A 50,500-nucleotide genomic window follows, 5' to 3' on the forward strand; every position below is an offset into this window, starting at 1 on the left:
CAAATCTGATTTTTTTTGTTCTTAATTTCTATTTTATTTATGAGTTTTAATCGAATTGGATCTGTTTTTTTCTATCTTTTTGTGATTCATAGATTCATACCTTGTTTTAATTGAATTGGATCTACTTGTTTTGAATGAATTTGATACTGAAATCGATAAAAGGTTCTTCCATGGGAGTGATTGTAATGGACTCATTGGGTTCTCTACGTTAGAAGGACTTGCCGGTAAGCAAAAGAGTTTTGCTGATATCTTTCAGGTGACCTGCTTTTACTATCTTCAATAGTTTTGCTTTTTTAAGTTTTTTGGTTTGTGTTATGTATTATAATTTGGATCAGTTTACATGACCAGGCTCAATATTTGATTTTTATACCATCACTAGACTAGTTTGCTCTGCCTCTTGCGAGGATTGAGTGGAATATCGAAGTAAATTGGAAGTATCATCGTATTAGAATACAAGTGGATTCCTTTTTGAGATTTTAATGCGTTCAATATCCTTTTCTTGTTCGTTTGATGTTTCTTGCAGTGGTATTGTATACCTTAGATATTACCAGGCTCAAAATTTTAATTATGCGTTGCTTTTAAGGCTAAAGGGTTGAATATGACTTATACCTTAGACATTCGTGTGTATGTTACTCATTATAAGTCTCATATGGTGAATTTGTTATTAGTTTGTTTGGAAAATCACTAGTTAACTCGAATTACCTTTAATCAGCATGTTAGATTAGTGGTGCAAGCCATGGTTTTAAAAAGTCGCCTCGCGCTTTAACACCTATTTTTTGTGTTTTTATGCAGTACATATCGATACGTACTAGGTTTTCACTTAGTACATATTAATGTCTGCTAGCTTTTTATGCAGTACATATCAATGCCTATTAGGTTTTTACACAGTACATATCAATGCGTTGATTTACCGGTTTTCAGAACTGAGGCTTCTTTGGAAGACGAATAGAATGGGTTAGTGAAGATATGGAACTCAGATGATTTTAATCTTAGTTTCAGCATCTCTTCAGTTGGCTGAACCCTTGTAGCTTTGGATTTAAGATGCTAAAAATATGAAACTTTTTTTGCCTGTAAGTATCTAATCGCTACATATCAACATGAAACTTTTTTTGCCTGTAAGTATCTAATCGCTACATATCAACATGTACTAGGTTTTCACTCTGTACATGTGAATATGTACTAGGGTTTTCACTTTGTACATGTGAATATGTGATTATCCAACAATACGGGGGATATTTACTAAGTTTTTAATCGCTACATATCAATATGTACTAGGTTTTCACTCTGTACATGTGAATATGTTCTAGGGTTTCACTATGTACAAATCAATATATACTGCTGCAAAGGAAACCCGAGACTCGCAAGAGGTACAAATTGATCTTGACATTTTGTACTGTAGGGTAGATTTTTCCGTTTTAAGAGCATCTCATTTTGTATCATAGGCAATCATATCATTAGGGTTATGTTTACCTGAAATTGAGTTTCATAGCATTTTCGTTAATACATATTCGTATTTTGTCACTACAAATTTTGTCATTAAATATGTAACCCCAAACTAGTAGTATTGAAGCATACTTTTAGGAATTATCATGTCATTTAGATCAAATAATACATTGATCAATCTACTAGGGTTTCACTCAGTATATATCGGTATGTACTTGGTTTCACTTGGTACATATCAATATGTAATGTAGTTGGTTGAGTTACGTTTTTAGTGGGTTTTCACTTGGTACATATAAATATGTATTGTAGTTGGCTGAGTTTCGTTTTAGTACATATCGGTATGTACAGTGGGATCGATCATACACTTTATCCTTCAGTACATATCAATATGTACTGCTGAATCATACATAACTCGATTTGTTGTGCATATCCAAGAGTAAATATATAATTAAGACTTCTTAACGGGGGTCGAGGGGGCAGCACCCCTTCGTAAACAAGAAATTTATTTAACTGAATGGATCAAAATCCTATTGGTTACTCAACTACTGGTATAATATGAAGGAAAATCATATTTGCAGCTTTTAGTATGACGGAATATTCATCTCTGTCTCATGTTTGCAGCTTTTAGTATTAAGGAAAATCAGTTTGGTTGAGTTTTATCCTTCGTAATTCTTGAACAACGATGGCTAAATCATAAATTTTATGGTAATGCAGTAGCGCACTCAAGCATATGTACCAAGTTAAAATGAATTTTTTGTACATTCATTCCAATTACGTGAGTACTGTCCACCGTAAGTCAGCTATTTGAACCCTTTGTTTATATTTAACGTATTAGTACTATGTTTACAAGAGCTTCCTGCCAAATCTATTACAGAAATGGATGCGCTCAGTGGTGCAAGCTTGCTAGACTAATTTTAGTCAAAATATTTTTTCACTAGGAATAATTGAGAGACATAATAAAGTACTGACAGAATTTTCATTTTCCCATTATCCAACAGTACATATGTGATATATAATGAAAGTAATATGTTTGTTGTGCATCTACAATAGTATCCATTTTTGTCTAAGATCTCTAAGTTTATAAATCTAATATGCCATTTTTGTTTTTTCAATTGAGTACATATTTTGATGTATCAGAATGGAAATGAACTATGCGTTTGATGGACTGCAGGGAAATGACTAAAAAATATGCATAAGAAGGGGAAAGCATGGAGATAAAGGCACTATCTTTGCAAGGTTTTGGAAGTACATCTCCATATATAGAGTACATATTATGTTTTGATAATTCAGTATATTTTTTTTCACAGTACATATGTATATGTACTCTGATAACTAGTAGGTTTTAGCTAAATATATATCGCTATTTTATAGGTTTTTACTTAATACATATCAATATGTCTTAGTACATATTAATATGTACTAGGCTTTCAATTCTTATTTTCTTCACATGTATCTATGTACTGCAATTTTCTGTTTCTATTTGAATTTTATGACAAGTTTCTTTCAAATAAATCTTCATCAGATTAGGTACTTTGTTGACGACAACATATCACACTCCGGGTTTGCGCAGAGAAAATCACACGCCGGGCTTGACAGCTTGCTTACGCGGCATACTATTCACCTGACGCGTGTCATCTTATGGAGAAAGAGGTGTTGCGTGGAGGTGAATTGTGCAACCACATTTTAAGATATAACTCTAGAATATGCTAAACCAAATCCTCACACTCCAAAAAAAGGCTCATCCAACGGAATTTCTTATTTTTAATAGAATTAATAATAGACTTGAACTTGTAGTACTTGATAAGTTTCCAGGGAGGATGTATATTGTTAGTAAAATCGTCATTTTTGTTTATTTTCTTCCTATTAGTCGTTGTTAAAGGAGATATTTTGCAGGGTCTGGCTAAGACCTCGTATAAGGGATAATTTTATGCTTTTTTCTCCTCTTCCATGCTGCAGATTATCTGCATTATCTTTTGATTTTGTTAATGAAAAACTGCTGATCATTTTTAACAATACCTAGTTTATGATATTTTTTTTGTAGTCCTTTATGTTCTAAAAAAATTATGAGTATAAAGTTCCAATTTTCTTATGTGTGTCATTTTTTACATTACATGCAAATATGTATTGTAGGTATTCAATGCTTCTTACTTATTTTTCAGTCTTCATAATGACAGTATAGAACGACAATATAACACTGCAAATAAAAAGCATGACATTTGCATTGAATCTGAAAGAGCGATTACAAGTTTTTTTTTTAAAAACAAAAATAGATTCTGATAGATGAACATACTTCATCATTTACATTATAAGATTTTAAAATTCCGAACTTATAAGTAATGCCAACTAAAATCTACTTTAGGGAAAGTTTTCATAAAATGGATTCAAATTTTTTCTGGTGACAAAAACAGTGTTGTTGGCATTGTAAGCACACCATAATATTCGATGGCTCTGCAGAAAAGTGCTTGATGAGGGGCAATTGCTCTTTTCCTGCAGTGAGTTAGCATAATCCCCCAAGTTAGCAATTCCGAGCGCCTAGTACAAAATCACCAGCTGCAAGATCAATAGGTCTTGGAAGATAAATCTGTGGACTAAACTATGAGTACCTATAGCATCCCACATACGACATGTTTTATCATCTGATGACATGTGCGAAAAAGAGAAACAACGACATATAAATTACAAAGCAATGTAAAATCAAACAAAATACGCACTGCTATTTCATATTATCGTAAACAAAACGGTCGATCTATATAGATAACTAGTTATGCAGTACATGGGAAATATGGCTGACTGCTTTCATGTAGTACATATCATAGCTACTGCTTTCAACCAGTACATATCAGTATCTACTGTGGTATCATAATAGTGGTACATATTTGTTCATAATAGGGTTTATACAGTATACATTGACATGTAGTGCACAAATTGATGCAATACATATATGTATCTACTGCTCCCATCAAGTACATATCAGCTTATATAGGGGTTTATACAGTACATAATGATATGTACTGTGTCAATCAACAAAAATGATTTGAGTAATAATGATAAACCAACACGAATTTTCAGGCAATGAATCATAAGAATTAAAAAGAAATATGTACTGCAGTTTTTACCAGTACATATGGATTTTTCTTTCATATTAGTTGTATAATCAACAAGGTTATAACATAAGAAAACGAAGTAACAAGAACATGGTGATATGTACTGACGAATACGTACTTTCAACAATATATATGTAATCTATTTGAGAACACTGCATATTGATTTGCACTAATACATATTCGTATTAATATGTCCTCAAGGTTTTAACTCTAGTACAAAGTAACCTATATTTATCAGATATAGCATGAACTTAAAATTTAAGAATAAACTACTGCATAAATCAGCAAAATCATATGAGTAATAATGATAAACCACCACAAATTTTCAGCAATGAATCATCAAAATTACGAAGAATCACTGAGAGGAACAAAACAGATTCAATATAAGGATCGATAGGATGCATTATATACACAACACAACTTAACAACAGGATGCATTACAATTTAAAGTGAAAAAACGTACCACGTTTCAAGATTGACCATGTTTCTCATTTCTTTCCATGTGTTGGTCCTCTAGACATAAAATCCACAACTTCTGAACCTACAATACAGTTGGTAAAGCTTCACATTTTCATTTTCATAAAAGTATCCTTTTCATTTTCATAAACACATATAACATGTTTTTTATTGGTATATAAGCATCTAGGTACAAGGGTTTATCCAGTACATATAGATATGTAAGCATAAACTAGAATTTTTGCATACATGATGATATGTACTGCATCTAAAAATTACTCTTTCCCTAAGTACATATCATGATAAACTGGTGCATCTAAAAATCACACTTTTTCAAGCATGAACTAAGGGTTCAGATAGTACGTATCAATACATAATTAAGCTCAAGAATTAAGCATTAAGTATTAAGAAATCACTACATATTGATATGTATCAACATTAAGAATTAAGAATATATATAAGAGTAATATTGATATGTAATTCAAAAACACAACAATGATATGACAGATTTTATTATACCGATGGTCTGCTGCGTAACAAAGATCGTATAGTTATGCCATCAATATGTACTTTTTGATTTAATGGTTCTACTAAAAATAAAAAATCATACAGTACACATGTTGGATTGCATTACCTTGTTTTAGCAGAAACACCAGGTTTCTTTGATTTCGCCTTCTTAACAGATTCGTTGTTCTTCCTTGATTTGGTTTCACAAGTAGATTTCTTCTTCTGATTCTTTGACCCTGGTTGAGAATCAGGAGTACTTGTTTCTTTCAATCTTTTTTAACCATTTACTTCGAGAATTTCAGATCACAATACTTCGAGAATTTCAGTAGGAAAACGAATTTATGAGTAACAGGAAAACGAATCATAAAATCAGATCCAAAATGAATCTCCATCAGAACAACTATGTCAATCATATACGATTTTTCGCTTAGCTCTGATTTTCTTCAGTTGATTTTGTGATGGTTTGAACGGATTTTTGTAATGATTTCATCAAATCTAGGGTTTTGTCGTTGATTTTTCTTTTGTTTGTTGATGACCGATTAAGAAGATCACTTGAATACGATGAGGTAGAAAAAAAATGAGAGAAAGTAACAGGGAAAAGTTGTTTAATGGAAGAATTGCAGAGAGAGGTTGGTTCTTTAGTATTCACACGTATAATAAAAAGGGTACTCGGGTCTTTTTGCAAAGACCAAAACTTTTTTGGACCTCCTATTAAATGTTTTTTCTGGATGGACTACAGACTAACCCGGGTCGGGTTTTATGGACTAAACAGGAAATTTCTCATTTTTTAATCCCAGGTCTTGTACACGTGCGGGACAAATCATGTGAAATTTTCAAATACCTAAACTATCCTTCCAATCCTACATATATTTAAGCAGCCTATTTCAAAGTTTCTAAAATAAAATACCAGCGAATTCAGATCTGGTTTCTGCTCTCTTTTTTCTTCTCGCTTTCGGACTAGGGTTTCTGAAGATTTCTTTAGTGATTTTAACAGGTATGTTGCTTAATCTTTTCTATTTTCTTCTTTCTGCTATAGTTTCATGGAGATTGGTTGTGTTCTGTTTGTTTTTTATGAATCTTGTTCGTATTTATTCAGTTATTTGGTTAGATTGTTAAGTTTTTAGCTTATTTTAGCTTTCGATTTGATTACCTTTCTGTTTTCTTTTCAAAATCAGGTTTGTTTTCACTTTCAGATCGTATTATCCAGCAGTACATATATGACATACTCATTGTTTTTGCTACAGTTTTTGAATCATGTTTAAGATTTGAATTTTTGATCATGGAGATCGGTTGTGTTCTGTTTGTTTTTTATGAATCTTGTTCGTATTTATTCAGTTATTTGGTTAGATTGTTAAGTTTTTAGCTTATTTTAGCTTTCGATTTGATTATCTTTCTGTTTTCTTTTCAAAATCAGGTTTGTTTTCACTTTCATATTGTATTATCCAGCAGTACATATATGACATACTCATTGTTTCTGCTACAGTTTTTGAATCATGTTTAAGATTTGAATTTTGGATCATGGAGATCGGTTGTGTTCTGTTTGTTTTTTATGAATCTTGTTCGTATTTATTCAGTTATTTGGTTAGATTGTTAAGTTTTTAGCTTATTTTAGCTTTCGATTTGATTATCTTTCTGTTTTCTTTTCAAAATCAGGTTTGTTTTCACTTTCATATTGTATTATCCAGCAGTACATATATGACATACTCATTGTTTCTGCTACAGTTTTTGAATCATGTTTAAGATTTGAATTTTGGATCATGGAGATCGGTTGTGTTCTGTTTGTTTTTTATGAATCTTGTTCGTATTTATTCAGTTATTTGGTTAGATTGTTAAGTTTTTAGCTTATTTTAGCTTTCGATTTGATTATCTTTCTGTTTTCTTTTCAAAATCAGGTTTGTTTTCACTTTCAGATCGTATTATCCAGCAGTACATATATGACATACTCATTGTTTCTGCTCTTAGATTCTGTTTCTTGCATAGATCTCTCACTTTTTTTAGTTTGACCCATCAGTACGTATGTGAAATACCGTATTACGTGCTTCGATTCTGCTGTTTCTCCTAGATTCTTAATTATTCTTTGTCATGCAGTTGATTTTTGTAGTTCATGAATCTGCAGTACATATATGGCATACTCATAGAAACTGCTCTTAGAATCTGTTTATTGCATAGATCTCTCACTTTTTTTAGTTTGACCCATCAGTACGTATGTGAAATACTGTATTTTAATACTGTTACATCTTTGTCACATTTTCAGGTTCAAAACATGTCTGATGCAGAGTGTTCCAATCCAAATACCTACTGCTATGCATAAATTTATTATAAGCATCATCATTTTGCTCACCTGGTTACTTTTAAGTCTAGTATTGATGACCTGAAATTTCTTATTTGTGAAAACTGGAGAACCTTGAAACCTTCTTAGATTATCATCACTTATGTTGAGAATGGTGTCAAAGTGCATGTGATTGCTGACTTTCAACTTCATGGTCTCGCTGCCTTGCATTTTTCAAGGAAATCGGCGTTCTTTGAGCTGCATGTGGATTTTCTTTCTGCTGGTGGATGTAGTTCCTATACATTCAGCGACGTCGACAACAATTCAGAACTGATTAGGGCAGATAGAGATAGTTATGAAACTGATGGAAAAGAAATTGTTAAACCTGTTCTGTCCGATGGGTGGGAGAATGTTTTTGATGATCCGAACAAGCTTTTTCGTGGTGGTGTTGATGTTGTTCGATTGGAAATATGCACTGTCATTCCTTCATACCCATGAGTTTTAGATTTTCAGTTCTCCCTTATTAGTTCTATTGGTCACAATGCAGATTCTGTTTTGCGCATCATTTTAAACACTTTTGTTCACTTTTTTTAGAGTGCTGAAATTATGTACTGTTTGATATCTTTATGGGACAAGGTACTTTGTGCTCATTTAAGACTAGGGCTGGCAATGGATAAATATTCGCCGGATATTGGCCATACCGATAAGGTTAAGGTTAAGGGTTATCGGATATCCGATATTCGATAAGATCCGACGGATATCAAAAATCCAATTCGATAAGGTTAAGGTTAACCTATCGGATATCGGATTTTTATCTGTTAATATCCGGTTTGTTGGACAGAAGCAAAATCTGAAATTTAACGGAATTTTCAAGTGTTTAGCTTAACTGAAAGACAGAAAAACCCACACAAACACTACTCCAGTGTCTCAGTCACATCACACATGAAGAAAAAAACTACAAACACCCAACCAAACAGTCTGCAAACTAAAGTACACAACAGCAAAAGAGAAAAAACCATGTCTTCTTGTACATAGACTTAACAATAATGTCAAACAACTTGCTAGTGATGATCTTCCTTGGATGCCTGGTTATATGTTGCATCATTGCATCAACTTCAGTCGATGACTTCCATATCTGCATTCACAAACGAAACAAAAGAGAATCAAACATGGTTTATACTAGCAACAGGGTTTAAACGAAACAAAACGAAACAAACGAAACAATATATTCTTTATGATAAAAGCGCATTTGCAGGTGGAGTTATACTAGCAACAGGGTTTATACATGTTTGTCCATACTCATGCTACTCATGGTCATGCTCATGGTTATGCTTTCCTTGGTTGTTGCAGAAAATGAAAGATTCAATTGTTCTTCGATCAGCTAATGGTACATGATGCATCACAGAAAAGCAAAGGAAAAGAACTAAGCAAAGGAAAAGAAGATTTACCTGCATCAAAGGAGCCTGGCATCCAATCACTTAAGCATAGAAGTGCTTGGACTAATTCTGGACTTAATGAAGCTCTGTCTGTTGTTAGAACCCTTCCACCATCGCTGAACATGGACTCTGATGCTACACTGGTCACCGTAACAGCCAACACATCCCTTTCTATCTTTGATAGAATTGGGTACTTAGCGGCACTTAGCTTCCACCAACTCAATATATCAAAATTGTATTCATCTTGGGGTGACACAGTTGGAAGAATTGGTTCTTCTAAGTACGTCTCTAACTCAGATTTTTAAACATCATATTCATCATTTCCAACAGAAAAGTAGCATAATCTGGGTTAGTTGTACCTGGGCCTCTTACATCCATGCGAGAGACAGAGTTGCTAAAGAAAGCAGGAGCTGAAGTGTTGTTTTGAGATTCATATGCCTTGAAAATTTTGGTCAAGTCTATTCTGAACTTCTCATACTCAACTGATGCACGTTCATTATCCCCAAAAATTATCTTATATGTGAACCTAACCCATTTTGCCTTATATCTTGGATCTAAAACCACTCCAATGCTCATAATCAAGTTACTTTCACTCCAGTATGCATTAAAATTTTCTCTCATTTTCAACCCCATTTCTCTGACATACTCAAAAGTATTTACTTCCCAACTTGTGATGCTTTGGTTAATTTTATATACCCCATTGTAATAAAGATTCGCAGTTGGATACTTAATCCCTGCAAACTCATTTGAAATATTATTAAAAGCCTCTAAATAATTACAAATTTTTATTCCTTGGTCCCACTGCTCACTTGATGGCAGAATATCGAAGTCAGAATCGAACTCACTAAGTCTATGAAAACCTTCTCGCAGTTTAATTTCATTTTTAAGCATCGTAAAAGTGGAGTTCCACCTTGTGTCCACATCTAAACTAACTTCTCCAGACAATCTACATTGTGTCAATGTTGTTTCAAACTTCTCTTTCCTAGCTTGTGAAGACTTTATATACTTAACACAATCTCTAATACCCTCTATAAACACAACAGCTACTTTCATGCCATACAATACAATCAAATGCAGTATATGGTTACTACACCTCATGTGAAACAATTTTCCTTTAAGCAACAAACAATTCTTACCATCTAGCCACTTAATAAGATTTCTCATCATAACACCATTAGTTGGAGCATTATCAGCAGTCAAAGCGAAAAACTTCCTATCAATGTTCCATTCCAATGTGCAAGTTTTGATAAAATCTGAGAGAACATCTCCTGTATGCGGGGATGGCACTACAATGTAAGCTAAGGTTTTGGCAATCAAATTCCACTCATCATCTATAAAATGGCATGTAACACAACAATAACCATCTTTAGTGTGTTTGGCAGTCCACACATCAGTTGTGAGACTACATTTGGAAGTCAAATTCTCTAACTGTAATTGCAATTCACCTTTCATTTCAGCGTAACACCTCAACACATCAGCTTTACTTGTATTCCTACATGGCATTCTCGCAGCAGGGTTCAAAGACTTAACAAAATCTCTAAAATAGAAATGCTCAACCATGTTAAGTGGGTAATAATGTTTAGCAAGGCAGTTCCTAGTAACTATTGGATCATACTTGTAATTAAGTAATTTAACTTGGTTAGTACCTGCTTTTTTAACTGCAGTGGTAATCTTCATCTGGCCTGGCTTGTTTTGAGGCTTCTGGGGAAAGATTATTAGATGTTGAGCCAAGCGGGTAGTTCCTTGTTCACTACAAGCAGGTACCAACTTTTTGCAATGATGACATTCACCCATAAGGACAGCCACTTCCTTACCCGGGTTATCTTTATCAGGCTCTACAATGATTTTCCTAGTGAATTCATCCCATGAAGGTGACCTTGTTGTGCGCAAATTCTTCAATAAAGCAATAAAAAGTGGATGATTTTCATCTGCTACTTCTGCTAATGATCTTTTATTACTCGAAGAAGGTGTTGTTGAAGCAACACTTTGATCTTCTTGTTCTGGCTGTTGGGAAATTGGTTGACTGCAGCTTGGAGTTCCAACTCTATTGGATGCTTTTTCACTTTGAGACATTCTGAGAACAATGACAACCCAGAAATAAACACACAGTTCATGAGTTCATTAATGTACATATGACATAAAAAAGGATTAAACAGAAACAATCAATTAGAAAGAAAAACAAATAGTGATGCAGACAAACAAATAGTGATTCCAAATAGTATAAAAATCAAAGTAGCAGGGGAAAAATCTCACAAAGATTTCTTGAAATCAGTGGACATATTAACATAGAAATGACAAAATTAAACTAAAAGGAAGATTCAAATTCGAAACAATCGATTAGGCATTAACTTGCTTTAACAGATAGAAAACCTATTTGATATGTGCCAAGAAGATGATCCTCCAGACGATACAAAAGCTTTAACCCTTGGATCAATCTTGCTTCTTCAAACTATTTCCTGTGGCAACTAGCTATTGCTGAAGGAACAAAGGAAGTAAAGACAAAATAATTGTGATCAGGTGAAAAGCTAAGAAACTTAGTTCAAAAAGGATAAGGTAAACGAAGCGCAGAACTTTACAATTGTAGGGAGAAACAGGTTTCTGCTTATGTATATATATGCCAGAAATAAGGTTAAACAAGATAGATACGTGGGTTCCAAAATATTTGGTTAGCATCAAATATTTAGAAATCCAAAAAAAGTGTATTGTTAGATATTTACATTTTGCTGTTACTTGTTAACAATCAACAAAATTAGTTCTCAAATACTTTGATTTTTTGATACCAGACAACAAAGAATTTCAAATTCATATAAATCCAATAGAAACTCAAACAGTTATTTCCCTTCTAAGTTCTTCTTATAAACCCTAATTTCTAATTTAGGGAAGAACATCACAAACCCTAACTCTCTAAAATCAAAATTAAACATCGTACAATTTTATAATTCAAAATATACATCAAACCCACCTACAATCCGTTATTCGCAACAATAATAGACAACAAAAACAATTAAATACGCAATCGATTTGGGGAAAAAAAACATAAACTTCGAAATAATAATAGAAAACACAAACAATGACTTACTTCTTGATTGAGAGTCTCTAATCATCAATATTCTCGACCAAATCACGATCAAATCGATCGCTCAGTCCCCCTCTCTCGATCAAATCACGAACCAGTGAATCACTGTTAGAGAATGAGAAAAAACGGACTTTTGGTAGAATGAATGAAATGGGTTATTCTCTCCCGACATGCGACACATATACCTAGGGGTAGGAAATTACAAGTACACCCCTAGACTATCGGATATCGGATATTAACCTAACGGAAACAGCCTATTCCGATATCGATATCGTTGAGAGGAAATATCTGATAGAATATCCAATTCTGATATCCGATATCCGATATGTCGGATTAAATCCTATAGGATGTCGGATTTCGGAAATGGATATCGGATATCGGTTATCCATTGCCAGCCCTATTTAAGACTCTTTTAATGGTACTTTGTACTGCATTATCCACTTTCAATATTATTGGTTTTTGAGGTTGATTTCCAAGTTTGTTTTAGACTTTCTGAGCACAACTATTATGTACTGTGTGTTCAATTAAGACATACCAAACAAAGAGACCAGCTCTGAGATTCATGTTCTCTCCTATCATGATTAACAAATTTAGAGAGTCATATTCTTCAATTGAATCTAATAGCTGGTGTATGTAACATAAGACACACCAAAACACTTCATATTATGGACTTTTACCATCCAACATGTCAACATTTTTATAAATCCAAACAACTGTACATAGATTAAACACAAACACCATAGTTTCGAGAACAATTGTTATCAAAATAAATAAGAATAATTACTAAACTTTGATATTATCTAAAACAAACTAGCAAACTCTGAATATGTTCTCTATGATAACTTCTACTATGCAGTCCTAATTCATATAAGCACTGTCTTAAAAACCTTTTGGAGTATGAATATTCCAGCTCTCCTCAGGAGGAGATGTTGCTGAGAGTATGTCGCATGCTAAATAGATCCTCTTCTTATGAATTTTGTCTTTTAGTTCTTATGGGTCTCCCAAGCTCATTCGCACTCCATCAATTACTTCCTCCTTTGCAACTTTCTTCATGATGTGCATGATATATATTGCACAATCTGGATAGTCTACCTGTTGAGGTGTTGGGTAACTAATCATCTTTACTTTGTGTACAAGTGGAAGGCGCATGCTCGACAAGCGTTCATTAATTGCTAACAAGCAGTATTCTGCCATAAGATTATCATTATCGAGACACTCGTTTTTGGATACAGCTTCCCAAGTGTTGTAGTGGAAGAATTCGCCTTTCTCGCATTCATACACAAGAAGCGTCCAATGCACGTTTTGGTGTGACATTGGAATAATAATCTTCCTGGTTCCTTCCTCCATATTCCTGATGGGTAAGAAGACAGCAGTGTTTGCTGCTACTTGATGTACTGGGTCACTTAAATAAAACTGAAAATGTAGAAAGAAAAAGAATTGAATTTATCAGTGTAGTAAATATGTACTGAAAATTATAGTGTAAAACACATATATGAAAGCATAATATTTGTTACAACATTAAAAAAAAATTGTTTCGTTTTAGTTTCGCAGATATGTTATTCAAAATCTCAATATATAAAACAAATAAGCATGAATTCGGATTCAATGTAAAACACTATCAGAGATATGCACTGCACTTTACAAAGACATGATGCATGTTGTTTATCGAGATAAATTGGAAAACATACCCAGCTTGTTGGATCAATGTGGAGTACTGGAATGTACTTTCTCTGTCCATTCACCGGTTGCTCATTATGATATGTTTTTTTCTGTTGGTATTGCCAGTAATTTATAAGATCTCCCTCTAAAGCCCTGTTATGTAGCAGATCTTCAAATGTCTCTGCAGATAATATGTGATGACCAATCACAGCAGGAGCTTTCCAAGCATTGTTGCTGCAAATTCAAATAATCCAAATCAATTATAAGTTTGATTCTAAACGAAGTACATAAAGTTTTGTTAAAATGAAAGGGACCTATCCAAGAGAGACTCACATTGAGGTAGCTTTGTCAAAAAAAGGAGAGAGAATCGTTCTTTGTTGTGAACTCAAATCCTTATAGAACGGAGATTTCCTTAGGCTCAACAACTTGCATGCATTCTTCACTTTTTTAGGAAGTTCTTGCAGATTTGGATCACCTTTAGCTTTTCTCTTTCTCACATTCTCGCCATCCTTTTTCTGAACTTTCTCTGTTAGGCAATCTTTTTCAACTGGGTTTTCAGTTCTGGACTTTGTTTTTCGCCTTTTAGGTCCCGACAATCCTTTGCCACTAGCAAACTCAGGATCAACTCTTTTTTGCGGGTGGCTCCGAGTTACTGGCTTCTGAGGGTTGTATGTGATTTTTGGAGTAAGTTTCTTCTCCTTGGCTGAGATAGTCGGCTTTTTCTTCTCCTTGTCCATGACTGACGTAGTCGACTTCGCTATTGGTTTGACTTCATTACTCTTTGTAGCCAGCCTATCTTCGAGTCTCTTGGCAAGTGTTACGTCATCTTTCTCTGATGTTTAACTAACTCCAGGTTCGTTATCCTTCAATATACCATAAACGTAAAAAAAAACAAATGAGAGACTAAAAAAGCAAAAAAAAAAAAAAATGAACAGGATAGAACATATGTATTGTCGGATTTTTTCAGTACAGAAGTTATGTACTTTTAGTTTCACTGAGTACATAACATATGTACTGTTGGGTTTTCCCATGTTACTGAACATATGTAACATAAGTGGTCCATTAAGTATTGATAAAGTCGTTACTTTTCACTTTTTTGGTAATTATAATTACCTTCTATAGCTCAGAAAGAAGTTGGAGAGTCTCAGCATATGCATTAGCTTTTTCGGCGCTCATATTCTTCTTCAGTCGAGCTTCCTCTGCCTTTTCAGCATGTAAAACTGGCTACTTCTGTTTGAAAATCGGCAGCATTAGTACATATGCTAAAAGCATCATTAAAAACAAAACATAAATTCATTAAACAGAAGTAGATTTAGGTACTTACAAGACTCTGTAATTGTTTAGTAGGTTGTTGCTTTCTGTCATTCTTCATTTTCTTCTTTCTTTCTACTTCATTGAATGGAATGGGATCCCAATGTTTCCTTGTTCCCTGCATTTGAAACAAATCAGACTACGAACTATTTGACCAAAAATTGATATACGTACTGCTGGTTATATGTATCAGAAGGATATATGTACTAGGTTTATAACATGTTCATACTTCTTGTTCAGGTTGCTGAAGATCAGCTTTCAAACGAGCTTGTTCAGCTGCAGCTAAAACAATTGCAGAGGCTTCATTAAGTGTAGGTGCAGTATCGATTTGAGCTTGCTCATCCGAGGGATCCTTTTGAGCTTGATCTGATGCTCCTCTAGCAACTAGAGCTTCATTATGCGCAGGCGCAGCTGCAAGATGGATTTGAGGTGGATCAGGTGCACCTAGATTAATTGCAGGCTGCTGCACCACTTCTCCATTTTGATCACTTGGTCCTAAACCCAAGTCAAAAGTTGGTCTTGAAACTTGTGATGGAAGATCCAGATCTTTAGCATAAAACTTGTCGAAGATTTGAGAAGATTGCATTTTTTCCAAGCTTGGTAAACTACCAGTCGACGGGTACTCCAGACTAAGAGTTCCTAAGGATGGATAAGGATCTCCCATAATTTCATCTTGTAGATATTTTGAGTACTCATCGGTATAAATACCCTTCCCATGGATGGCCAGGTCAATCAGTTTCTCCATCGGCACGGTATGCAGTTCTTTGAGACTCGGAAGCTCACAAACCAAAGGCATAAACTGCATATTCGACAACATTTCTTCAAGCGATGCACCCTACATAAATGCAATGCCAAACCGTATTATTTTATAGGATGACAAAGTATAAAATTGAACTAACTAGTGTAACGTTCAATTCGCTCACCTGTCTATCTCTAAGAGAACCAATTTCCGCTTCAATATTACCCAGAACTTGTGTCGCTGCTGTTTGTTGGAGTTTAGCCTTTTCTGTCTGTTATTCAACATAAGGTGATATGTTTTTAATCAGTATTGAAGATATGTACTTGTATGTTTTTTCAGTATAGTAGATATGTACTGACAAGTTTTAGTTTTTTACAAATTAAACTAATACTAGAAAGAATATAACTTACCTGTAATGGTTCTGGCATGCTCTTTTCCTCTTGCAGCTCTTTCACCTTTCGCTCCAAATCAGATCTAGCCCAAATTTTAAACTGTGAAACTTCAATATCGAACTGTATGGGATTTTCTTCAGAGCCCCCCATAACATGCATTATTGGAGTAGTTGTTGATGGAACGGTGTCATCCAAATCATCATGCCCTTCTTCAGAGCTACTGCTAGATTCTTCTTCAGAGCTACTGCTAGATTCTTCTTCTCCCGAGTTTGGTTGTGGAGGTGGGTAAGCTCTGTGATATATATCATTCAAAAGCTCTTCTAGGATACTCACATCAATGGGGAGGCCGTCCTCTTTCCTGCTCTGTAACTCATCCCATTTTTCTGCAATTGTCAGCCTCAGATTTTCATTCTTTACTTCCAAATTCTCGAACTTTTCTTTCCAATCTATTGTCAATGGCACGTCTTCAACTGGAAGCCTTTGAGCAATTTCATTCAACATTTCTTTTTCATACATAGTATATTCATCCTTAAATTCTTTAGAAAACTGGAAAAGTACATATAACACACACATATAACCAGTTTTGTATCAGTATAACATATATGTACTCAAATAAATAGTGCATATGACACAAGAAAAAAAATCAAATTCAATAAATGAAACACTGACCTGTTTGTAGTAATTGGTTCAGATGGAAACTCCTTGTTCAATTTGTCGCAATCTTCGATGGTTAATTCTTGGAGAGAAGTACATGATTGAAAATCTGGTATAGATGTCAATTCACAGCAGCCAATGATACATAGAGTCTCAAGGACAGGGAAGGAAATATAAGGTGGTGGCGGAGCAACCCATTCTTCTAAATTATCCATATCACCTAGTTCCAACCTGGTTAACGAACGAAATAATATAGTGACTTCTACATCTTCTTTGTGTTCTTCTTTGTCATTTTCCTGGTAAAAAAACTCTTGACCCAAACAGTTCATTGACCTCATTCCATAAATCCAAAGAACTCTAAGACCTGGGAGCACACCCAAAGCAGGAAGCTTCTTACAACTATTGCAATTGGATAAATATAATTCAACTAAATTTGGGAGGTAACAAGATGATGAATCCATCCACTTCGGAAGCCTTGCACCCCCAAAATTTTCTATCACCAGTTTTTCCAAATTCCTGTGTGGCCGTAGACCTTCCAACACCATAACTGAATTATTATTAGCTTCTTCGTTTTCCCATTTTAGACTCAATTCTCTAAGATTTTTCTTGTATTTTAAATCTGCCCTCTCGGCGTCTTTAGTGCCTGTCACATTTTCTAAACATCTTATTTCTAACACACGGAGGGATGGTATGCCTGCTAACTCTTTGATCCCACTGGATTCTCTGGATTCCCTAGTTCGTAGAACTGGGAGTGCATTCTTCTTCTGTTCCAATTTTCTCACCAGGTAAGGCACTAATACTTCCAGGCGTCTGATGTTCACAGACTTGAATTTCCAGAGGTTGCTAGTCAATGACTCTGGCAGCTCTGTTATTTTAGTGCCTTCCAAATCTAGTGACCTTAATCGTGTCAAAGCTTTGAATTTATGGGGTAATGCTTTTAATTCACTGCAGTTCCAGAATTCCAACCTCTCTAAGTTATAGATGCGACAAATTGAATCAGGTAATTCTACTATTCCACTCCCTTCCAAATTTAGTGACCTTAATTGTGTCAAAGCTCCTATGTTTCTAGGTAGTGCTTCTAAATTCTTGCAATACCTGAAGTTTAACCTCTGTAAACTGTAGATGCGAGATATTGAATCAGGTATTTCTGTGATTGGTGTATGTGAAATATCGAGGAACAACAGATTTTTGAGAGACCCAACACTTAAGGGCAATACACTAATATTGCACCTACTGATATCTAAACTCCGCAAATTAAAGAGCATAGAGATAGATTCAGGTAGCACTTTAAAGTCCGAAGAAGAGAAATCAAGATGTCTTAACATTTCCAGTGATCCAATTTCTTCAAGAAGCATCCAGAAAGTTTCAGAGTCTGAAGAAGGTAAAGTTGACTAATGGATATATTACTCACATCAAAACGTGTGAGGCTAAGGTACCTCAAATGAAGTAGTGATGGGACATTTAATTGCTCTGCATGAGACAGATGTAATTACATTTAATTACATGTGACTAAAAAGAAGACTCTAGAGGCCCAAAAACTCTAGAATGTATTGGGCTTTACCTAGTCTAGGGAACTTCAAGATTATTCTAGAATAATGATCACAAATTAATTTGTATTTTTAACACTCCCTCTTAATTTGTGATGTTGAGCTTTTCTCTGAAATGATTGAACTTATCCACCGTGACTGTTTTCGTGAAAATGTCTGCATTTTGTTCTTGTGTTGGACAGAATTGGAGCTCGATTTCCTTGTCTTCTACAAGCTCTCTGATGAAGTGGTGTCGTAGCTCTATGTGCTTCGTCCTTCCGTGGAAGACTGGATTTTTTGTCATTGCAATTGTAGACATATTGTCACAGTAGATAGTCGTCGGCTGCATTTGCCTTTGTTGTAGGTCGGTCATTATTCTTCTTAGCCACACTGCTTCACATGCTGCACTTGTTGATGCTATGTACTCTGCTTCGGCTGACGATAATGCCACCGTGCTTTGCTTTTTAGAACTCCAAGAGATAACTTTTGTTCCCATACAGAAAACATAGCCTGATGTGCTCTTTCGGTCTTCAATAGAACCTGCCCAATCGCTATCTGTGAAGCCAATTAAATCATTATCTTTTTCTTTTGTATACTTGATGCCAAAATCCTTCGTTCCCTTGATATACCGAAGAATTATCTTTGCGGCTGCATAGTGTAACTTGCTTGGCTCGCTCATAAACCGAGAAACAATACTGGTTGCATTGACGATGTCTGGCCTTGTATTTTTTAAGTAGATCAGTGAGCCAACTAGACTTCTGAATAAGGTTGGATCAACTTTTGTCGCTCCATCATTTTTTACCAATTTCTCATTGGTACCCATTGGAGTTGCAATTGGTTTGCAATCCATCATGTTGAACCTTTTCAGTAAGTCTTCCGCATATTTTTCTTGAGAAATGAATATTTCTTCTGGAGATTGTTTTACTTGAATCCCAAGAAAATATCGCATAAGTCCTAAGTCTGTCATCTCATATTCTTTCATCATCTCCTTCTTAAATTTTTCTGTCATCTCTTGTTTTGTACTGGCATAAATTAAATCATCAACATAGAGACAGACAATTAGGAAGTCCGTACCTTGTTTTCTGATGTAGAGTGATGGCTCACTTGGACTTTTCTCAAATCCATTATCTCGGAAATACTTGTCGATTTTGCTGTTCCATGCACGCGGTGCTTGCTTAAGACCGTATAGTGCTTTGCGGAGACGATATACCATTTTTTCTTTTCCTTTTCGGATATATCCTTGAGGTTGTTCAACGTACACCTCTTCTTCAAGTTCTCCGTTTAGGAACGCCGACTTTACGTCTAATTGGTAGACTTTCATTTTGAGTTGAGCTGCCAAAGCTAACACCATCCGAATTGTTTCCATGCGAGCGACTGGGGCGAATGTCTCGTTGTAGTCAATTCCTGGTTGCTGGGAATATCCTTTTGCAACTAGCCTTGCTTTGTGCTTTTGAATTGACCCATCTTCATTATATTTTGTCTTGTAGGCCCATTTCAGACCAATTATTTCTTTATCAACTGGCTGATTGACGAGCTCCCATGTCTTATTTTTCTCAATTACTCGCATTTCTTCGTCCATGGCGTTTCTCCATTTTTCTTCTTTTGCCGCTTCCTCATATTTTTGAGGTTCTAGTGCTATAAAAGCACAATTAGATACATTATAAATATCTCTTAGGGAACGCACCTTTCTAGGTGGGGCACTTGAGTCAGATGAGCTTGGACTTTGTTGTGTTGGACTAGGAGATCTCGGGCTTGCTGGTGGAGTGTTTTCTTCTTGGTGTGACAGATATGGCTCTTCTTCGATGAGTAGTGGAGACTCGTGGTTATCTGGTTCATCATTCCAATCCCAAGCTTTGAATTCATCAAAGATTACATCTCTTGATATTACCAGTTCCTTTGTATCTGGCTTTAGAAGTCTATAGGCTTTAGAATCCTCGCTATATCCGATGAATATTAGCTTTTCTCCTTTTTCATCGAACTTTTCTCTATGTTGGGATGGAATATGTGAGTATGCTACACAACCAAAAATTCTGAAAGAAGTTACCTCAGGCTTTTTCTTATGCCATCCCTCGTATGGAGTTTTATTGTGAATCGCTTTTGTTGGCGAGCGATTAAGGATGTACACTGTTGTGTTGACTGCTTCTGCCGAGTAGGTGTTGGGTAGCTTCCTTGCTTTTAGCATACTGCGAGCCATTTCCACGATCGTACGATTTTTCCTTTCGACGCCGTTTTGTTGTGGAGTGTATCGGACGGTGAGCTCCTTTTTAATTCCATTTTCTTTGCAGTAGTTGATAAACTCTTTTGAAGTAAATTCTCCACCACGGTCTGTACGGAAAACTTTCAATTGATGGCCACTTTGCTTCTCTGCCAGCGCCTTGAATTCTAGGAATTTAGTGAATGCCTCGGACTTTTGCTCAAGAATGTACACCCACATCATCCTGGTATAATCGTCCACGAATAAGAGAAAATATCTTCTATTGTTGAGTGAAGTTGTTCTTGTCGGACCGCATATATCAGCGTGCACCAATTCGAGGGGCCTTCTTGCTCTCCACGATGTCTTCGTAAATGGAAGTCTATGAAACTTCCCTAGAATACAAACTTCACATACTTTATCTCCACCGTCGATATTGGGAAGACCAATTACCATGCCTTTTGATTTTAGAACCTTTAAGGATCTGTAGTTGAGATGCCCGTATCTCAAATGCCATAGCTTTCCTTCGTCAATATGGTTGGTACTCATTGCACAATTTTCAATTGATGGCATAGATAGGGGAAAGACAAAATTTCCTGACATTTTTACTTTTGCCACCAATTGATTATTAATTTTGTCGTAAATTGTGCATTCTCCGTCTTCGAAATGTAGTGAGTACCCTTTTCTTATAAGTTGTCCAACACTTAATAAATTTTGAGCTAGGCCAGGAACATAAAGAACATCAGATATGTATCGAGTTTTACCTGACCTTGTACGTACGGATATGACTCCTCTTCCTTCAACATTCTGGAACTTTCCATCTCCAAGTTTGACTGGCGGAATCTCTTGTTCCTCCAATTTTACGAAATATTCTTTGTTTCCTGTCATATGGCTGCTGCATCCGCTGTCGACGTACCATATACCTTGCGATTCTTGTTGCGAGGTGAGGCAGGAATAGAATACTTGATTCTGAGAATTGTTTTTCTCGGAATAGTTTGCTTCATTAAGCCAACAATCTTTCTCCATGTGATTTAATTTATCACACTTGGTGCACTTATACTTGCAATCTTCAGTTGCATGTCCAAAATTTTTGCAAACATTGCATCGGAGATTTGAGGAGTTATTTTTTCCGTACCTTTGATTGTTGTTTCTATAACCTCCTTTTCCTTTTTCACGTCCGCGGGAGTAATTTCTGGGTCCTTGATTTGACGTCGACCCTTTCTCATACTGCGAGTTGGATGATGATCCCCCTCTAGAGCTTTCTTTTTTGGCTTCTGTATTTTTCTTCTCACTGAAATTTATTTTTGATTGAAATGCCTGCTCCAATGGTTGCTCCGCGAACCTATTTATTCTTTTCTCGTGCGCCTCGAGTGAACCCATTAATTCATGTACCGAGAGAGTCGATAAATTTTTTGATTCTTCAATGGCAGCGACGATATGATCAAATTTGAATGGTAAGCTTCTTAATATCTTTTCTACCACTCTTTTATTTTCAATGGTATCTCCATAACTACTGATTTGATTTACTATGCCAGTAACTCTTGAGAAGAAGTTCTGGATAGTTTCATTTTCTTTCATAAGTAAATTATCAAAATCTCGCCATAAATTTTGTAGTTTAATGGAGATTACCTTTTCTGATCCTTGGAATGCTACTTTGAGAATATTCCAGGCCTCCTGTGAAGTTTTTGCCACCGAAATTCGAGGAAAAATAGCTTTGCTTACGCCCTGTTGTAGAAACAGTAATGCTTTAGCATCTTTCTTCTTATTTTCCTTATACTCCTTTTTCTCTGCGTCCGTCCATGACGACATAGTTTCTGCCGACTCTGGTACTTTATAACCTTCTTCTATAAAATCCCATAGGTCTTGTGAAATGAATAGTGTCTTCATTTGTAGACTCCAATAATCGTAACTCTCACCATCAAAAATTGGAATTAGACTTTGGGCATAGTTGAAACCTTGAATATTTTGGTTAATTGCCATGAGTAGAGTTTTAGGATTACTGGGTTAGGTTTGCTCTGATACCAAATTTGTTGGCGCAATGCGGAAATGTGATGGGTTTATAGAAATGATTTTGAAAGAGAGGTGTTAATTGGAAAGTGAGGCTTTGATTAATATGAGAATGAAAATGTTACAAGTGGTTTGTGTAGCAACTTTGGCTTACACTAGTTGTTTACAAAGAGGCACTTTGGCTCTTACTCTAAACTCTAGCTCTCACTCTTACTACTTACTCACTTACTTGAGTTTTGGATGATCAAAATGAAACCATGGAGTGCCTATTTATAGGCCTAGTGAAGAAAACTCTAGAAATGAAAATTCTAGAGACTATGATCTACTATGCCTTAAGAGAATTCTAGAGAAAGAATTCTCTAGATTACATGTGACTAAAAAGAAGACTCTAGAGGCCCAAAAACTCTAGAATGTATTGGGCTTTACCTAGTCTAGGGAACTTCAAGATTATTCTAGAATAATGATCACAAATTAATTTGTATTTTTAACAATAATGTCACCTAGCTCGTCATATTCTATGTCTTGAAATAATGAAAATGAGAATAAATTTTTGAAATATTCAATACCAATATCTTCAAGAGAGATTTGATTTCCTCCATTAGATGACTCAAGGAATCCTTCAGCCATCCACAATTGAATCAAGGTATCTCTATCAAATTTCCAATCTTTAGGAAACAAAGAGAAATATGACAAACATTGTTTCAAATAGGTGGATAAATTATCGTACCTCAGTTTCAAATTTGAATGATCTGATAATTTAATGTTCGCTGTGGATATGACTGAAACTTTTTTCTGTAGTTGATTATAATCCACAGAAGATGGTGATGACTTTGATAACGGGTTCAGCAGCATCCATTCTATGTTTGATTTTTCACTTGAAAGTCGATCGAGTTTTTCAACGAGACCTGGAAGAGAGTTAATTGGGTTAGCTAAGACGGGAATCACCTTAACGTTCCTTTTAGATTGCATAACAGCTTTGTAGAAGTACTCATCCAGAACATCATCAGCATCATAAGCAACTTCCTTAAGCTTTATTAACCAATGTTTAACGGCAGCATCATTCACCTGTTTCCTCTCAGCATCAAAGGTTACAGCCTCAATCATTTCCAAGGCTTTCTTAAGCCTTTTCAACTCCCAGTCACCACCCCTCGCCAACTCTCCGTCAACAACATAAACCAACTTTTTCATTAACTCCTCAATCTTTAACCAACTTTTCACATCATTCACCTGCTTCCTCTCAGCATCAAAGCTAACAGCCTCAATCATTTCCAAGGTTTTTTTAATCCCCTCCAGCTGATCATTGAAATCCTGAGCGCGATCAGAATATCGATCCAACTCTACGTCAACAGCATAAACCAACTTTCTCAATAATTCAGATGTACCACTAACAAAGACCCGCTCCGTCTCCATAATAAGAGGATACCAAAGAAATAAAGAAGATAACAGTGAAATCAACTCGTACAGGTGAATTCGGCAGGAGGATAATCACAAATAATATATCTGAGATCAGTGTTTAAAGGGATGTGTAAGTAGAATCGTGGGAGTTATCTATCTTTTACTTTTAAGAAGAAAGGGAACTCAGTGAGTAACTACTTTTCAGATATTAGCTGATAATTCAGGAGGCTTTTAAGTTTTAAAATTAGTTATCAATTAGTTAAATTGGTTCGGAATTTAAAAAAAAAATTGTATCCAAGTTGAATATGATTAAGTTAATTCTGATCTACAGTCAGGGGCGGACCCAGAGGTTAAAACCAGTGGTGTCAAAATTTAATAGATAAGGCAAGTAGATGGCTGAGGGTGATGGCCTACCCATAAACTTTAATTCTATATATACGTGCAGGTAATATGTCACTATGTTAATTAAGTCAAATCCCTCTCATCCACACATTTAGGGTAGCAAGAAAACAGGTACTTGTAGTGCAACAGTTGATAAAAGACAACTACTACTAGTCCAACAGCCTCATCTGTGATCATTTGCTAGATTGGAAAAGCAAGAATGAAAAAATAACCGCAAATTAATTGAAGAAATCCTTACAGTAGTCTTGTTTTCTTATCCGTTGTTTCTGTTCTTTTTGATTCCTCCTCCAGCTTCATCATCTTCCTTTAATATTTTTTTTTCCTTTTATTTTAACAAACACAAGAAACGCTAAGCCAAAACCAAACAGAAGGACGTCATCAACATTACAAAATCTTTTGGTTTAAACAGGATTGAAAGATGGCTGATGGTGCTGTTCAAGTTTTGCTGGGAACGGTAACAAAATTGCTAATTGCTGAGGCTGCTTTTCTGAAAGGAGTCAAAGAGCAATTAAATCAGCTTGAGGATGAACTCAAATGGATGCATTTATACGTCAAAGACGCAGACCAAAATCGTAAATCGGATGACAAGATAAAGCTTTTTGTGAAGCAGATGAGCGATATAATCTTTGACGCTATGGATGTCATTGATGAATTCACCGTCAAGATCGTTAACCATAAACGGCATCAGAAGGACTCTAAAGCTCTCAATATCATTAACATACCATTTCGTCACGGATTAGGAAATCGAATTAGAAAGATCAATGCCAGAGTAGTGAAACTAAATTCCATGGAAAAGCAGAAGACTACCTTTGATGCCACTGAAGCTTCAAATCGCGACTCATCTTTGTCACTGCAACAACAGATAAAGGAAAGAAGAGTAGCGATCTTCAACGAAATACGTAGTCAGCAGGAACCCACCCAAATGTACGAGGGTAGCGTGAGACAAGTCATTGAGTCATTATTAATGGGAGATGAAGGTGATAATGATAAGAAGCTACGCGTAATTTCGATCTTAGGCATGGGAGGTGTAGGTAAGACTACTTTGTCTCAGAAAGTTTATAATGATAGAAATGTTGTGGAACAATTCAAATGTCGCGCGTTTGTTTATATATCAGAAGTATATAGTTTGCCAGATCTCTTGAAGAGCATTATGAAAAGTTGTGGTTCCGACGACTCAGATGGGGAGGTGACGAGTGAGAAGGTTCGAGCACATTTGGAAAAACAGAAGTACTTAATAGTGTTAGATGACATATGGGATACAAATGCTTGGAAAAAGTTGAAAGATGCTTTCCCAGATGCAAACAATGGAAGCAGAGTGTTACTTACGACTCGACACAAACTTGTTGCTCTGGATGCTGAAAAATCTTCAACTAACACCAACAATATCCATGAGTTGTCTGCAGTAAACGATGAAAAGAAGAATTGGGAGCTCTTTCTGCAGAGCTATTTACATAAGGCGTATGTTTTATCAGATAATTTGGTGCAGCTGGGGAAACAGATGGTGAATAAGTGCCACGGGTTACCTCTAGCAATAGTGGTGCTAGGAGGCCTCTTATCGTTCCAAGTAAAGAAACATTCTGCGCGACCTGTATGTTCTGTATGGTCTGACGAAAATGTCCGCTCAAGTTGGCTTTTGAGTCAAGGTAATGATTCCTACAAGTGCACAGGAATTCTAGCATTGAGTTATGATTACTTGCCCTATCACTTAAAACCATGCTTTCTTTATATGAGTCTTTTTCCTGGCAATACCATGATCCAAGTGACAAAGTTGTTTCAGTACTGGATTGCTGAAGGACTTATTGAAAGCAAGAGTGGAGGACAAATGTTGGAAGACACTGCAGAGGATTACTTGGAAGAATTAATATGTAGAAGCTTGATCCAGGTCGGTAAAAGGAGAAGTGATGGAAGAGTTAAAACTTGTCATATCCATGGTATACTTCATGGGATCTCTATCTCAGAATCTAGAGAAGATGAGTTTTCTCAAACCTATGGTAGCATTGCTGAATTTAATAGAAAACAAAACTACAGTCGCCGAGTAGCAGTTTGTTGTAATGAGCAGAATGAGCAGTACTTATCCAGATCTCAAAACACTAGGATTCGTTCTTTGATGTGTCATGGGGATGTACATTTTCCAGAAAATAAATATTTCAGCTGTTTATTTGGGGGGTTCAAATCACTGAGGGTGCTGGAATTCTATGGTTATACTGGTATTATTTCACTACCGAAGGAGGTAGGAGAACTCATACTTCTGAGGTACTTGAGCTTGGGGAAAACTAAGCTAAAAAAAATCAATACGAGTTACTTAAGCAAACTTGTCAATCTGAAAACTCTTAACCTCAAAGGTCATGAAGTCGTGCTGGATGATCAGATTTGGTGCTTGGAGCAATTGAGACATGTATATCTGAAGAATATTCAACTACCTGCAGCGATTGATAAAAGGAATCGTGGGATATCTACTGTTCATAAGTTAGGAATTGATAATCTAAAAGAACTCCAATTGTTACTCATCCAGGCTGGGGATTGGATAAATGGAGGTGGGTTGGAGAAGCTGAGTTCCCTCAGAAAGTTAAAAATAGAAGAATGTTTGATATCTCACTCGGGAAGCCTTTGTAGTGCCATTACCAACTTAACGAACCTTCGGTCGTTGGCACTGATATACAAAACGTCTATCGACGAACCAGTAATCAATGAAGAAGTACCCCTAGCAACCATCCAATTTTCAAACCATACTTCTCTCATAAGTTTACATTTAAAGGGACACATCCTCAGCTGGCCAAGAGTTAAAAATTCTTTCCCGCCACAACTTTGTAAGCTAAAGTTGGAGTGGTCATGGCTGACAGAGGACCCGATGCCGATTCTAGAGAAGCTGCCTTCCTTAAGGTTTCTACACTTAGGCTTTGAATCCTGTACTGAAATGCAAATGGTTTGCTCAGAAGAAGGTTTTTCCAGTCTTCAAACCTTGGAACTTGTTTCAATATTGAGCTTAGAGAAATGGAAAATAAACAAGGGAGCACTATCAAGGCTGGCAAAGTTGGAAATTCGTGGTTGCGAAAATTTGAAGAAGGTTCCTAGTGGGTTACAGCAATTGACTACACTAAAAGAGCTAAGAGTAGCTAATATGCCACAACTCCGGAGAAGGATGGCAAAGAGCATCGGTGAGGATTGGCATAAGATCAAACATATTCCTTCTAGGGTGCTTCTTTAATTTTCTTCATTCCAGCATTTGGTTTTTATTATTTTTGGTGTTGAGGTAAATGTTAGTCCTTAATTTCAGGTCACACTTTAATTCTACAATCTGTATCTGCACAATCTTCTTTAGTCCTTTCTAAACTTGTCTCCATTCTCGACCAAATTTTTTGTTCATGTCAGATTGACAGAAGAAAGTTTAAGATGATTGACAGAATTTTTCCTATGCAGAGCAGCAAGAATGATGAGATGAGAAAAGAATTCGGTTAGACTTGACTGAATTTGATTCATCTAATGATCAATCAATTGCTATTAGGAACACGGATCAAAACTTCACATACAACTTGAAAATATAGGGAGAATTCATTAAATAGACAACAAAATCACAAGAAGCCTTACGACTTAGGAAGTTCGTAATTGCATAAAATTGGAGATGATTCCTAACTACCCTAAAAAACTTAAATGCGGTTAATATGCCACCTCAAATCCAGAGCAGGATGACAAGGTTACCCAAAGAGGATTGGAATAAGATCAAAATAATCCTACCATGGTCGTATTTTTGTTTTAGTTCTCTTCATTAGCATGTTGTTTTTGTTTTTATTGTTGTATTTCTGTGTAACAAAATTCTTTCTCTCCAATCAGAAGGAAAAGAATGATGGTTTAATGTGTAAGAGGTTATTCTTTCTTTCTATTCCCTACGGAAAAGAAAGATTCGTGTATTAATTATTCTTTACTCCAAAATGCCGTAATTGCTTTTTTTTTCTTATTGATCGTCTTGTATTTAAAGCATGGGCTATAGGAAGTAGTTTTTCCACACTACTCCACTTTAAAAATGGAGTAGTAGTGGAGTGGAGTAGTGTTTATCCCACTACGGGGAGTAGTGAAAGCGTCTATTACACGGAACAATGTCTGCCATTTTGGTGAATTTTCACCAAAGGGAAGAATGTATGCCGTTTGGGGAGTAGCAACTACTCCCTCTAGGATTTGCTATTGGGCGTCTGCATGTTTGTTCATAATAAAGAGAAATAGAAGCCAATTGAAACTAAAGGTCCTAAACATACTGAAGAAAGATTTAAGGTAAGATAACATGCCTTGAAATTCACTCTGATGTTCACCCCATGGAAGATGAATGCGATGATAAAACAGGTTCATCTTTGAGATTCTATTTGTTCAATTCTTAGGAGGCATACCTGTATATTAGGGGCAAATGAAAAGAATGAAATACTGATCAACAAATAGCTAGAAACAAAAGTCCTGAAAAGAAATAAGATGCAACTCTCATTTTAACATTAAACTTGTTTACCTGGGATCTCCATTTCATTAGTTCTCCATTAAAATCACTGGTAATATCTGATTGCATATATTAGGAACACAAACCACAGAATTCATATGACACTTGAAATATAAAACAAGGATCCATTTACATAGATAACAAAGTTACAAGAATGTGTTTCTGGATGTTTAGTTACTGAATGTTGTGAGAAAACCTACAACAACGATCCGGTTTTCATATAACTGTGAGTCGATTGGCGACAGACGACAGTGTAGTTAAATTCTTAACATAACCTAAAGAGTAACTTTCATTCCTCATGTACCTTTACGTACAGGTAAGCAACGCTTGCGGAATGCTCCCAGACATTCTAAGACAGACCTAGCTTGACAATTAAATTTCCTTCGCATCTCAATTAAACCAGAATCAGGGCTTGCAGAATCCTGATGATTGAAGCCATACAGTCTTCCGCTAATGTCTCTTTGGAAACCAGATATTTGTGGTTGAATATGATTCCAACCATCCACTGTAATGTTCCTCATGGCAGGAAGAGTATTTGATTTGACAAGCCCCGTTGTTGCCACAAGAGCTGCAGAAAAATGAAAACAGCATCACAAGACACTCTTTAACAAACATTTCCGCACGCAAATGAAATATGTTCAACAATAAGTATACCTTTAACAACATGATACAATGAACATAAGCATTTATGTATTGGATCATTGGATTGGACATGCTTAGTTTAGATTGACACTATCTGCACATTTTGATGCTATTTATTTTCATGGCGCCTAGTTCGCAAACTAATTACAAGATAACAGTGTAACTCATTGAAGAGGAGAAATGTTACCTTTGTATGGAGATTCAAGAAGGAAATTAGCAGGAAGACCAATGCCAACACCAGCAAAAGTGATACCAACACTAAACCCAACACCACAACCAGCACCAACATAACCAATAACTTCAGGACCAAATCCAGGACCCCAACCAACACCACATCCAACCCCTAATCCCATACCCCAAAATGCACCTGTAGTTGGATGAACTGGATTCCATTTCTCATATCTCCTGAATAGTCCTTTTATAATCATCAGGACCTATGAACAAACAAAAACAAAAATCAATCCATAATCTGAAATTGAATGATTCAATTACACTAACTAGTCAAATTAATCGAGTACAGATTCAAATTTGAGCTTAATCCTAATCCTAGTTCAATTCAACCAAAACATCTCAAAAATTCCTAGATATTTATAAGATTTTAGATTCAAAATAGAAAGAAAATCAGAATTAGAAAATTACTAGATATCCTCATTACCATTTGCTTCAAAGAACTGATATCCTTCTGATGATGATGCTGATTCTTCTTCTTTCTCTCAAATCTCTTCTTTACACTCTCCAGAGAGGGATGATTTGAGTATCACGGACGAGACTATGAAAAGTTTGTTTGATTCATTAATAATAACTCCTCTTTACTCTTGATATTGTATGATACCCCCTTAGAATAACTTCATTCTTCCTTAATGAAATTATTGTAACTCCTCATTACTCTTAATTTCATACGATACCCCCATTGAATAAATTTATTTCCCTCAAAGAAATTATTGTAACTCCTCATCACTCTTAGTATTACACGATACCCCTTTAAAATAATTTTATTTTTCAAAGACTCCCTTATAGAGATTATTGTAACTCCTCGTGACTCTTATAATTTCGTAGGATACCCTTTTTAAAGTCAATAAACGAAGAACTTACTCAGATTTTCTGAATCTGTTTCAAACATAACTTTTGGCCATTGTCTCTCTGTTGCCGTCCTTGTGGCCATCAAAGTCGCTCATGTTTCAGCAGCTAGAGTCGTTGTTATTCATATAGGATACGCTAGAGTCATCACGGTCTTGACATCTGAATCTCGGAAATGAAACCTACTCCCGCCAATACTAGGTGACTCCGAGCAGCACCATCTGTGTTGATCTTTATCCAATATGGTTCTGATCTGGTCCAGCTAACTGATATCTTTGTTCTTCTTCTCGAAAATATTTTGTATATATTTTACTATTTTTGTTTATTAAGTTTAGAATCGAGTTTTCACAAGTCCGAGCGAATGACATCTTATTTACCACTATAAAAAATCCGATCACCATCCTTGGTATATATCCGACACATACGTTAAATATGATAATTTTATCCTCTAAAAGACCATCGAGTAATATACTTGGGCCATTTTAGATAGAGACCATATATGATATGATGGTTTACATGGGCATGAGTAGCATGACGCTCTGATTCTAAGGGCGAAGCCATCCCAGGACAAGGGTGTGCACTTGCATCCCCATCCCAGCTAGCTCTGAAACCTAATTTAGTCCCAATAATAAAGAAAACTATATTTCCAAGCCAAGTTTTTGCTTCTTTGCACCCCTAAAAAACTTGGTACCCAAAACATATTTTTGCACCGCCAACCTTGAAATCTTGGCTCCGACGCTGTCGGTTTCTTGCGTCTCTCCCTAATATAAACCCTAAAATCCGTTCGAACTCTTTCGCTGTACAATCTCGAATCACAAGTGGCACCTTGAAGAAAACTACGACAAAGTGGGAAACATCACTGCAAACACCAGTACCAGTAGTAGTAGATGGAGGAAAAGAAGAGATTACGTCAAGCCTCCTCCCAGATGATATCGTTGTGGAGATCCTCTTGAGGTTATCGCGACTCAGGTGTGTATGCAAACACTGGTGCAGTAAGTTGTTCAAAGACTCTAGTTTTGTTAACGTGCATCTTTAAAATATCATTGAAAGTGGAAAGTTAAACTTTTTTCTAATAAGAAATTATCGTCAATTTTGTATGCTTAAAAGAAAATCTCCACAACTAACAACATTTGAAGATGATTGCTTTGAGCCTATGAATGTAATAGATATTCCATTAAAACAACAATTGGTCAAGTATCCAAATTTATCGATTGACACTCATGGTTCTTGTAATGGGTTGATTTTGAAGAGTAGCCGTAAGGATGGAGAGGATGTTAATCTTTGCTATTGGAACCCAGCTACGAAATAGTTCAAGGAAATAGATCAAGTTGATTCGAAATTCAAATATGGAGACCAAGGTTTTATACTTTAAGATATTCCAGAGTCACATACGGGCTTATTTATAACTGCGATACTGATGATTACAAGATTGTTAAAGCTATAGATGTCTATAGTCAGTTTATGATTTGGGTTTCATTTTGTTGGAATATCCTAATTTGTAATGTTTAGTTATTTTGGTAAGTATGAAGTTAGAGTAAGTCAGGTTGTAATGTGCACAAGATAAACTTGGTCATATTATTTCTTTTGGGTCTCATATTTTTCTCTTTTAAAATAAAATAGAAATTATTTTCAAAAAAAAGAAAAGAAAATTAAAAAAATGCTCTTTTAAAATGAAATAGAAAATTCTTTTCAAAAAAAGGAATAAAAATTTAAAAAAGAAAAGAAAAATAGATTGGATCATGGGACAACTTGTACTGTCATGGTTTAGTTTCGCCCCAACATGAATCATCAATATCATTTTTATACTTTATTTATAACTTGGTCATATTATTTCTTTTGGGTCGCCTATTTTTCTCTTTTAAAATAAAATAGAAATTCTTTTCAAAAAACGAATAGAAAATTTTAAAAAGGCTCTTTTAAAATAAAATAGAAACTCTTTACAAAAAAAAGAAAAAGCCTTCTGGCCCCCTTTGATAATAAAAATAAAATAATAATAATAATAATAACAAAAAAAAAAGAAAAAGAAATTGATTGGGTCATGGGACAACCCGTACGGTCATGGTTTAGTTTCGCCCTAGCATGAATCATTACCGCATGCTAATATTGATGCTAATATCATTTTTTTATAATTTATTTATAACTTATCATCGGATGTCATTAGGAAGACATACATCCACAGCAGTTCCCATATATAAACGAAAATTTTCTTTTTTGGTCCAGAGCCCATCTAGTTATTTATTATAGGGTCCTACCGGATTTTATTGTTATTAGGAGGTCCAAATTACTTTGGAACATGAAAAAGACACTCTTGACCTTCTAACAAAACGTGTGAAGCAGCCTCCTTCTCCCGATATCCTATTTCTCCTCTCCACAGAACCAATATCGCAAAATCAAAACCCATTAAAAAAAACAACATAAAACGTAAATCAAAACCGGAAATCATTTGATGAAATCCATATTGAAGCGTTCAATTGAATGTTTTTAGTTGAATCATAGAAAGCAAACAACTAAAAAATCATCAATAATCACTCGTATATCATTTCCGATACCTAATTTCATATCTAGGTCAGAAAAGTTTCAGAAAAATACATAGATTCGGTCTAGGTCAAAAAAAAATTAGAGAAAATGAGAACAAGAAGAAATACGGGAAGATACTACTGCTCTTAGATCAGAAGAAAGTGATTTTGAAGAATCATCAAGACGGAAAACCAAATCCGTGAACAAAAAAACCCAACAAAGGAGTATCGACTTCACAGAAGAAAGGTACTAGATATGTTTTATTTCAGTTTTGTTTGTAATTTTTGTTTAAGAGACAATGATCCATCGGTACATATTTCAAATATTGGTGAAAAATCATGAAAGTTACATGCAGCTTGTTATTTTGGGTTTCAAAGACAATGATCCACCAGTACATAACTCTTATACTGGTGAAAAAATAGATTATGCTAGAAACAATCATGAAAAAGTAATATGCAGCTTGTTATTTTTGCTTCCAAAGACCATGATCTACCAGTACATATCTGCTATACTGGTGAAAAAAAATTTATGTTGGAAAAAATCATTGTCGCTTGATATTTTTGGTTTATGAGAGAATGATCCATCAATACATATCTCGCATACTGATGAAATAAGCATTAACATACTTTCATTTATGATTGTATATTTGTTAGACAATATGGATTTGAGTACATATCTCACATACTGATAACAAAAAAACCATGTTTATGCTTACCTATGTGATTGTGTATGTTTTAGACATTATTTACTGGCAATACATAACTTTCATACTGATTAAATAACAACTATTATATGATTCGTAAGTGTGTCATGCATTATAAATTTGTAGTACATAACCCTTACTCATTCAACACCTTTGTTTATGCTTTCGTTTATGATTGTATATACACCTGTTAGATAGTATGAGTAAGTACATATCTCTCGTACTGATAAAAAACAATGTTTGAACATCAGAGTATGCTTTTGTATATAATTGTAGGTGTGTGAAGCACTATAAGTTTCCAGTACATAACGCCCATACTTATAAAAAGAACTATATATTTATGCTTAAACTATGAATGTGCAATACATAAATGCTATACTAAAACAAAACTAATTAATTTTGCAGGTAAGGTTGTCACGAAATCCAGTAGGAAGTTATTTAGATCTTCTCCAACTACATTACATACTCATTTTGACATGAAACTAACTTTTATAATATGACAGGTATTGGTGCCGGGAGACATAGTTTAGTAGTGGCAGTGTTGGTGGTGGTCTTGGTATTGGTAGCACTGGAGTGGAAGATCTAGTTTTATGTTTAATTTTTTTCCCTCTTTGTTTATCTTCTATTCTTTTTTTTTTTGTTATAATCTTGGACCCTTGATGTATATATTGGTTGCTAATGTAGCTGCAATGTTGGAGTAAGCTAATTTTATTTACTCTTATGTTTAACTGTGTAGAAGAACATAAGTAATACAATGAATAATACTAAATTTATTCGACGATTCTATAGATTTCGATTCCATTAGTATGTTATGTCTAACAAAAACAAAAACTATGTCGATTTTTACAGTATAATCCTACAATATGTATGTGTTGTACTGAAATTACATATTAATTGTGCTTAAAAATACAAAATTTACATTAAGAAATGTCATATATTGGTTGTACTAAAAACTAAAATATATCGATATCAACTAACAATTTATATACTTGAGCAAAAGCTATCAAGTGTTTTTGCCTAAATACAGATTAAATTCACATTCAAGAAATGGGTACATCTGATCTACGATGAGAAAAACTTCAAATACAAAAAATGAGTACATCTAATATATACTGAGAAAAGTATACAAAAAATGAGTACATCTGAAGAAAAAAAACAAACATAAAATATTTTCATTCACTTTTAACTCCACGTATTTAAAACAGTTCTTCATAATTTCACAAGTGAACCTGTAGTAATACCCAGTGCTCTTCCCAAACCCCAGCTTAAGTTGTGTAGCATCATTGGTGATGTTCCATGGACATTATTAAAGAGAAAACAAAATATTTCAGCTATTGAAAGAAATGAAAACAAAACCTATTCATAATATTAAGAGGGATGTTCTCCACTTTCAGTACATATTGACTACACTCATATTTCCAGTGGATTTTAAGCATCCTAACAGATATTGCATTCAAAAACAAAACTAATTCCATCCAAAACCTATGCGTAATGCTAAGATGGTTATTCTTCCTTCCACAATCGTCAGTACATATTGGCTTCACTCACACACACACATATATATTCACTGTGACCATCGAATGTAAGCTAAACGAGATTTAGGATTGTGGCAACATTAGAAGGTTAAACCTAGCTAGTATTCCATAACATTACTCTTTCACAAAATTACTACCCTTGTTAATCAAATTTCTAAAATTTTGTAATTCTAGGCGAACCTGTGTATGGAGGCTTGCCGAATACAACTTTAGTACACATTGAGATGTTGTTGCTGCACTTTCGGATCCATGTAGAAAGCATCTAGGAAGGAACTACAAGGACTGTCTCTCCATGCCTGTAAATAAAGAAACAAATGCAATATCAGAAACATCTTCAACCTCAAAAACTGAAGTACAATTGTTATGCACTTCTCAAAAAATCCAATACAACTGTTATGTACTGTATGTTCTATTCTAGTCTCGAACATATTGCATTGGTAGTAGTGTGAAGACGGGTATGCAGTAAATTTTTTTTACTTGAATACGAAAATCCAATATAGTTGTTATGCACTACTCAGAAAATCCAGTACATCTGCTATGTATTGTATGTTTTATTCTAGTTCGAACATACTGCGTTGGGTGGTAGTGTGGGGATTACTAGCATCTGATTTTTCAGTATACTGAATATGTACTCAATATATTCTCAGTACATCGAATATGCACTCAACTCAGTCCGTAAAACATTTTTCACACCACCATCCTATAACCATGGTGTATTGTAATTAATAAGAGAGAATAGCATTACCAATTCTCTCAGCCAATTTTGCTTGTTCAAGAGGACTCCTCTATAAAAATGGTAATACCCAGACACGAAAATGACAGCATACCATCAAACGAATAGACAACTACTCATAGATACAACCTATTGGAATATAATTAGCAACATGTTCCTTACCGGATCACAATCACTATGAAAGCATGATAGCTAAAACTAGGTTTAGTAATCTACAAAGTAAATTCATATATTTATGAGCTAAACCGCAGTCAAAAAATATTACGCATTTAGAAGAATTACAAATTTGTAAACAGACATAATATGGGTCTATATCTTAAAGATACCAAAAAATAAACAAATTAATAGGGATTTCAAGACAAATGACAAACATATATACAAAAGAGATACTTGTCTATATCTTAAAGATACCTACCCTTAATTAAAACAATGCATCATATATATACTGATAGCTAATGTAGTGTAATAAACTGAAAACAAACACAAACCAACAAAATGAAGCTAAAATAATCAGATCTAGTAAAAATTTCAACATAATACATCTAATCAAGCATGAAAATTGCATAAGTACAAAAAAAAAATCATGTTATTTCGGTACTCCACATATGTAGTGCTGATTCACAACCTAAAATTCAACTGAATGTCAAAACAAATGATGAATCTATATAACTAAATCAAAACACTTTTTTTCCCGGTACGCCATATATGTATTGCTGGATCATATAAATAAGTGATGAATCTATGCAAAACAAAATTAAAGCATTTCTTTTCAGTATACCATATATGTACTAGCGGATCAAACAATCTCAAACAACAAAAAAACACAAAAAACTAAGTAACCATGAGTGAGTTTATAAGGAAGTGGATAAAAAACATAAAAGAAAAACACAAAATACAAACCGTCAATTCTTTGAATCTTCTTATTATACTCTTGTTCTTCTTCCCCCCTTTCCACCATCTTTCCTTCTTCTAATTAAAAACCTAATTCTTGAAATACAAATTAACAATTAAATCACCGAACTCAATAACTAAATCTCGATCTCATCTTAATATTGAGTTCAAAAACCTAGTAATGAATCTACGTATATAACATAATCAAAAGAATTTTACATGATATTAAGAAAAAAAATTAGGTATTTTGTCGGTACGACATATACATACCGATGGTTCATACATAAAAAACTGGAAAAAAAATAATCTAAAACTAGCAAAAAGAAACTAGTATAGTCAAATCTCGTAACAAAATAAACAAAAAACGTGATTCTCCATCTAGATCTGAACTATTTTCACAAAAATGAACTAATTAAGTATGGAGATTGAAAATTTAATCAAACATCAAAAAGGACCATATATATGTGAAGATAGAAAAGATCACCAACTATGGAAGATCAAGATGATATAAGTGATTAATGAGTAGCAGAAAGATCAAGATGATTTAGATTTAAAAACACAATCAAATATGAAATTCACTAACTTGAGGAGTAGCAATAAGAAAATCGACCTACCAATTACAAGATATGAGTTTGAATTCACAAATCGAGCGAGAATCTCAAAAGATTTCATCTTCGGAGCTCTTCTCTGAAACACAAATTGAGATGGAAGAGATAGGTTCCTGTGCTTTTATATACTAGAGGGCGTTTTGGGAATTTTTAAAATACATCATATTGGTTCCGCACGTGTATAGGACCTGGGAATAAAAATTTTGGTCCATTTTTCTTTTTTCTTTTAATTATGGACCTCCGGTTATTGAACTCTTAATGGGTGGACCTGCCACTAATCAGGCCCATAAGAATAGTACCAATTGGTAATTCCTACTATATAAACCTAATTCCACTAATCAGGCCCATAAGAATAGTATCTTCAACCAAGGAGTACAAGGATCTTCCACATCACAACACCTATTACTGAAAGTAGTTAATTGCTGAGATCTATCTAGGAACTGTGGACGGGCAGTTGCTTGATGGGAGTGGGAGTTAATAGGTTGAAATGGAGTGGCTGGTCGGAATGGAGGCCATGCTTAAGCAAAATCAGTCCAACTGAGGAAGATGATGATTCATGGATGGTGTATGTAGTAGGGTTCGATGTTTTTACAGAAAAGTGGCCAAGTGAACTGGTGCCTACAAAATTATTCATGTGGGAATGTTATGCAGTAGAACCTCTGTAAATTAATACTCACTAAATTAATAATCTCGTTAAAATAATAAAAAAATTTAGTTCCTTCTTGGACCTATAGTGCTAAAATAATAATTTCGACAATATAATAATTTAATATGTTTAAAAAATCTTCCTTAAGTACTTATAGGTCCCAAACATTATACAAATTAATAATTAGTTAATTACTAATAAGAAAATTGAAAAGTTTTTTATACATATCAAACTTTGGGAAAATATGAATCAATAGTTGCTTGTTTTTCTTTGAATTTCAAATCTAATTGTATTTCATCCTTAATTATGGTTATTGACCCACCAACAATTTAAATGGTTTAATTGACCAACAATTTTCAATGGATGAATATCTAATTTTCTGTAGTCAGTAGTCAATAGTAGAATACTTCACATTCCAAATCATTCAAATTAAATAAGTCAAATTCAATTTGTTGAGGTTATCAATAAAAATATTCTCTAAATAAGTATATTATTAATTTATCTTTAAAATAATGAATTATTAATTTATCGATAATTTAATATCTCCTTATAAATTAATAAAATTTAGTGGTCCCAGGGTTATTAAATTATAAAGGTGTTGATGGTGGGTATTAGTTCAAGGCTAAAATTGTAAAACCTGTATTTAATGCGCTATCACCCTGCAAGGGGTAAAGTCATTTTTAAAAGTGATGAGTGCAAAAAAAAAACCTCCTCGCTCATTGAGCAATTCAATATATATGATATTCACTCAGAATGGTGCGCGTAGTAGCAATCCCAAATATTCTGTGATTTATATTTATACCAGCATTATTAATTAATGCATGATTTGCCTAGTATTTTTCTGTGCTATGTTCTCAGCCGAACTCTCATCATTGACAGGCATGACGATTAAGTGTTCATTCTCAGCAGAGTAGCATGAATCTCCCGAAGTGCCAATATCGAGATCTGCATGAAAATACTCACAAGCTACATCACTCTCTGACAAAGAGATGTTCGTATCAATGCACTTTTAATTAAACATAGCTCGATCACGCTTAAATTCCTTAAGGAAAATCTAGAATGTTAATATCAGTCTCAGAAACGATCACAGATGTTCAATTTGGCCGCGTGTTTCAGCAAACCTAGACCAATCCCGGCAGGACTAGGTAATCACCACATTGACCGCCAGCGGGCCCACTAGTGCCCCAACCGGTCGGACTTTGTTTAACACATTCCAGCGATGTCAAATGCCAACCCCAAATAGGAGTGGTCGCGTTGTTGATGTAAATCACGAACGAGTTAGACCGTCCAAAACGGTCTCAGAAGCATCATGATCGTCCAACTTCGGCAGCCTAGTTGGACGGCTTGGATCAAGTGTTAAGTGATCAATGAGGTACCTCAATGATCACCGGCCACCTCTCTTTCACAGGGAAAGATCGACCAAGAGATAGATGGTGTGGAAATGGGGTTGCACACAAAACTTGCAAGTATACAAGGTCAAGCTTTATAATATAGGGATAAGAAAGGGATCAGTCCACAGGGAGTAGGAGTGCTTAAAAGTTTAACCTAAGCTGTCAATGAGGGAAGCAAACAATATGGAAGATGGGAAAGATGGGAAAACAGTTAACCAAGCAAGCAAATGACATGTAATAAAAACAGCAAGGAACCAAGGCTGTAAGCCAAGGGCAGGGGTGAGATTGTGCACTGATTTCAGTGCACAATAGGCTTCAAAATGCAAGAACTAAGCAAAACAGTAAAGGAAAGTAACTGAGCAGTGAATAAAAGCAGAGATGGAATTGTAAGTGACTGAAGAAAGGAATTGTGGCTAAGCTAATGGCTTAAAATCCACCTTGATGTCCTAGCCAAACAATGTAGTTCTAGGTTGAAATTAAGACCCTAAGCATACAATGGAATGGGAAGAAAATCAGTTTGCTCACTGATATGCCCCTAGTATTGACTGTCTTTTGAAAGTACAATCAATCACAGGCATTAGTGAGCACTAATCTCTTCCCATTGCTCAAGAAAAACAAGCATTAAGGCTCTAACCTAGCAATTCATCATCCAACAATGCACTAAGGCTTCATCCGAGCCTTAGCTGCAGTAACTTAGCTCATGAAAAACATGTTAACAACATCAACATTCATCACATATGCTAATTGAAACAACATTCTCAACATTCAAGATAAATCAAACAACATACACATTCAACTGTCAACTGTAATGAATAACTGAAATTGAAATTGTGAAATAAAATTTTTTTAATTCTCTTCTGGCTAGTCCAGAGATCCTCCCCTTAACATCACTAGAGACATCAATTTATACCCAATTACACATTTAGGGTTTTCCCCCAATTTTCCCCCAAAAGAGTAGAACTAGGGTTTGGTGAAACTCACCTAATTCGTTGGAATTGATCGCATGCATGCTAACCCAATCTTCTTCTGACTCTACTGCTGCTTTCTCACGCTCCAATTACTCTACTAACTCAACCTAATTCATCAATTTTTCTTCTAGGTTTTCAGAGAAAGATGAGAAGAGAAATTAGTGAATTAGATAGGTAGAGGGGTAGGGGATTGATGGGAGAAGGATGGGTGTGGTTGGTTTGGGTAGTTGAGGCAGGTGAGGTGGTGGTTGCGAAGGCAGAGCAGGTGGAGAAGATGGTGGTGGTCTGCAACAGGCATGGAGGGGGAGAGGTCGATGGAAGAAGGAGAAGGGGGTGTTTGGTAGGGGTATATGGCTCGGATGTTAGGGTGTTGAGCAGTTGCAGCGAGTGAAGATGTTATGCGATCTGGGCCGTAGGATGTGAAGATGGTAGGTAGATCTGACGGCGATGCGGAGGTAAGCGAGGAGCGACCGTCGGATGAAGTGATACAACAAAACCAACGGTGCTAGATGGAGTTAGGTGCTGTAGTGTTAGACAGGAGCTTCCGATTTCGATGAACGACGATGAAGCGACCATTGGATGATGAGATGGATCCAATCCGACGGCTGAAGATGGAGGCGGGTATGGATATAGAAAATGGGTTTGGGTAAGGGTTTTGGGCTTTGGGTATGCCAAGCCCATATCTTCTTTAAGAACAATTCTTCCTTTTTGAGCCCATTCCTAGCTTTTTGGACGTGCGCTCCATTCTTTGCGGCTTCCTTGCGTAATTTCTTCCCGGCTTTTCACTACTTTTCTGCTCTATTCCGCTCCGCAATTCATCCAGACTTTATTTATTACCTAAAAATATACAATTAAGTAAGAAAAATATTTATTCTTGAAAACAATGAAATACAGAATATGGGATAAAATGTAGAATTAATGCACAAAAGATGAGTTAAATGCCAACAAAAAGGGATAAATATATACATTATTTGGCACTCATCAAATACCCCCAAACCTGAATTTTACTTGTCCTCAAGTAAAACAAAACTAAGGAAATCCTACCTATACCACTGTCGCTGGTCTCTCGAATGCATTTAGCATATGCACTAAGCCTTTTAAACCACTAAGTGTCCCTAGTGGACGACTGAAGTCTCGTGAAGGTTTGCTTAGAACGTACCTACAAAGTTCTAGGTCAAAATATAAGCTCATATTCCATCAAATGTGACATGTGCAAAACAGTTTAAGCTCACAGCAAAATGGAGATGTCAATCTAGCTATGTAAGGCACAATCCTAACACTGATAACAAATAAAGACATGTGATAAGAGTGTAAAGTGTATCTACACATGTGTAAAGAAAGATCTGAAGTTATGACTACTAATCACCAAGAGATAGTTTCTCAGGCTAAGAACCAAGGTCGAAATCTAGCTAGCTGTCCGGACTTTACGAGAATTGTGAATGAGTTGGTGGTATTTCACAATTACTCGCGTTGTACATCAATGGCATACACCCTCCTTGCTTATTACAATGAAACAACAAAATGACTATTTACATGACTCTTATTTACATTGACTACTCTCTTTTTATTTTTGGAACAAGAGAGAATGGAATTGATAAATACTTGATTTTTTTTTTTTTTGAACAAAGAAACACTTTTGATACATATACAAAAGGAAACAAAAGATTACATGACACTTTGCAAGAGGTAGCCCTTTTTGATGCACCCAGTTAAATTCGATGGTTGTCTTTCTTAATGTAACCTCCACCTTCTATCCCAACCAACCAAAGAACAAGCTAGTCAAGTTTCGTTCAGTATTCTAAAGTGATTGGCAATCGTAACTTCCTATCAAACACCTTGAAGATCGAGGCCATACATGTATTGGTAGATCGTGGGCGTGCAAATTTCTTATCACTATGTGAATTGTGCTAGAATCAGGGTGCCTAAATATCTAGACTAAGACTCCTAATAATTACATATTTGCACAAGAGTCAACATTTCAAGGTAAATGAGCTCCATTTTTATGATTTTTCATTTTTTTAATTTATTTGAATTTTTTCGATTTTTTCAAAAGAAGAAGGAGTTCGTTTTCAATTATAGCATATTATCATGGTATCTACTCTATACCCCCAAACCTAAACTAAACATTGTCCTCAATATTTCAAAATATGGAAAGAATTATAAAACAATATATGAAGAGGAACATGCTGAGTAGAGTAAAAGGAGAGAGAATACCCGATTGTACGGCGAAAGCTCCGTTATTTCAAGGCAAAAATCCATCATATTAGGAGTCACAATGGATGAGCACAAAATATATACAAAAGGAAATTTAACTAACACATTATCTACAAGAAAATTTGGTTTTTAATGGGATTGGACTTTTTGGAAAAAATTTGGTTTTGTTGGGAGAAAGACAAATTTTGGTTTTTAGGGAAAGAGTTGGAAAACTTTTTGGTTATTTAGGGAAAGAGTGGACCAGTTTAGTCCACATAGACTGGGTCCTCCAGGTTGGTTGTTTGAATGTCGGGTGGGAATGGCTCAAGGAATGGCTTTAATCTCTGCCCGTTGACTTTGAAAACGTTCTTGTTGGAAACATCCTCCAGCTCTACAGCTCCATGAGGAAAAACTGTGCGTACTAGGTACGGACCCTTCCATCTGGAACGCAGTTTTCCCGGAAAAAGATGTAATCGGGAGTCATACAGCAAGACTTTCTGACCAGGAGTGACGGATTTGCGCAGAATACGCTTATCATGAAACATCTTCATCTTCTGCTTATATAACTTGGCACTATCATAAGCCTCATTTCTCAATTCTTACAACTCGTTGAGTTGAAGTTTCCGTTGAATTCCAGCTTCGTCCAGAGAAAAGTTCAGTTGCTTAATTGCCCAATAAGCTCGATGTTCTAACTCCAAAGGAAGATGGCACGGCTTTCCATACACTAAACGATAGGGGGACATGCCAATTGGTGTCTTATACGCTGTTCTATAGGCCCACAAAGCATCATTCAATCTTATTGACCAATCTTTCCTAGACGGGTTAACCGTCTTTTCTAGAATGTGCTTAATCTCCCTATTAGAAACTTCCACTTGTCCACTAGTCTGAGGATGGTACGGAGTAGCAACCTTGTGAGTTATGCCATACTTGCGTACTAAAGATTCAAAGTACTTGTTACGAAAATGTGAACCGCCGTCACTGATGATAGCTCTAGGGGTACCAAAACGTGAAAATATGTTCTCCTTTAGAAATGAAAGTACCACCTTGTGGTCATTTGTTCTGGTTGCTATGGCTTCTACCCACTTAGAAACGTAATCAACTGCGACTAGGATGTACAACTTGCTGTCAGACATGGGAAATGGACCCATGAAGTCTATCCCCCAAACATAAAAAATCTCCACAATCAAAATGGGGTTCAATGGCATCATGTTTCTCCTCGAAATGCTTCCTAGCTTTTGACAGCGCTCACAAGCAACACAATAATCATGGAAATCCTTGAACAATGATGGCCAATAGAATCCACACTGCAAGATCTTTGCAGCGGTTTTCTTGGCACTGAAATGGCCTCCACATGCTTGGTCATGACAGAAAGATATCACATCTTTCTGTTCAGTGTTGGGGACACATCTCCTAATGATTTGGTCCGGGCAGTACTTAAACAAATATGGGTCATCCCAAAGGAAATGTTTAACTTCAGCCAAGAACTTATAGCGGTCTTGTCTCGACCAACGTGAGGGCATCCTACCTGCAGCGAGGTAGTTAACAATATCAGCAAACCAAGGAAGGTCTGAGATAGACATCAGATGTTCATCTGGGAATGATTCTCTAATCAGCTCAAATTCATCAATAGACTCTAAAGTTAATCTAGACAAATGATCAGCAACCACATTCTCACAACCTTTCTTATCACGGATTTAGAGATCGAATTCCTGTAATAATAGTATCCATCGAATAAGGCGAGCTTTAGCATCCTTCTTGGAAAGAAGATACTTCAAAGCCGCATGGTCTGTGTATATGATGATCTTAGACCCTATCAGATAAGATCTAAACTTGTCTAATGCGAAAACGACGGCAAGCAATTCCTTCTCGGTAGTTGAATAATTGAGTTGGGCATCATTAAGGGTTTTGCTAGCATAGTATATCACATATGGTAGTCTATCAACTCGCTGTCCTAAAACAGCACCAACAGCATAATCAGAGGCATCACACATAAGTTCGAACGGAAGCTTCCAATCGGGTGGTCGGACTATAGGAGCGGTGGTGAGAATGGTTTTTAATTCCTCCCATGCCTTCACACAAGCAGCATCGAAATTGAAGGCAACATCTTTGGAGAGAATACTGCACAGAGGTCTGGAGATTTTGCTGAAATCTTTGATGAATCGCCGGTTAAAACCAGCATGACCTAGAAATGATCTGATCTCCTTCACAGAGCAAGGTTGTGGTAGATGTTGAATGAGGTCAACTTTATCTTTATCCACTTCAATTCCTTTTTCTGAGATGATGTGTCCTAGAACTATTCCTGAATTCACCATAAAATGGCATTTTTCCCAATTTAGAACAAGGTTCTTTTCTTTACATCTGGATATCACGAGGGCAAGATGCTTCAAACATTCGTCAAACGAGGAACCAAAAACAGAGAAATCATCCATAAAGATCTCGAGAAAACTATCTATCATGTCAGAAAAAATGCTCATCATTCAACGCTGAAAAGTAGCAGGTGCATTACACAACCCGAAGGGCATACGTCTATAAGCAAACGTCCCAAATGGACACGTGAATGTAGTTTTTTCCTGATCTTCTGGAGCAATGTGAATTTGGTTATAACCGGAAAATCCATCTAGAAAACAGTAGTGACTGTGTCCAGACACACGTTCTAGCATTTGGTCAATGAAAGGGAGCGGGAAGTGATCCTTCCTTGTTACTGTGTTCAACTTCCTGTAGTCGATGCATACTCGCCATCCTGTGGTTGTACGAGTAGGGACTAACTCATTCTTGTCGTTCTGAACTACAGTAATGCCTGACTTCTTAGGCACAACTTGAATGGGATTAACCCATTTGCTATCAGGTATCGGGTATATGATACCCGCATCAAGTAGTTTCAGGATCTCTCCTTTGACTACATCTCTCATGTTAGGATTAAGTCTCCTTTGCATTTCCCTCGATGGTTTGGCATTCTCTTCAAGGTTAATGTGGTGCATGCAAATGGTGGGACTAATTCCTTTGAGATCTGAGATGGTCCATCATAAGGCCTCTTTGTGTTCCTCAAGTACTTCTAAAAGCTTACTTTCCTGTTCCGTGTCTAAACATGATGAAATAATGACGGGTAAAGTATCAGAAGAACCTAGGAATGCGTACTTCAACGTACTAGGCAATGTTTTCAATTCAAGCTTGGGTGGCTCAACAATGGATGGAATAAGCTTGGAATCAGAGAGTAAGGGTGGTTCCACTTCATATTTCCTTTCAGTGATGTCCATTTGAGGTACAGATTCGAGCAGAGATAGGACGTCACTACAGTATGCATCATCATAGGAATCTGGGTTAAAGTTCTCCATACATGCTTGAAAGGGGTCGACGGATAGAATGTTAGTCAACGAATCTTGCATTAATCCTTCAATCATATTGACTTCATGCACATCATCATCATCAAGATTCACAGGTTGTTGACTAATATCGAACACATTCAATTCTACCGTCATGTTACCAAAAGACAGTTTCAACACTCCATTACGACAATTAATGATCGCGTTGGACGTAGCCAAGAAAGGACGTCCTAAGATGACAGGAATGTGACAGTCTGGGTTTTGTACAGGTTGAGTGTCTAAGACAATGAAGTCTACGGGAAAATAGAATTTGTCAACCTTGATCAAAACGTCTTCGACCACTCCACGAGGAATCTTGACAGATCGGTCTGCCAGCTGTAGAGTGATAGATGTTGGTTTCAACTCCCCAAGACCTAACTGCTCATAAACAGAATATGGCAGTAGGTTAACACTTGCACCTAGGTCTAATAACGCTTTATTGACCGTGTGTTCTCCAATAGTGCAAGAAATTGTTGGACATCCTGGATCCCTAAACTTGGGTGGAGTTTTGTTCAAAATGATGGAACTCACCTTCTCAACTAAGAAAGCACGTTTTTGCACATTGAGCTTGCGCTTTTGAGTACACAAGTCTTTGAGGAATTTGGCATAAGCAGGGATTTGCTTGATTGCTTCAAGAAAAGGAATGTTGATGTTGACTCTCTTGAACAGATCTAACATCTCATTGTAATGGGTACTTTTCTGTTGATAGATCAATCTTTGAGGAAATGGGGCAACAGGAGAATGAGTTGGCAAAGGGACATTCACAGCAGTAGAATTGTCAGGCTTTCCAACTTGCTCAGGTTCTTTGGTTTTCTGGGGTTGTGGAGACAGCGTGGAATTTGTATCAGATTCATTAGGTTCGCCCACGTTGTTCTCGATGACTTTACCACTTCGGAGGGTGGTAATGGCATGGACTTGATCGGGTGAGGTTTCAGTGCAGGATGTTGTGCCTGTTTGAAATATCCTCTTTGGATTTTGTTGGGGTTGGCTCGAAAGTTTACCCTTTTCTCTCTCACACATTTGATCCATCTTTTGATCTAGATTTTTCTGACTTTGCATCAAACTCTGGAACATTTCCTCTAGGGTGGATAATCTCTTGTCGGTATTGTGTTGAGGATATGATTGTTGTTGAGAGTTTGATTGTTGTTGAGGGTTTCTCGGGTGTTGATAACCTTGATTGTTCTGATATCCCTGATTGTTTTGATAGCTCTGATTGGGTTGAGATGGTCCTCCCTGAGTGGGTCCTTTTGACCATGAAAAGTTAGGGTGGTTTCTCCATCCTGGATTGTAGGTCTGCGAATAGGGATTATGTTCTTGTTTTTGAAACATGGCATGTGCCTGTTCAAGCCTAGATTCCTGGACTGCAAGCAAATCGGGACAATTTTGGAATTGATGGTTGGGATCGTTACAAGCGGCACAAACAGACGAAGCGACATGTTCTCGGAGAGTAGTGGTGGAAGGTTTTGAATTTTTATGTAGTTCTAACTCTTCTAATCTCCTAACTATTGATGCCATGTTTGCTCTTCCCTCGAAATCCGCTTCAATCCTAAAAGCCTTTGCTTCGGATGTAGTCTTTCTGGGTTCACGGATGGATTCCCACTGTTGCGTCTTTTCAGCTACTTCAATCAAGAAGTCCTAAGACGCATCAGCAGTTTTGTCTACGAATACACCATTACACATCGACTCAACCGTTGTTCGGGTGGACACATCTAGACCTTCATACAAAATTTGCACAAGTCTCCATTTTTCAAAACCATGATGGGGACATTGGAGCAATAATTCATTGAATCTCTCCAAGTATCTAGCTAAGGTCTCACCTTCTAATTGCACAAAGCTATTCAGACTTTGACGAATTGTCGCAGTCTTGTGATTCGGGAAAAACTTTTTGAAAAATTCCTTTATGAGGTCATCCCATGTCATGATGGATTGAGGCTGTAAAGCATAAAGCCAGGCCTTTGCTTTATCTTTCAGGGAGAAAGGAAAGAGCCTTAACTTTAGGGTTTCGTCGGACATTTGAGTGAAACGCAGAGTTCCACAAATTTCCTCGAATTCTCTCACGTGGTGGTACGGGTTTTCATTCTCAACACCTCTAAAAATTGGAAGCATCTGTATTGTGCTTGATTTCAGCTCATAATGGCCATTAGCCTCGGGTAGCACAATACAAGAAGGTTGACTGGCTCTAGTTGGGTACATATAATCCTTGAGGGTACGGGGTTCTCCCATTGTTTCTGGTTGATCTGGACTGCCTCCCTCAGAACTTAGAATTTCGATAGGTTCGTCTGGGTTAATTCTAACAAGTCTGTTTGTTTGGTCTCTGTAGGTCACAATCATGTCCTAGTAGGTACCTTAACTAACATGTTGGTCAGACAGAGCAATCGGAAACAATTTGGCCCACAAGGGTTACGAAGATTTGGTTTTGAATGGGTGTTGGACTAACAAGGGATTTTGTTTTTGGTTCAAAATTGGGCTTTTGGAAAAGTTTTTGAACTAAACCTAGCATAAATTAGCACAACTCATAAAAGAAAATAAAAACAATAATAATAATTACAAGCCCATAAAAGAAAAATAAAAGAAAATAAAAGAAAAAGAAAATAAAAATAAAAATAATTATTACAAGCCCAAATTAAAAATAAATTAATTATTACATACCCAAATTGAATATTTAATGGGGCCCAAGTGGGTTACTCATGGTTTAGGCTTACTTGGTTAAGGAGGGAAGCCCAGTTAGGCTTTTGTTCCCTTTAGTTGCACAGCCCAGTTGGGCTTTAGGATCGTCCTAAGCATCTCACGCTCAAGCCCAGCAGCAACGGTTGGAACAGAGCCCAGCAGCAGAGCCCAGCTCAGTTGAAGTGGTGAAGCCCAGTTCAGAGAAGTACAAGCCCACCAGTAGAAGGCAGAGCCCAGCAGCAGCAGGTAGCAGCCCAGTTGCTTTGGCTTGGTAGCAGGCTTGGCAGCAGCAACAGCAGCATCAGCAGCAACAGCAGCAGCTCAGGTTTCAGCAGCAGCAGCAGCTCAGGTGGCCTAGCAACACAGCTCTGCAGCAACTCAGCAACACAGCTCTGCAGCAACTTAGACAACTCTGCAATGATCTTGACAGAGATGCAATGGTAGATGAAAGACAGCAAGGAGAAGAAATTCAACACACAACACCACTCCCCGGCAGCGGCGCCAAAAACTTGGTGTGGAAATGGGGTTGCACACAAAACTTGCAAGTATACAAGGTCAAGCTTTATAATATAGGGATAAGAAAGGGATCAGTCCACAGGGAGTAGGAGTGCTTAAAAGTTTAACCTAAGCTGTCAATGAGGGAAGCAAACAATATGGAAGATGGGAAAGATGGGAAAACAGTTAACCAAGCAAGCAAATGACATGTAATAAAAACAGTAAGGAACCAAGGCTGTAAGCCAAGGGCAGGGGTGAGATTGTGCACTGATTTCAGTGCACAATAGGCTTCAAAATGCAAGAACTAAGCAAAACAGTAAAGGAAAGTAACTGAGCAGTGAATAAAAGCAGAGATGGAATTGTAAGTGACTGAAGAAAGGAATTGTGGCTAAGCTAATGGCTTAGAATCCACCTTGATGTCCTAGCCAAACAATGTAGTTCTAGGTTGAAATTAAGACCCTAAGCATACAATGGAATGGGAAGAAAATCAGTTTGCTCACTGATATGCCCTTAGTATTGACTGTCTTTTGAAAGTACAATCAATCACAGGCATTAGTGAGCACTAATCTCTTCCCATTGCTCAAGAAAAACAAGCATTAAGGCTCTAACCTAGCAATTCATCATCCAAAAATGCACTAAGGCTTCATCTGAGCCTTAGCTGCAGTAACTTAGCTCATGAAAAACATGTTAACAGCATCAACATTCATCACATATGCTAATTGAAACAACATTCTCAACATTCAAGATAAATCAAACAACATACACATTCAACTGTCAACTGTAATGAATAACTGAAATTGAAATTGTGAAATAAAATTTTTTTAATTCTCTTCTGGCTAGTCCAGAGATCCTCCCCTTAACATCACTAGAGACATCAATTTATACCCAATTACACATTTAGGGTTTTCCCCCAATTTTCCCCCAAAACAGTAGAACTAGGGTTTGGTGAAACTCACATAATTCGTTGGAATTGATCGCATGCATGCTAACCCAATCTTCTTCTGACTCTACTGCTGCTTTCTCACGCTCCA

General features: G+C 36.1%; 5 protein-coding genes across 7 annotated transcripts; 1 reads left to right on the forward strand and 4 right to left on the reverse strand.

The window, feature by feature from the left end:
* Positions 1-12,977: 12,977 nt before the first annotated feature.
* LOC113312815 lies at positions 12,978-17,412 on the reverse strand. Its single transcript, XM_026561554.1, has 9 exons — positions 17,062-17,412; positions 16,411-16,938; positions 16,185-16,271; positions 15,491-16,096; positions 15,275-15,379; positions 15,064-15,180; positions 14,284-14,813; positions 13,980-14,184; positions 12,978-13,704 (listed from the first exon to the last, which is right to left on the reverse strand). Exons 2-6 carry the CDS (start codon positions 16,906-16,908, stop codon positions 15,175-15,177), a joined length of 1,302 nt encoding a protein of 433 aa, XP_026417339.1. The 5' UTR covers positions 16,909-16,938; positions 17,062-17,412; the 3' UTR covers positions 12,978-13,704; positions 13,980-14,184; positions 14,284-14,813; positions 15,064-15,174.
* LOC113358561 (putative disease resistance RPP13-like protein 1) lies at positions 17,001-18,371 on the reverse strand. The gene has a single exon (XM_026602159.1). It carries the CDS (start codon positions 18,369-18,371, stop codon positions 17,001-17,003), a length of 1,371 nt encoding a protein of 456 aa, XP_026457944.1.
* A 48-nt stretch (positions 18,372-18,419) lies between these two features.
* LOC113312822 (disease resistance protein RGA2-like) lies at positions 18,420-24,217 on the reverse strand. 3 transcript variants are annotated; one of them, XR_003341705.1, is made up of 2 exons: positions 23,141-24,217; positions 18,420-18,551 (listed from the first exon to the last, which is right to left on the reverse strand). XR_003341705.1 is itself a non-coding variant. In XM_026561562.1 (2 exons), the coding sequence occupies exons 1-2, from the start codon at positions 24,178-24,180 to the stop codon at positions 18,653-18,655; spliced, it is 939 nt and encodes a 312-aa protein (XP_026417347.1). In that variant the 5' UTR covers positions 24,181-24,217; the 3' UTR covers positions 18,420-18,652. The 3 variants fall into 3 exon arrangements, 2 of the variants coding, with proteins under 2 accessions (XP_026417347.1, XP_026417351.1); XM_026561562.1 differs by having other exon boundaries at positions 18,420-18,663; positions 23,253-24,217; XM_026561566.1 differs by lacking the exon at positions 18,420-18,551 and having other exon boundaries at positions 23,342-23,675; positions 23,836-24,217.
* On the forward strand, positions 24,215-27,919 carry LOC113312808 (putative disease resistance protein At1g50180). The gene is made up of 2 exons (XM_026561546.1): positions 24,215-24,351; positions 24,977-27,919. The coding sequence occupies exon 2, from the start codon at positions 24,986-24,988 to the stop codon at positions 27,770-27,772; it is 2,787 nt and encodes a 928-aa protein (XP_026417331.1). The 5' UTR covers positions 24,215-24,351; positions 24,977-24,985; the 3' UTR covers positions 27,773-27,919.
* Positions 27,920-29,141: 1,222 nt separating this feature from the next.
* Positions 29,142-30,451, reverse strand: LOC113312833 (cadmium-induced protein AS8-like). Its single transcript, XM_026561571.1, has 3 exons — positions 30,342-30,451; positions 29,874-30,120; positions 29,142-29,612 (listed from the first exon to the last, which is right to left on the reverse strand). Exons 1-3 carry the CDS (start codon positions 30,342-30,344, stop codon positions 29,341-29,343), a joined length of 522 nt encoding a protein of 173 aa, XP_026417356.1. The 5' UTR covers positions 30,345-30,451; the 3' UTR covers positions 29,142-29,340.
* Between the last annotated feature and the right edge of the window lie 20,049 nt (positions 30,452-50,500).

This window comes from Papaver somniferum, chromosome 1 (genome assembly GCF_003573695.1).
Source record: "Papaver somniferum cultivar HN1 chromosome 1, ASM357369v1, whole genome shotgun sequence".
Classification (NCBI taxonomy): domain Eukaryota; kingdom Viridiplantae; phylum Streptophyta; class Magnoliopsida; order Ranunculales; family Papaveraceae; genus Papaver; species Papaver somniferum.

Coding starts and splice junctions, on each gene's coding strand:
- LOC113312833 (XM_026561571.1), bottom strand. Junction 29,613..29,873: donor TCTTGAATCTCCATACAAAG/GTAACATTTCTC, acceptor ATTTTTCTGCAG/CTCTTGTGGCAACAACGGGG.
- LOC113312815 (XM_026561554.1), bottom strand. CDS start 16,908: ATGTATGAAAAAGAAATGTTGAATGAAATTGCTCAAAGGCTTCCAGTT. Junction 16,272..16,410: donor GCATGCCAGAACCATTACAG/GTAAGTTATATT, acceptor GTTGAATAACAG/ACAGAAAAGGCTAAACTCCA. Junction 15,380..15,490: donor TTCAGCAACCTGAACAAGAA/GTATGAACATGT, acceptor TTTCAAATGCAG/GGAACAAGGAAACATTGGGA.
- LOC113358561 (XM_026602159.1), bottom strand. CDS start 18,371: ATGTTAAGACATCTTGATTTCTCTTCTTCGGACTTTAAAGTGCTACCT.
- LOC113312822 (XM_026561562.1), bottom strand. CDS start 24,180: ATGGAGACGGAGCGGGTCTTTGTTAGTGGTACATCTGAATTATTGAGA.
- LOC113312808 (XM_026561546.1), top strand. CDS start 24,986: ATGGCTGATGGTGCTGTTCAAGTTTTGCTGGGAACGGTAACAAAATTG.